We start from the raw sequence: 72089 nt of genomic DNA, 5'->3' as shown, positions 1-72089 counted from the left end.
CCTTACTGATGAAGACCCTGACATCACTGGGGATAACCCTCTAACCCCTACTGATGAAGACCCTGATATCACTGGGGATAACCCTCTAACCCCTACTGCTGAAGACCCTGATATCACTGGGGATAACCCTCTAACCCTTACTGCTGAAGACCCTGATATCACTGGGGATATCCCTCTAAACATACTGCTGAAGACCCTGATATCACTGGGGATAACCCTCTAAACATACTGCTGAAGACCCTGATATCACTGGGGATAACCCTCTAACCCCTACTGCTGAATACCCTGATATCACTGGGGATAACCCTCTAACCCCTACTGCTGAAGACCCTGATATCACTGGGGATAACCCTCTAAACATACTGCTGAAGACCCTGATATCACTGGGGATAACCCTGTAACCCCTACTGATGAAGAGCTGATATCACTGGGGATAACCCTCTAACCCTTACTGATGAACACCCTGATATCACTGGGGAGAGCCCTCTAACCCTTACTGCTGAAGACCCTGATATCACTGGGGATAACCCTCTAACCCCTACTGCTGAAGACCCTGATATCACTGGGGATAACCCTCTAACCCTTACTGATGAACACCCTGATATCACTGGGGAGAGCCCTCTAACCCTTACTGCTGAAGACCCTGATATCACTGGGGATAACCCTCTAAACATACTGCTGAAGACCCTGATATCACTGGGGACAACCCTCTAAACATACTGCTGAAGACCCTGATATCACTGGGGATAACCCTCTAAACATACTGCTGAAGAACCTGATATCACTGGGGATAACCCTCTAACCCCTACTGCTGAAGACCCTGATATCACTGGGGATAACCCTCTAACCCTTACTGCTGAAGACCCTGATATCACTGGGGATATCCCTGTAACCCCTACTGATGAAGACCCTGATATCACTGGGGATAACCCTCTAAACATACTGCTGAAGTCCCTGATATCACTGGGGATAACCCTCTAACCCCTACTGATGAAGACCCTGATATCACTGGGGATAACCCTCTAACCCCTACTGATGAAGACCCTGTTATCATTGGGGATAACCCTCTAACCCCTACTACTGAAGACCCTGATATCACTGGGGATATCCCTCTAAACATACTGCTGAAGACCCTGATATCACTGGGGATAACCCTCTAAACATACTGCTGAAGACCCTGATATCACTGGGGATAACCCTCTAACCCCTACTGCTGAATACCCTGATATCACTGGGGATAACCCTCTAACCCCTACTGCTGAAGACCCTGATATCACTGGGGATAACCCTCTAAACATACTGCTGAAGACCCTGATATCACTGGGGATAACCCTGTAACCCCTACTGATGAAGAGCTGATATCACTGGGGATAACCCTCTAACCCTTACTGATGAACACCCTGATATCACTGGGGAGAGCCCTCTAACCCTTACTGCTGAAGACCCTGATATCACTGGGGATAACCCTCTAACCCCTACTGCTGAAGACCCTGATATCACTGGGGATAACCCTCTAACCCTTACTGATGAACACCCTGATATCACTGGGGAGAGCCCTCTAACCCTTACTGCTGAATACCCTGATATCACTGGGGATAACCCTCTAAACATACTGCTGAAGACCCTGATATCACTGGGGACAACCCTCTAAACATACTGCTGAAGACCCTGATATCACTGGGGATAACCCTCTAAACATACTGCTGAAGAACCTGATATCACTGGGGATAACCCTCTAACCCCTACTGCTGAAGACCCTGATATCACTGGGGATAACCCTCTAACCCTTACTGCTGAAGACCCTGATATCACTGGGGATATCCCTGTAACCCCTACTGATGAAGACCCTGATATCACTGGGGATAACCCTCTAAACATACTGCTGAAGACCCTGATATCACTGGGGATAACCCTCTAACCCCTACTGATGAAGCCTGATATCACTGGGGATAACTCTCTAACCCCTACTGCTGAAGACCCTGATATCACTGGGGATAACCGTCTAACCCCTACTGATGAAGACCCTGATATCACTGGGGATAACCCTCTAACCCCTACTGATGAAGACCCTGTTATCATTGGGGATAACCCTCTAACCCCTACTACTGAAGACCCTGATATCACTGGAGATAACCCTCTAAACATACTGCTGAAGAACCTGATATCACTGGGGATAACCCTCTAACCCCTACTGCTGAATACCCTGATATCACTGGGGATAACCCTCTAACCCTTACTGCTGAAGACCCTGATATCACTGGGGATATCCCTCTAAACATACTGCTGAAGACCCTGATATCACTGGGGATAACCCTCTAAACATACTGCTGAAGACCCTGATATCACTGGGGATAACCCTCTAACCCCTACTGATGAAGACCCTGATATCACTGGGGATAACCCTCTAACCCCTACTGCTGAAGACCCTGATATCACTGGGGATAACCCTCTAACCCCTACTGCTGAAGACCCTGATATCACTGGGGATAACCGTCTAACCCCTACTGATGAAGACCCTGATATCACTGGGTATAACCCTCTAAACATAATGATGAAGCCCTGATATCACTGGGGATAACCCTCTAACCCCTACTACTGAAGACCCTGATATCACTGGGGATAACCCTCTAACCCCTACTGGTGAAGACCCTGATATCACTGGGGATAACCCTCTAACCCCTACTGATGAAGAAACCTGATATCACTGGGGATAACCCTCTAACCCCTACTGATGAAGCCCTGATATAACTGGGGATAACCCTCTAACCCTTACTGCTGAAGACCCTGATATCACTGGGGATATCCCTCTAACCCCTACTGATGAAGACCCTGATATCACTGGGTATAACCCTCTAAACATAATGATGAAGCCCTGATATCACTGGGGATAACCCTCTAACCCCTACTACTGAAGACCCTGATATCACTGGGGATAACCCTCTAACCTCTACTGATGAAGACCCTGATATCACTGGGGATATCCCTCTAACCCCTACTGATGAAGACCCTGATATGACTGGGGATAACCCTCTAAACATACTGCTGAAGACCCTGATATCACTGGGGATATCCCTCTAAACATACTGCTGAAGACCCTGATATCACTGGGGATAACCCTCTAAACATACTGCTGAAGACCCTGATATCACTGGGGATAACCCTCTAACCCCTACTGATGAAGACCCTGATATCACTGGGGATAACCCTCTAACCCTTACTGCTGAAGACCCTGATATCACTGGGGATAACCCTCTAACCCCTACTGCTGAAGACCCTGATATCACTGGGGATAACCGTCTAACCCCTACTGATGAAGACCCTGATATCACTGGGGATAACCCTCTAACCCCTACTGCTGAAGACCCTGATATCACTGGGGATAACCCTCTAACCCCTACTGGTGAAGACCCTGATATCACTGGGGATAACCCTCTAACCCCTACTGATGAAGAAACCTGATATCACTGGGGATAACCCTCTAACCCCTACTGATGAAGCCCTGATATAACTGGGGATAACCCTCTAACCCTTACTGCTGAAGACCCTGATATCACTGGGGATATCCCTCTAACCCCTACTTATGAAGACCCTGATATCACTGGGGATAACCCTCTAAACATAATGATGAATCCCTGATATCACTGGGGATAACCCTCTAACCCCTACTACTGAAGACCCTGATATCACTGGGGATAACCCTCTAAACATTCTGCTGAAGAACCTGATATCACTGGGGATAACCCTCTAACCCCTACTGATGAAGACCCTGATATCACTGGGGATAACCCTCTAACCTCTACTGCTGAAGACCCTGATATCACTGGGGATAACCCTCTAACCCCTACTGATGAAGACCCTGATATCACTGGGGATAACCCTCTAACCCCTACTGATGAAGACCCTGATATCACTGGGGATAACCCTCTAACCCTTACTGATGAAGACCCTGATATGACTGGGGATAACCCTCTAACCCCTACTGCTGAACACCCTGATATCACTGGGGATAACCCTCTAACCCTTACTGCTGAAGGCCCTGATATCACTGGGGATATCCCTCTAAACATACTGCTGAAGACCCTGATATCACTGGGGATAACCCTCTAAACATACTGCTGAAGACCCTGATATCACTGGGGATAACCCTCTAACCCCTACTGCTGAATACCCTGATATCACTGGGGATAACCCTCTAACCCCTACTGCTGAAGACCCTGATATCACTGGGGATAACCCTCTAACCCTTACTAATGAACACCCTGATATCACTGGGGAGAGCCCTCTAACCCTTACTGATGAACACCCTGATATCACTGGGGAGAGCCCTCTAACCCTTACTGCTGAAGACCCTGATATCACTGGGGATAACCCTCTAAACATACTGCTGAAGACCCTGATATCACTGGGGACAACCCTCTAAACATACTGCTGAAGACCCTGATATCACTGGGGATAACCCTCTAACCTCTACTGTTGAAGCCCTGATATCACTGGGGATATCCCTCTAACCCCTACTGATGAAGACCCTGATATCACTGGGGATAACCCTCTAACCCCTACTGCTGAAGACCCTGATATCACTGGGGACAACCCTCTAAACATGCTGCTGAAGACCCTGATATCACTGGGGATAACCCTCTAACCCCTACTGATGAAGACCCTGATAGCACTGGGGATAACCCTCCAACCAATACTGCTGAAGACCCTGATATCACTGGGGATAACCCTCTAACCCCTACTGATGAAGACCCTGATATCACTGGGGATAACCCTCTAACCCTTACTGATGAAGACCCTGATATGACTGGGGATAACCCTCTAACCCCTACTGCTGAAGACCCTGATATCACTGGGGACAACCCTCTAAACATGCTGCTGAAGACCCTGATATCACTGGGGATAACCCTCTAACCCCTACTGATGAAGACCCTGATAGCACTGGGGATAACCCTCCAACCAATACTGCTGAAGAACCTGATATCACTGGGGATATCCCTCTAACCCCTACTGATGAAGACCCTGATATCACTGGGGATAACCCTCTAAACATAATGATGAAGCCCTGATATCACTGGGGATAACCCTCTAACCCCTACTACTGAAGACCCTGATATCACTGGGGATAACCCTCTAAACATTCTGCTGAAGAACCTGATATCACTGGGGATAACCCTCTAACCCTTACTGATGAAGACCCTGATATGACTGGGGATAACCCTCTAACCCCTACTGCTGAACACCCTGATATCACTGGGGATAACCCTCTAACCCTTACTGCTGAAGGCCCTGATATCACTGGGGATATCCCTCTAAACATACTGCTGAAGACCCTGATATCACTGGGGATAACCCTCTAAACATACTGCTGAAGACCCTGATATCACTGGGGATAACCCTCTAACCCCTACTGCTGAATACCCTGATATCACTGGGGATAACCCTCTAACCCCTACTGCTGAAGACCCTGATATCACTGGGGATAACCCTCTAACCCTTACTGATGAACACCCTGATATCACTGGGGAGAGCCCTCTAACCCTTACTGCTGAAGACCCTGATATCACTGGGGATAACCCTCTAACCCCTACTGCTGAAGACCCTGATATCACTGGGGATAACCCTCTAACCCTTACTGATGAACACCCTGATATCACTGGGGAGAGCCCTCTAACCCTTACTGCTGAAGACCCTGATATCACTGGGGATAACCCTCTAAACATACTGCTGAAGACCCTGATATCACTGGGGACAACCCTCTAAACATACTGCTGAAGACCCTGATATCACTGGGGATAACCCTCTAACCTCTACTGTTGAAGCCCTGATATCACTGGGGATATCCCTCTAACCCCTACTGATGAAGACCCTGATATCACTGGGGATAACCCTCTAACCCCTACTGCTGAAGACCCTGATATCACTGGGGACAACCCTCTAAACATGCTGCTGAAGACCCTGATATCACTGGGGATAACCCTCTAACCCCTACTGATGAAGACCCTGATAGCACTGGGGATAACCCTCCAACCAATACTGCTGAAGACCCTGATATCACTGGGGATAACCCTCTAACCCCTACTGATGAAGCCCTGATATCACTGGGGATAACCCTCTAACCCCTACTGATGAAGCCTGATATCACTGGGGATAACCCTCTAACCCCTACTGCTGAAGACCCTGATATCACTGGAGATAACCGTCTAACCCCTACTGATGAAGACCCTGATATCACTGGGGATAACCCTCTAACCCCTACTGCTGAAGACCCTGATATCATTGGGGATAACCCTCTAACCCCTACTGATGAAGACCCTGATATCACTGGGGATAACCCTCTAACCCCTACTGATGAAGACCCTGATATCACTGGGGATAACCCTCTAACCCCTACTGACGAAGCCCTGATATAACTGGGGATAACCCTCTAACCCTTACTGCTGAAGACCCTGATATCACTGGGGATATCCCTCTAACCCCTACTACTGAAGACCCTGATATCACTGGGGATAACCCTCTAAACATACTGCTGAAGAACCTGATATCACTGGGGATAACCCTCTAACCCCTACTGCTGAAGACCCTGATATCACTGGGGATAACCCTCTAACCCTTACTGCTGAAGACCCTGATATCACTGGGGATATCCCTCTAAACATACTGCTGAAGACCCTGATATCACTGGGGATAACCCTCTAAACATACTGCTGAAGACCCTGATATCACTGGGGATAACCCTCTAACCCCTACTGCTGAAGACCCTGATACCACTGGGGATAACCCTCTAACCCCTACTGCTGAAGACCCTGATATCACTGGGGATAACCGTCTAACCCCTACTGATGAAGACCCTGATATCACTGGGGATAACCCTCTAACCCCTACTGCTGAAGACCCTGATATCACTGGGGATAACCCTCTAACCCCTACTGGTGAAGACCCTGATATCACTGGGGATAACCCTATAACCGCCACTGATGAAGAAACCTGATATCACTGGGGATAACCCTCTAACCCCTACTGATGAAGCCCTGATATAACTGGGGATAACCCTCTAACCCTTACTGCTGAAGACCCTGATATCACTGGGGATATCCCTCTAACCCCTACTGATGAAGACCCTGATATCACTGGGGATAACCCTCTAAACATTCTGCTGAAGAACCTGATATCACTGGGGATAACCCTCTAACCCCTACTGATGAAGACCCTGATATCACTGGGGATAACCCTCTAACCCTTACTGCTGAAGACCCTGATATCACTGGGGATATCCCTCTAAACATACTGCTGAAGACCCTGATATCACTGGGGATAACCCTCTAAACATACTGCTGAAGACCCTGATATCACTGGGGATAACCCTCTAACCCCTACTGCTGAAGACCCTGATACCACTGGGGATAACCCTCTAACCCCTACTGCTGAAGACCCTGATATCACTGGGGATAACCGTCTAACCCCTACTGATGAAGACCCTGATATCACTGGGGATAACCCTCTAACCCCTACTGCTGAAGACCCTGATATCACTGGGGATAACCCTCTAACCCCTACTGGTGAAGACCCTGATATCACTGGGGATAACCCTCTAACCCCTACTGATGAAGAAACCTGATATCACTGGGGATAACCCTCTAACCCCTACTGATGAAGCCCTGATATAACTGGGGATAACCCTCTAACCCTTACTGCTGAAGACCCTGATATCACTGGGGATATCCCTCTAACCCCTACTGATGAAGACCCTGATATCACTGGGGATAACCCTCTAAACATTCTGCTGAAGAACCTGATATCACTGGGGATAACCCTCTAACCCCTACTGATGAAGACCCTGATATCACTGGGGATAACCCTCTAACCTCTACTGCTGAAGACCCTGATATCACTGGGGATAACCCTCTAACCCCTACTGATGAAGACCCTGATATCACTGGGGATAACCCTCTAACCCCTACTGATGAAGACCCTGATATCACTGGGGATAACCCTCTAACCCCTACTGATGAAGACCCTGATATCACTGGGGATAACCCTCTAACCCCTACTGATGAAGAAACCTGATATCACTGGGGATAACCCTCTAACCCCTACTGATGAAGCCCTGATATAACTGGGGATAACCCTCTAACCCTTACTGCTGAAGACCCTGATATCACTGGGGATAACCCTCTAAACATTCTGCTGAAGAACCTGATATCACTGGGGATATCCCTCTAACCCCTACTGATGAAGACCCTGATATCACTGGGGATAACCCTCTAAACATAATGATGAAGCCCTGATATCACTGGGGATAACCCTCTAACCCCTACTACTGAAGACCCTGATATCACTGGGGATAAACCTCTAAACATTCTGCTGAAGAACCTGATATCACTGGGGATAACCCTCTAACCCCTACTGATGAAGACCCTGATATCACTGGGGATAACCCTCTAACCCCTACTGATGAAGACCCTGATATCACTGGGGATAACCCTCTAACCCCTACTGATGAAGACCCTGATATCACTGGGGATAACCCTCTAACCCCTACTGATGAAGACCCTGATATCACTGGGGATAACTCTCCAACCCTTACTGATGAAGACCCTGATATCACTGGGGATAACCCTCTAACCACTACTGCTGAAGACCCTGATATCACTGGGGATAACCCTCTAACCCTTACTGCTGAAGACCCTGATATCACTGGGGATATCCCTCTAAACATACTGCTGAAGACCCTGATATCACTGGGGATAACCCTCTAAACATATTGATGAAGACCCTGATATCACTGGGGATAACCCTCTAACCCCTACTGATGAAGACCCTGATATCACTGGGGATAACCCTCTAACCCCTACTGATGAAGACCCTGATATTACTGGGGATAACCCTCTAACCCCTACTGCTGAAGACCCTGATATCACTGGGGATAACCCTCTAACCCTTACTGATGAAGACCCTGATATCACTGGGGATAACCCTCTAACCCCTACTGATGAAGACCCTGATATCACTGGGGATATCCCTCTAACCCCTACTGATGAAGACCCTGATATCACTGGGGATAACCCTCAACCCCCTACTACTGAAGACCCTGATATCACTGGGGATAACCCTCTAACCCCTACTGATGAAGACCCTGATATCACTGGGGAGAACCTTCTAACCCCTACTGATGAAGACCCTGATATCACTGGGGATAACCCTCTAAACATTCTGCTGAAGAACCTGATATCACTGGGGATAACCCTCTAACCCCTACTGCTGAAGACCCTGATATCACTGGGGATAACCCTCTAACCCCTACTGATGAAGACCCTGATATCACTGGGGATAACCCTCTAACCCCTACTGATGAAGACCCTGATATCACTGGGGATAACCCTCTAACCCCTACTGATGAAGACCCTGATATCACTGGGGATAACCCTCTAACCCCTACTGATGAAGAAACCTGATATCACTGGGGATAACCCTCTAACCCCTACTGATGAATCCCTGATATAACTGGGGATAACCCTCTAACCCTTACTGCTGAAGACCCTGATATCACTGGGGATAACCCTCTAAACATTCTGCTGAAGAACCTGATATCACTGGGGATATCCCTCTAACCCCTACTGATGAAGACCCTGATATCACTGGGGATAACCCTCTAAACATAATGATGAAGCCCTGATATCACTGGGGATAACCCTCTAACCCCTACTACTGAAGACCCTGATATCACTGGGGATAACCCTCTAAACATTCTGCTGAAGAACCTGATATCACTGGGGATAACCCTCTAACCCCTACTGATGAAGACCCTGATATCACTGGGGATAACCCTCTAACCCCTACTGATGAAGACCCTGATATCACTGGGGATAACCCTCTAACCCCTACTGATGAAGACCCTGATATCACTGGGGATAACCCTCTAACCCCTACTGATGAAAACCCTGATATCACTGGGGATAACCCTCTAACCCCTACTGATGAAGACCCTGATATCACTGGGGATAACTCTCCAACCCTTACTGATGAAGACCCTGATATCACTGGGGATAACCCTCTAACCACTACTGCTGAAGACCCTGATATCACTGGGGATAACCCTCTAACCCTTACTGCTGAAGACCCTGATATCACTGGGGATATCCCTCTAAACATACTGCTGAAGACCCTGATATCACTGGGGATAACCCTCTAAACATATTGATGAAGATGCTGATATCACTGGGGATAACCCTCTAACCCCTACTGATGAAGACCCTGATATCACTGGGGATAACCCTCTAACCCCTACTGATGAAGACCCTGATATCACTGGGGATAACCCTCTAACCCCTACTGATGAAGACCCTGATATTACTGGGGATAACCCTCTAACCCCTACTGATGAAGACCCTGATATCACTGGGGATAACCCTCTAACCCCTACTGATGAAGACCCTGATATCACTGGGGATAACCCTCTAACCCCTACTGATGAAAACCCTGATATCACTGGGGATAACCCTCTAACCCCTACTGATGAAGACCCTGATATCACTGGGGATAACTCTCCAACCCTTACTGATGAAGACCCTGATATCACTGGGGATAACCCTCTAACCACTACTGCTGAAGACCCTGATATCACTGGGGATAACCCTCTAACCCTTACTGCTGAAGACCCTGATATCACTGGGGATATCCCTCTAAACATACTGCTGAAGACCCTGATATCACTGGGGATAACCCTCTAAACATATTGATGAAGATGCTGATATCACTGGGGATAACCCTCTAACCCCTACTGATGAAGACCCTGATATCACTGGGGATAACCCTCTAACCCCTACTGATGAAGACCCTGATATCACTGGGGATAACCCTCTAACCCTTACTGATGAAGACCCTGATATCACTGGGGATAACCCTCTAACCCCTACTGATGAAGACCCTGATATCACTGGGGATAACCCTCTAACCCCTACTGATGAAGACCCTGATATCACTGGGGATAACCCTCTAACCTTTACTGATGAAGACCCTGATATCACTGGGGATAACCCTCTAACCCCTACTGATGAAGACCCTGATATCACTGGGGATAACCCTCTAACCTTTACTGATGAAGACCCTGATATCACTGGGGATAACCCTCAACCCCCTACTACTGAAGACCCTGATATCACTGGGGATAACCCTCTAACCCCTACTGATGAAGACCCTGATATCACTGGGGAGAACCTTCTAACCCCTACTGCTTAAACCCCTAAACACACTGGGGATAATGTTTGACAATCAGGAGGAATTAAACTTGTTTCATTAAGATGTGTAATTCAAGTTGTTTTGTGCCAGAGAAAGTAAGAGTCTCTGAATCGTTCATTAAACGCTCTTCCCCTGACCACATTTCAAACTAACAATGTTCTCATGACCACAGCAGCAGCAGAGTACCAACGTGATTAAACCTCCTCATCAATAATAAACAACAGACTGATTTCTCTGCTTCCTGTCTCTAGTGCCTGGTTACACTAAGAGTCTTGTTGCTAAAAGCCTCTTTAGAGTTAAAAGTTGTTTACAGGCCGTGGTGAGAGGAAGCTGTTTACAGGCCGTGGTGAGAGGAAGCTGTTTACAGACCATGGTGAGAGGAAGCTGTTTACAGGCCGTGGTGAGAGGAAGCTGTTTACAGACCATGGTGAGAGGAAGCTGTTTACAGGGCATGGTGAGAGGAAGCTGTTTACAGGCCGTGGTGAGAGGAAGCTGTTTACAGGCCATGGTGAGAGGAAGCTGTTTACAGGCCGTGGTGAGAGGAAGCTGTTTACAGGCCGTGGTGAGAGGAAGCTGTTTACAGGCCGTGGTGAGAGGAAGCTGTTTACAGGCCGTGGTGAGAGGAAGCTGTTTACAGACCATGGTGAGAGAAGAGGACCTGAGAGAGAGCACTAAGAGATCCCCTCGTGTCCCTCCGCAGAATGGAGGAACACCACATAATGTTCCTGGTTGTGATGAGGACAGACAACATGACTGGCTCAGCTATAACAGAACACCTAGTACTGGTACAGCTATAACAGAACACTACTGGTACAGCTATAAGAGAACACTACTGGTACAGCTATAACAGAACACTACTGGTACAGCTATAAGAGAACACTACTGGTACAGCTATAAGAGAACACTACTGGTACAGCTATAACAGAACACTACTGGTACAGCTATAACAGAACACTACTGGTACAGCTATAACAGAACACTACTGGTACAGCTATAACAGAACACTACTGGTACAGCTATAACAGAACACTACTGGTACAGCTATAACAGAACACTACTGGTACAGCTATAACAGAACACTACTGGTACAGCTATAACAGAACACTACTGGTACAGCTATAACAGAACACTACTGGTACAGCTATAACAGAACACTACTGGTACAGCTATAACAGAACACTACTGGTACAGCTGTAGGCCGATTACACCTCCCATAGAGAACACATTATATTTTTGAAAGACATTGATTGACAATTCTCAAATCCATGACTTTTGTTAACTAACACCCAAAATCTGCTTTCTGGAAGTAAGACTAGATTAAAAAAAAAATATAGCACTATACATCCTGGTTTTGATGTCCATTCCAGCACCATGGACAGGAACATTTCAGAACTATGGACAGAGACATACTGAAATGCATGTATTCCAGCACCATGGACAGGAACATTTCAGAACTATGGACAGAGACATACTGAAACGCAGATCTAATGCAGAGAGATTGATGAGAACTCCAGGGGACATACAGAAATGCAAGAAGTAGCAACGATATCTATTACTTTTGCTATGCTGTGCTACACTGATAAGTGTCTCATGGAGACAAATTTCAGGATACCTGATCTGAGAGAATCCCATGTAAACCCTCACCCTTCAGCGGATGTAAAGGAAACATGGGTTTGGTTTGGTACTGATGACTGCGTGCTGTGCGGAGTGATGGCAGGTTATTGGCTGAAGAATATGCTTCTACTCTGTAGAACCTCCCATTGTCTGAGCATGCGTGCTGAGTAATTTCACAAGTATCGCGCGCAGTGCCGTGCATTGTGCCTTAGTTCGGGTCCCATATGTTGTGAAAGCCTTGTTATAAACCCGGGGTGCTTTCACCTGAGAGAGGAGACAGAGGGGTAAACCGGTGTGATGGCACACCAAACCTGAAGACTTGTACATCCACTCGACAGAAGGTATGATATTATCTAATATACTACATATCAATTGAATTATATAATTTCATATTTACGGGATCATTCGATTCTGGTTCAACTATTGACTATAAGTCAGAAGTTATGTTAGATTTGGACTGTTTATTTTCTTTTGGTTTGATTCAGTGACTATTTTCCACTGACCATCTCTGGGATAGATTGACATATACCCAGTTAAATCAATATAATTAATTTGTAGCTTCAACATGTCCAAAGGACAGCGTCAATTAATGCGGTAGGATAAGGACATGAATGAACACACATTCATGCACGAATTCTACCATCTCACACTGGTTTCCCACGTTTGTCAAATCAAATTTTATTTATCACATGCACTGAATATAACGTATGCCTTACTGTGAAATGCTTACTTACTAGCTCTTAACCAAAAATGCAGTTCAAGAAATAGAGTTAAGAAAATATTTACTAAATAAACTAAAGTAAAAAATCGAATTAAAGTAACACAATAAAATAGCAATAACGAGGCGATATACAGGAGGTACCGAGTCAATGTTCGAGATAATTTGTACATGTAGGTAGGGGTAAAGTGACTATTCATAGATAATAAACAGCGAGTATGTAAATATATAAATAGTCCGGGTGGTACATTTACACACATAATGAGTTGTACATGTTTTATTTTCCTATTTTCATTGCATGAACTGTCCTGGCATCTGAGTTCGTTGAAAAGTTTCAGTGTGTCAGTGTGCAGCTCCTGAGAGGGGCTAGCCCATACTACAGACACGTGATGGTGGGTGGTGCGCTCTGCGAGCCACTGTCGGGTTGGAACTCTGCATCCTCGAGACAGTCTATCTCAGGGCTGTTCAATTCCGGTACGGGATGGCCGAAACATTTCTGTTTTATGTTTCTACCTCGTAGTTAATTGTACTCACCTGGTGTCCTAGGTCTGAATTAGTCCCTGGTTAGTGTTTCTGCCCCTCTAGGATCGGAATTGAACAGCACTAAATATTCTAGACTTACTATAGCATAGTATAACCAGGCAATAACAAACATGGAGTCTATAAAACAGAGAGACTGTATGTTCTCTAAAACCTGCTGCTGGCCGGTGCCACATTGTCTGTCTCCAATGGATTCATCTCCACTTAAACTTTCAGAAGTTAGTTTGCAGCAGCTCCAGGTCATTACATGTGGTGTTTCATTATTATATGAGACAGAGCTAGTCAATAATTATTATGATGGGATATGGTTCAATGAATAAGCTTCCTATTTCTGCTGTTATACCATTAAATCTTTGAAACCAACCCCCCCCCCCCCCCCCCCCCCCCATTGCCACTGCAGGTTATGATAGCCTCTGGTCCCATAATAGACTAAATTGACATTTTGCCTCAGTTGGCCATCTTTTTTAAATAATATTTTCGGAGAATTCCTCTTTGTCTAGAGGTAGTTTATTTAACTAGCAAATCGTATATTATGATCTACTTCCAGTCTCACAATCTTCTTTATTTACATTTCAGCCATTTCCTGTCTATGATGTATTTAGTGCTTCGCTAAAGATCTGATGGAGCTGGTCCCCTTGACCCTTTCTTCCTACAGCTCACTTATTGTTGAATCTTTAACCTGCATTTTTTATTTGACAATTGCTACTGGTGTTATCCCTAAAATCTGGTAAGTGGCACACGTCCTACCCCTGCATAAGGGCGGAGATCCTTCTGACTTAGATACTTACCGCCCCACCTGCAAGTGATCTTGCAGAGCGCTATTAGAATCCCCGAGCCACACTATTAGAATCCCCGAGCCACGCTATTAGAATCCCCGAGCCACGCTATTAGAATCCCCGAGCCGCGCTATTAGAATCCCCGAGCCGCGCTATTAGAATCCCCGAGCCACTCTATTAGAATCCCCGAGCCACGCTATTAGAATCCCCGAGCCACACTATTAGAATCCCCGAGCCGTGCTATTAGAATCCCCGAGCCACGCTATTAGAATCCCCGAGCCGCGCTATTAGAATCCCCGAGCCACGCTATTAGAATCCCCGAGCCGCGCTATTAGAATCCCCGAGCCGCGCTATTAGAATCCCCGAGCCACTCTATTAGAATCCCCGAGCCGCGCTATTAGAATCCCCGAGCCGCGCTATTAGAATCCCCGAGCCACGCTATTAGAATCCCCGAGCCGCGCTATCAGAATCCCCGAGCCGCGCTATTAGAATCCCGAGCCACGCTATTAGAATCCCCGAGCCACTCTATTAGAATCCCCGAGCCACGCTATTAGAATCCCCGAGCCACGCTATTAGAATCCCCGAGCCACTCTATTAGAATCCCCGAGCCACGCTATTAGAATCCCAGAGCCACGTTATTAGAATCCCCGAGCAATGCTATTAGAATCCCCGAGCCACGCTATTAGAATCCCCGAGCAATGCTATTAGAATCCCTGAGCCACGCTATTAGAATCCCCGAGCCACGCTATTAGAATCCCCGAGCAATGCTATTAGAATCCCCGAGCCACGCTATTAGAATCCCCGAGCCACGCTATTAGAATCCCCGAGCCACGCTATTAGAATCCCCGAGCCACGCTATTAGAATCCCCGAGCCGCGCTATTAGAATCCCCGAGCCGCGCTATTAGAATCCCCGAGCCGCGCTATTAGAATCCCCGAGCCACTCTATTAGAATCCCCGAGCCGCGCTATTAGAATCCCCGAGCCGCGCTATTAGAATCCCCGAGCCACGCTATTAGAATCCCCGAGCCGCGCTATTAGAATCCCCGAGCCGCGCTATTAGAATCCCGAGCCACGCTATTAGAATCCCCGAGCCACTCTATTAGAATCCCCGAGCCACGCTATTAGAATCCCCGAGCCACTCTATTAGAATCCCCGAGCCACGCTATTAGAATCCCAGAGCCACGTTATTAGAATCCCCGAGCAATGCTATTAGAATCCCCGAGCCACGCTATTAGAATCCCCGAGCAATGCTATTAGAATCCCTGAGCCACGCTATTAGAATCCCCGAGCCACGCTATTAGAATCCCCGAGCAATGCTATTAGAATCCCCGAGCCACGCTATTAGAATCCCCGAGCCACGCTATTAGAATCCCCGAGCCACGCTATTAGAATCCCCGAGCCGCGCTATTAGAATCCCCGAGCCGCGCTATTAGAATCCCCGAGCCACGCTATTAGAATCCCTGCACTCTGCTTTTAGACCTGAACATAGCCCTGGTTCAGCCACTAGGCTTGTTTTAGGGGACGGTACATTTCCTAGATCATAAGCCTTATAGACCTTTCATTGTGCTGCCTTATAGACCTTTCATTGTGCTGCCTTATAGACCTTTCATTGTGCTGCCTTATAGACCTTTCATTGTGCTGCCTTATAGACCTTTCATTTTGCTGCCTTATAGACCTTTCATTGTGCTGCCTTATAGACCTTTCATTGTGCTGCCTTATAGACCTTTCATTGTGCTGCCTTATACACCTTTCATTGTGCTGCCTTATACACCTTTCATTGTGCTGCCTTATACACCTTTCATTGTGCTGCCTTATACACCTTTCATTGTGCTGCCTTATAGACCTTTCATTGTGCTGCCTTATACACCTTTCATTGTGCTGCCTTATACACCTTCCATTGTGCTGCCTTATACACCTTTCATTTTGCTGCCTTATAGACCTTTCATTGTGCTGCCTTATACGCCTTTCATTGTGCTGCCTTATAGACCTTTCATTGTGCTGCCTTATAGACCTTTCATTGTGCTGCCTTATAGACCTTTCATTTTGCTGCCTTATAGACCTTTCATTGTGCTGCCTTATACACCTTTCATTGTGCTGCCTTATAGACCTTTCATTTTGCTGCCTTATACACCTTTCATTGTGCTGCCTTATAGACCTTTCATTGTGCTGCCTTATACACCTTTCATTGTGCTGCCTTATACACCTTTCATTGTGCTGCCTTATACACCTTTCATTGTGCTGCCTTATACACCTTTCATTGTGCTGCCTTATACACCTTTCATTGTGCTGCCTTATACACCTTTCATTGTGCTGCCTTATACACCTTTCATTGTGCTGCCTTATACACCTTTCATTGTGCTGCCTTATAGACCTTTCATTGTGCTGCCTTATACACCTTTCATTGTGCTGCCTTATACACCTTTCATTGTGCTGCCTTATAGACCTTTTTAAGGCCTTTGAAACGTTGACCATTCCCTACTCATTCAAATACTGTCTGAAATGGTCCTGGATCAGGAGTCTTGCAAATGGTTTAAGAACTATCTGACAGACAGGACACAATGTGTGCTTTCTGATGCTGTCTAGTTTCCACTAGTAAATCCATTAACATGCATCTGTATGCAGACGACACGGTTATGTATGCCAATGCACCAACTGTTGACCAAGCTATGTTAGAGCTGCAATCTGAATGTGTTACATTTCAGAAAGCCCTTGTTGATTTAAAATGTGTACTTAATGCAGGCTACATATTTACACATTGGATGTTTCTCTCATCGAGCAGGTTCCCACCTATAAATATCTGGGCTTTAGGATTGATAAAGATCCGAGTTTTAAAAAACATTGAGAAGAGCTAGTTAAAATGTAAAGATTCAGCTTCTATCTCAACAGCTTCTATCTCAAGGCCATCAGACTGTTAAACAGCCACCACTAACATTTAGCGGCCGCTGCCAACATACTGACCCAACTCCAGCCACTTTAAAAATGGGAATTGATGGAAATTATGTAAAAATGTACCACTAGCCACTTTAAGCAATGCCACTTAATACAATGTTTACATACCCTACATTACCCATCTCATATGTATATATACTGTACTCTATATCATCTACTGCATCTTGCCATCTTTATGCAATACATGTACCACTAGCCACTTTAAACTATGCCACTTTATGTTTACATACCCTACAGTACTCATCTCATATGTATATACCGTACTCTATACCATCTACTGCATCTGCCATGCCGTTCTGTACCACCACTCATTCATATATCTTTATGTACATATTCTTTATCCCTTTACACTTGTGTGTGTGTGTAAGGTAGTAGTGTGGAATTGTTAGGTTAGATTACTGTTGGTTATTACTGCATTGTCGGAACTAGAAGCACAAGCATTTCGCTACACTCGCATTAACATCTGCTAACCATGTGTATGTGACTAATAAAATTTGATTTGATTTGAGATTTAAAGTGGGCTTTTTTAGAAATATATCTTGCCTGTCACTAAATAGCAGGAAACAGAATATACAATAAACTTTCCTGCCAATTGTAGACTATGGTGACACACACAATTGATCAAAATCCACCAGCCGCCACTCTAAAACCTTTAAATGCAGTCTACCATAGTGCGCTTCGTTTTGTTAGAGATGACAGTTTTAATACTCATCACTGCATCCTGTATCAAAAGTTTGGCTGGTCCTCTTTAAAGTCCAGTACTTCATTACTCCCTTTTAGTTTACAAAGCTCTGCTGAAAAAGCTTCCAACCTACCAAACACCTTCACAGGGATGGTTACCTCTGGAGGTGCCACTAGTACCTACTGATCTAGATAAATCTGCCTTCAGGTTTACTGACCCCCATTTCTGGAATAGCCTACAAAACACCTACATCTCGACTCTCTGGTGCATCTAGGGCAGTTTAGGACTTTAATGTTGAATACGTTTAATGAAGATTGCAGCTGTTTGGATTTAATGTAAATCATTGTATTATTATTGATCATTTATAATGTGTTGTATTGTTGTCATCAGGGCACCTTGTAAATGAGACCCTGGTCTCAATGGGCTTCCCTCAAGAAATATACTTTTTATTTTATTTTGTATATACACATTAAAATACAAAAACACAGTCATGGGAAGCACAAAATAAATAATTTACAAATCCAAGACCATCTTCATCTGTGAAGATTTACCAATATATTCTAGATGTATCTAATAGTTTTTTACTGACAAAAGTGTCTGTGGTGTTTCCTATCGTTCTTGATTATGATTATTTTTCCATATTTTGATTATGGCCTCAAATTAAAGTATCAGATGGGATGCGAGGCTGTGGTGGAGTGTTCTGACTTCACAACCCGGCCTTACGCTACACATCCAGATGTGTGTATGATTTGACCATCAATCATGACACCGTTATTATAGCAAAAATAATGTTGGCTGGCACAATACCAACGTCTAGAAGCGGATTGAAACCTTTTGGGATTTTTCAACAATCCATTTAATTATGCAGCCTACATTTACTTTTTGAAAGTTAACGAATATATTTATATTTGAGGTATAATGTGTATATTTATGTTGTATTACACAGGGCGCGTTTGCAAAAGAGACCTAGGTCTCAATATGTCTTCCCTGTTAAAATAAAAGGTTAATTTAAATATAATTCAAATTGTGATAGGCCCGCAGCGTTAAATAAGGATTGCAATACATATCAGCGGGCGAGCACCAGCAATATGCAGCCCCATAATCTAGGCGATAGGTTAGGTATACTTCTGATATATCATCAAAATGGCAACAAACAAAAAATTGCAAACAAATAAGATCTACAATAATATTTTTGAAACAAAAGCAAATGTTGTCTATTAAGTGTTCCCACGCGCCGTTCTGCCTCCAAACGACACGCGACCTAATCTACCGGCATCAGATGTTGGTAATATACGGAGATCGGATGACGTATTTCTATATGATAATGACCCACCCGGGGCTCCGTTCATTTGTTGACTGATTTGATGTTAAACGTCTCCGGATCACTTACTCTTGTAGCTCGTAATTTATAACCTTGTTTCTTATTGACCCAGAGAGGTCAAACAGCTATTGTGTTTTAAACGCATGATTCATTTCACAGTAGGGAGACCGCCAATAACATGATGCGCGTCATGTATTATCAAAACGAACAAAGAATGGATTTCGCCGTTAAAATGGTCCAGTATCAAATATTATAATATGTATATATATATATATATATAGCCCATATTTCTATAGTATAGTTATGTTCCTTCCTTTCGCTGATATTTGTTAGCACATATCATCGGTCCACCACTACCAAAAGCTTTGGTAGCTTTCCCAAATGAATGTCCGGGATCGTTCATTGCATAAAAGGGAAGGAAAGGCAACCTAGGCTATTGAAGTGTAAGTTAAATAAGAAATATGATTGTATTATATTGACTTAATTTAGCCTATACTTTGTTAAAGTAATATGTTAGTTTTAATAATCAAATGCAGTGAACATTTCTTTACCATTGTGGTGTGTGTGTTGGACGGTGGGAATCCTGCCGCTTGATGCTGCTGCCTGGCCGCGTGCTCCGGAGGTGACACAAAAGCTCGAGCAATGACATCTAAATTGGTCTAAAGAGAAGCAGATGGGGCTCGGGGTGTTGTCACTGCCGTCAGGTTTAGGACAAAAACTCAATTAAATTGCATGCATTAATTTATTTCATACCATTTTCAATATTATTTGCAATCAAAGTAGACTATTCTAAATGTAAATGTGTCTTATCCTATTGAGTGAAATTGCATTTTTGTCCTTCTAAGTACTGAAAGATATTGTATTGTAATATGTAGTGTAACAGTCCTAATCCATCTCATTGGCTAAATGTATCCAGTCAACTCTCCGACTACTGGATGGTAACTCATCCTTGGTGGCTTTAATTCATTGAATTCCAGTCGGATTGTTTCCAGTGTTGATGACATAATGTGACTACATATCAATACTCTTTACATCAATAAACAGTTTAGGTAATTGATGAGGTGTTTCGGCTACAAACACGTCATCTGTTTCAGATGATCTGTTTCTCTCCTCCATCCCGTGTATTGTTAGTGATGGCAGGCATGGAGTATGTCTCATATGTGGCCTTCTATTATGATGAAGAAATATCATCTCTAAATTACCTTTTCACTCTCCTCCTCATCTCCATCTCCTCCTCTGCGTCATCTCCTATCCTCCTCATCTCCTCATCATCTCCTCCTCCTCATCTCCTCCTCCTCTTCATCTCCCCTCTCCTCCTCAGAAACATGATGCTGTATTTCTCTGAATGTTGTCTACTTGGTCTGTATCTATGAAAGCCCTGAAAGGATGTCTAGGTGATGATGACGGTTAGAAACGGCATCAGTAAACATGAAAACAATTAGGCTTAAAGTGATTTAGTGATTTTAACAATCAGCATGATTTACATTACATTTTCACTATACCCAATCAGCTGACAGAAGGCTCATATGGCCACGCAATAAATGGCCTATAGTGAATATTTAAATAACATTTAGGCCTATTGTCTTGTTCCAGGTTACTAGTCTTGTTATTCATTGTATCCTGCATGGAAAATCCCACATTTTTGAATTTCTTCCATGTAGGCCTATTTGAGTTAAAGTCAGTGTTGGGGAAGCTCTAAAAATATAATTTACAAAGCTACCAATTACTTGATACTGGAATAAGTTAAGCTACACTGTACCCTTACGAAAACAATAGTTTAGTGAACTAATGTTATTTTGATTAAGTAGTTCACCAGGGTACTCTACCCTGCACCTTGGAGGCTGCAGCCCTATGTACATATGCATGGAACACTGGCCACTTTAATAATGGAACACTGGCTACTTTAATAATGGAACACTGGCCACTTTAATAATGGAACACTGGTTAACTTTAATAATGGAACACTGGTTAACTTTAATAATGGAACACTGGTTTACTTTAATAATGGAACACTGGTTTACTTTAATAATGGAACACTGGTTTACTTTAATAATGGAACACTGGTTTACTTTAATAATGGAACACTGGTTTACTTTAATAATGGAACACTGGTTTACTTTAATAATGGAACACTGGTTTACTTTAATAATGGAACACTGGTTTACTTTAATAATGGAACACTGGCCACTTTAATAATGGAACACTGGTTTACTTTAATAATGTTTACATACTGTTTTACTCATTTCATATGTACAGTATATACTGTATTCTAGTCAAGGCCATCTTATTCAACTATAGCTGTATATATGCTATTCTATCCTTCGTTTTCTACAGATATACTAAATATTCTATCCACATACTGTACATAATGTTTACACACACACACACACACACACACACACACACACACACACACACACACACACACACACACACACACACACACACACACACACACACACACACACACACACACGCACACACACACACACACACACACTGTATATATGCTGTATTTATAATCCAGACTTCAACATTGCTCGTCCTAAAATTATTTATTTCTTAATTCCATTCCTGTACTTTTAGAATGATGTGTATTTTTTGTGAATTGTTAGATATTACTGCACTGTTGGCGCTAGGAACACAAGCATTTTGTTACACCTGCAATAACATCTGCTAAATATGTGACCAATAACATCTGCTAAATATGTGTATGCGACCAATAAAAGTATATTTTAGTTTGACTATAACTACTTTGTAAAAATGATCATATATACATCTGAAATGTCATAGAGTTAAAACTGGATACAGATCACTTCGGGGCCGTATGTTAACAGAATGTGTAATTTAGCCTATTAAACACATCAACAAAAAACATGGTTCGAGTCAGTTCTGGTGATGAAACATTATTGCCTACTTCACGCATATGCTCTTTTATTTTGGCAACAAAAAAGTAGCGTGTAGTTCTAGTTAGCTACACCGCTACATGTCTTGCAACGCCAGGGTTGTGGGTTCGATTCCCACGAGGGACCAGTACGAAATAGTATGACAATTGTATGCACTCACTTCGCTCTGAATAACAGCGTCTGATAAATGACTAAAACGGAAATGTAAAATGCAACACTGGTTAATGTTCATTTCCAGCTCCACGGGCTTTTCTTTAGCCTATTTGATAATGTGACGAGGCCCATATGTGACATGTTGGTGCCTCACAGGCCTGTACATTTATTTGGTAGGCCTATAGCCTGCTATATGCCTTTCTCGATGTCTTGGTAGAGAAACGGGTTGGACGGAAAATTTGCTTGAGACAAATGAAGTGCAATCAGGAATTACCTGAAGGCGAGTATTGATTATATTAGTTTGAATTGATAGCCTATAGGCCTAAGTAAAGCATTTTACGTTAGACAAAATACGTTAGACCTATCATTTGATTTACATAGGCCTATGAGTTCTGTGATTTGGGACCGACACCGTTTAAAATAGGCCACTGAAGCATTTTAGTTGGTGACATCGACCTACGTACTGTTCCTGTCGTTGTTGGTAAGTCTGCAATATATGTGCAGTTTGTGGATTTGTGAATGATCCTCCTTATTTCATACTGGATATACACATCCCGTTGTTCGCCCTGGTCCAGCTGGTGAGTTAGTCTCTGCAGGTGTTGTGTCACTTAGTGAAACGTCATTGGCTCGAGCTGTACGTCTAGAAGAGGGGCAGAGCCACGCGCCAATCAAGTCCGGTCCGACAGCGCGCGCTCCTTGTCTTCTAAAGGGAATAAGCCGGAACGAGTTACTCTTCGCCGAATGTTATTTTATAGAACATCATACATTCTCTTCTTCTATATTCTGATTTAATGTACTGCTGTTTATAGGAGACATTTTACAAGGCACGTGGGTTTTCAATTGTCGGTTGTTTTGAGCGGGAGATCAGGGATGTTTTTATTTTCATAACATTTCGGTTTCTCTCATCAGAGGAGGTACGATTTCCTGTTTAGTGAACAACACATTGGTGTAAATACTGTAGTATTAACCTCCACTAGCCTTTAGTTTTTTTAAATATTATTTTCAGTAGGCCTATTATTAGTAGGCTATGATTAGTAATATTCGTGTTGTCTATCCGCATCAATGGGCTATTATTAGTAGGCTATAATCATGTATATATGTTAAATGCATTCTGGTTTAAAGCTGCAGTAAAATCTAGAAGCGACATAATGTGGTACCTTTTATTTTTATTTGACCTTTTAATTTAGAATCTTACTTTTTGGGAGGACATTTCGTTTCCTGTGTATCTAGGCCCTGTTCGGGATGGCCTCACGTGTCGGTTTGATCTGCAGGTCAACCTGTATTTTTTTGTATATAGCCTAATGTAACGCCTGACGAATATCCATTATTATTAAGCAGAGTTCACACTATGATACGCCATATATAATAAGGTATATTCGGTTAATAATATATAATAATACATTTACAAAGTTCTATACCTCCTCTCAGATTAACGTGTAAATCAATTAAAATTCTATACTGCCTCTCAGATTAACGTGTAAATCAATTAAACTTCTATACCGCCTCTCAGATTAACGTGTAAATCAATTAAACTCCTATACCGCCTCTCAGATTAACGTGTAAATCAATTAAACTTCTATACTGCCTCTCAGATTAACGTGTAAATCAATTCAAATTCTATACTGCAACTCAGATTGACGTGTGTAAATAGCCTCCAGTGTTTTGGCAGAAAATGTCAAATACAAACTTTTGTTTGAACGTCAGAGAAATTGAAGTTCTGTTAAATTAGGATGTTTTTAATTTTGTCATGTTCAATTGCAATTCTATACTTTTTTAATCAACGTATATAAATGTAGGCAGAGTAAAGTAACTATTGATCTTTGTCTACAGTAAAGTCTGTGTCGTTTTTTGTACATTTGTTGTAAACACTTCGGCTACTTGTCTTCGATGCGCATTAAAGTGGAATATGCAGCGGGCCCAGGCGGAGTTGCATTAAACTTGTTCTGCAAAATGTTTTTTTTTTTTTTACATTCTCAGTACAAACTTAAGTGAATGTTTATAATAAAATAATACAAATAAGCAACGTAAGAAATCAAATGTGGTGTTGCTATTTAATCACAACCAAGTTATTCACCATTAGGCAAATATGTTTTGATAACAATACAAAGTGCTGATTGTTATTGTCATTATTATTACAACTGAAAGAGTGTCTGACTCATGTTCAGTTTGAACTCTGACTCATGTGTTCAGCACAGTATCCTCCAATCAGACTCCACAGCAACACAACCTACACCAGCGCTACCATGACGACCCCCCCCAGCTCCTTCCAGCAGGAGCCCCTGACCCCTCCCAGACCCCCCCACTCCTCCTCCCTGAAGCTCAACCAGGTGGGTCAAGTGGTTCTGTATGGTGTACCCATCGTCTCCTTGGTGATCGACCATCAGGAGCGGCTGTGTCTGGCCCAGATCTCCAACACTTTGCTGAAGAACTACAGCTATAACGAGATCCACAACCGCCGCGTGGCGCTGGGTATCACCTGTGTTCAGTGCACCCCTGTCCAGCTGGAGATCCTGAGGCGAGCTGGCGCCATGCCCATCTCCTCCCGCCGCTGTGGCATGATCACCAAGCGAGAGGCGGAGCGGCTGTGTAAGTCCTTCCTGGGGGAGAACAACCCCCCCAAACTGCCCGACAACTTCGCCTTTGATGTGTCACACGAGTGTGCCTGGGGTAGCCGTGGTAACTTCATCCCAGCGCGCTACAACAGCAGCAGAGCCAAGTGCATCAAGTGTTCCTACTGCAGCATGTACTTCTCTCCTAACAAGTTCATCTTCCACTCTCACCGTACTCCTGAAGCCAAGTACACCCAGCCGGACGCTGCTAACTTCAACTCCTGGAGACGCCACCTGAAGCTGTCAGATAAAACCCCTCCTGATGACCTGGCGTTTGCCTGGGAGGACGTGAAGGCCATGTTTAATGGTGGCAGCAGGAAGCGGTGTCTACCCTCATCTCACTGCTCCCCCATGGGGCCGGGGAAGGGTGTGAACTCTGGTCTGCCCCACATGATGACCCCTGACCTGGTCCAGAAGAGGAGCCGCTTTGAGGAGGAGGAGGACCTGGATGGAAGCAGCCTGTCTCCCCGTAAGAACCCTCGCAGCTACCCGGTGATCCCTGTGCCCAGTAAAGGGTTCGGCATTTTGCAGAAGTTTGCCCCCACTTCCCTGTTCCCCAACCCTTACTCCTTCCCAGCCTTCAGCCTCTGTCAGCAGAAGAAAGATGACAGTGAGGTGGCTGGAGGACAGAAGAACACTGGTCTGTCAGGTCTGCTGTGGCCCGGTCGTAAAGACACCTTCTACCCTCCGTTCTGCATGTTCTGGCCCCCTAGGGCCGCTGGGGGCCTCCCGGTGCCCACCTACCTGCAGCCACAGCCCTCCGTCAACACTCTGTCCTCATTGGCCGAGAGCCCCTCCCTCAGGCAGGCCTTCCTCGACATCTCAGAGCCCCCACACCCAGGGGCGGGGCCAGGCATGGGAGCCACACCCAGGTCAGGTCTGTTTGACCTTGACTCCTCCACCCTGACCTCTGACCTGCGCCCTGTGACCTCAGAGGGCTGGCTGAAGCTGCTGGATGTCCCGTCTCTCCAGGCCAGGAAAGCCTCCTACCACTCAGCCTTCCGACCCGTCGTCAAGGACGCAGAAAGCATCGCCAAGCTCCATGGCAACCTGGAGGAGTTTGGGTCAGAGCTCCACCTGTCCCCCGGGACCAGCTGCAGCTACGCCTCTGAGAGCGGAGGAGAGGGGGAGGAGGAAGGAGAGGTGGATGTAGAGACCAAGCAGGATGAAGAGGAGGAGGAACACTTCAACAGACCAACCCCACCACAGACACACAGCGGCCTGCACCTCCGAGGGCTGACTGAAGGATCAGGACCTTGGGAGAGAGGAGAGAAAGAGGCTGTTACCTTCCCCTGCAGCCCTGCAGATCACAGCCAGGACCAGAGCAGCAGTAGCCTGCCTGCCTCTCCCCCTGCTCCCCCTGCCAGCCCCACACTCTCTCTCCCCAGCCCCACACACACCCCGCTGCAACTGGAGGACCAGTCCTACAAACATGTCAAAGTAAGGCACTTTAATTATTATTTAAATGGCGCTGTAGGCTGGCTGATGTAATATGCATAAAAATATTAATATCAGCATCTCCCTGAAGAATTGAAACATCCACAGTGCTCTGATCGCTGATAATAAGAACAGTCCGGTATTGTTTAATGGTCACATCATATCGGTTCTCTCCTTGTCACTTTCTGCCATTTAGCCTTTCTAATTTGGAACCTGTCGACTCCACATTAACAAGGCTAAGGGAGTAGGTCCCCAACCAGGGGAAACAGTTACCTTGTACTAATACAAGGAGTCATTCTCAGTTTAATAATAACACTAATGAAGAGACATTAACAGTCTAATAACACTAATGAAGAGACATTAACAGTCTAATAACACTAATGAAGAGATATTCACAGTCTATTAACACTAATGAAGGAGACATTCACAGTCTAATAACACTAATGAAGGAGACATTCACAGTCTAATAACACTAATGAAGAGACATTAACAGTCTAATAACACTAATGAAGGGACATTCACAGTCTAATAACACTAATGAAGAGACATTCACAGTCTAATAACACTAATGAAGGGACATTCACAGTCTAATAACACTAATGAAGAGACATTCACAGTCTAATAACACTAATGAAGAGACATTAACAGTCTAATAACACTAATGAAGAGACATTAACAGTCTAATAACACTAATGAAGAGACATTCACAGTCTAATAACACTAATGAAGGAGACATTCACAGTCTAATAACACTAATGAAGGAGACATTCACAGTCTAATAACACTAATGAAGAGACATTAACAGTCTAATAACACTAATGAAGGGACATTCACAGTCTAATAACACTAATGAAGAGACATTCACAGTCTAATAACACTAATGAAGAGATATTCACAGTCTAATAACACTAATGAAGAGACATTCACAGTCTAATAACACTAATGAAGAGACATTCACAGTCTAATAACACTAATGAAGAGACATTAACAGTCTAATAACACTAATGAAGAGACATTCACAGTCTAATAACACTAATGAAGAGATATTCACAGTCTAATAACACTAATGAAGAGACATTCACAGTCTAATAGTAACACTAATGAAGAGACATTCACAGTCTAATAACACTAATGAAGGAGACATTCACAGTCAATTAAACACAAATGAAGAGACATTCACAGTCTAATAACAACACAAATGAAGAGACATTCACAGTCTATTAACAACACTAATGAAGAGACTTTCAACGTCAAATTACACGAATGAAGAAGACCTTCACAGTCTAATATCGATACTAATGAAGAGACATTCACAGTCTATTAACACTAATGAAGAGACATTTACAGTCTAATAGTAACACTAATGAAGAGACATTCACAGTCTAATAGTAACACTAATGAAGAGACATTCACAGTCTATTAACACTAATGAAGAGACATTCACAGTCTATTAACACTAATGAAGAGACATTCACAGTCTAATAGTAACACTAATGAAGGGACATTCACAGTCTATTAACAACACAAATGAAGAGACATTCACAGTCTATTAACAACACTAATGAAGAGACTTTCAACGTCAAATTACACTAATGAAGAAGACCTTCACAGTCTAATATCGATACTAATGAAGAGACATTCACAGTCTATTAACACTAATGAAGAGACATTCACAGTCTAATAGTAACACTAATGAAGAGACATTCACAGTCTAATAGTAACACTAACTAAGAGACATTCACAGTCTAACAGTAACACTAATGAAGAGACATTCACAGTCTAACAGTAACACTAATGAAGATACATTCACAGTCTAATAGTAACACTAATGAAGAGACATTCACAGTCTAATAGTAACACTAATGAAGAGACATTCACAGTCTAATAGTAACACTAACTAAGAGACATTCACAGTATAATAACAACACTAATGAAGAGACATTCACAGTCTAATAACAACACTAATGAAGATACATTCACAGTCTAATAACAACACTAATGAAGAGACATTCACAGTCTAATAACACTAATGAAGAGACATTCACAGTCTAATAGTAACATTAATGAAGAGACATTCACAGTCTAATAACACTAATGAAGAGACATTCACAGTCTAATAGTAACACTAATGAAGAGACATTCACAGTCTAATAGTAACACTAATTAAGAGACATTCACAGTCTATTAACAACACAAATGAAGAGACATTCACAGTCTATTAACAACACTAATGAAGAGACTTTCAACGTCAAATTACACTAATGAAGAAGACCTTCACAGTCTAATATCGATACTAATGAAGAGACATTCACAGTCTATTAACACTAATGAAGAGACATTCACAGTCTATTAACAACACAAATGAAGAGACATTCACAGTCTATTAACAACACTAATGAAGAGACTTTCAACGTCAAATTACACTAATGAAGAAGACCTTCACAGTCTAATATCGATACTAATGAAGAGACATTCACAGTCTATTAACACTAATGAAGAGACATTCACAGTCTAATAGTAACACTAATGAAGAGACATTCACAGTCTAATAGTAACACTAACTAAGAGACATTCACAGTCTAACAGTAACACTAATGAAGAGACATTCACAGTCTAACAGTAACACTAATGAAGATACATTCACAGTCTAATAGTAACACTAATGAAGAGACATTCACAGTCTAATAGTAACACTAATGAAGAGACATTCACAGTCTAATAGTAACACTAACTAAGAGACATTCACAGTCTAAATGAAGAGACATTCACAGTATAATAACAACACTAATGAAGAGACATTCACAGTCTAATAACAACACTAATGAAGAGACATTCACAGTCTAATAACAACACTAATGAAGAGACATTCACAGTCTAATAGTAACACTAACTAAGAGACATTCACAGTCTTATAACACTAATGAAGAGACATTCACAGTCTAACAGTAACATTAATGAAGAGACATTCACAGTCTAATAGTAACACTAATGAAGAGACATTCACAGTCTAATAACAACACTAATGAAGAGACATTCACAGTCTATTAACAACACTAATGAAGAGACATTCACAGTCTAACAGTAACACTAATGAAGAGACATTCACAGTCTAATAGTAACATTAACTAAGAGACATTCACAGTCTAATAACAACACTAATGAAGAGACATTCACAGTCTAATAACACTAATGAAGAGACATTCACAGTCTAATAACAACACTAATGAAGAGACATTCACAGTCTAATAACACTAATGAAGAGACATTCACAGTCTAATAGTAACATTAATGAAGAGACATTCACAGTCTAATAGTAACACTAATGAAGAGACATTCACAGTCTAATAGTAACACTAATGAAGAGACATTCACAGTCTAATAGTAACACTAATTAAGAGACATTCACAGTCTATTAACAACACAAATGAAGAGACATTCACAGTCTATTAACAACACTAATGAAGAGACTTTCAACGTCAAATTACACTAATGAAGAAGACCTTCACAGTCTAATATCGATACTAATGAAGAGACATTTACAGTCTATTAACACTAATGAAGAGACATTCACAGTCTAATAGTAACACTAATGAAGAGACATTCACAGTCTAATAGTAACCCTAACTAAGAGACATTCACAGTCTAACAGTAACACTAATGAAGAGACATTCACAGTCTAACAGTAACACTAATGAAGATACATTCACAGTCTAATAGTAACACTAATGAAGAGACATTCACAGTCTAATAGTAACACTAATGAAGAGACATTCACAGTCTAATAGTAACACTAACTAAGAGACATTCACAGTCTAAATGAAGAGACATTCACAGTATAATAACAACACTAATGAAGAGACATTCACAGTCTAATAACAACACTAATGAAGAGACATTCACAGTCTAATAACAACACTAATGAAGAGACATTCACAGTCTAATAGTAACACTAACTAAGAGACATTCACAGTCTTATAACACTAATGAAGAGACATTCACAGTCTAATAGTAACACTAATGAAGAGACATTCACAGTCTAATAACAACACTAATGAAGAGACATTCACAGTCTATTAACAACACTAATGAAGAGACATTCACAGTCTAATAGTAACACTAATGAAGAGACATTCACAGTCTAATAACAACACTAATGAAGAGACATTCACAGTCTATTAACAACACTAATGAAGAGACATTCACAGTCTAACAGTAACACTAATGAAGAGACATTCACAGTCTAATAGTAACATTAACTAAGAGACATTCACAGTCTAATAACAACACTAATGAAGAGACATTCACAGTCTAATAACACTAATGAAGAGACATTCACAGTCTAATAACAACACTAATGAAGAGACATTCACAGTCTAATAACACTAATGAAGAGACATTCACAGTCTAATAGTAACATTAATGAAGAGACATTCACAGTCTAATAGTAACACTAATGAAGAGACATTCACAGTCTAATAGTAACACTAATGAAGAGACATTCACAGTCTAATAGTAACACTAATTAAGAGACATTCACAGTCTATTAACAACACAAATGAAGAGACATTCACAGTCTATTAACAACACTAATGAAGAGACTTTCAACGTCAAATTACACTAATGAAGAAGACCTTCACAGTCTAATATCGATACTAATGAAGAGACATTTACAGTCTATTAACACTAATGAAGAGACATTCACAGTCTAATAGTAACACTAATGAAGAGACATTCACAGTCTAATAGTAACACTAACTAAGAGACATTCACAGTCTAACAGTAACACTAATGAAGAGACATTCACAGTCTAACAGTAACACTAATGAAGATACATTCACAGTCTAATAGTAACACTAATGAAGAGACATTCACAGTCTAATAGTAACACTAATGAAGAGACATTCACAGTCTAATAGTAACACTAACTAAGAGACATTCACAGTCTAAATGAAGAGACATTCACAGTATAATAACAACACTAATGAAGAGACATTCACAGTCTAATAACAACACTAATGAAGAGACATTCACAGTCTAATAACAACACTAATGAAGAGACATTCACAGTCTAATAGTAACACTAACTAAGAGACATTCACAGTCTTATAACACTAATGAAGAGACATTCACAGTCTAATAGTAACACTAATGAAGAGACATTCACAGTCTAATAACAACACTAATGAAGAGACATTCACAGTCTATTAACAACACTAATGAAGAGACATTCACAGTCTAATAGTAACACTAACTAAGAGACATTCACAGTCTTATAACACTAATGAAGAGACATTCACAGTCTTAACACTAATGAAGAGACATTCACAGTCTAATAGTAACACTAATGAAGAGACATTCACAGTCTAATAGTAACACTAATGAAGAGACATTCACAGTCTAAATGAAGAGACATTCACAGTATAATAACAACACTAATGAAGAGACATTTACAGTCTTAACACTAATGAAGAGACATTCACAGTCTAATAGTAACACTAATGAAGAGACATTCACAGTATAATAACAACACTAATGAAGAGACATTCACAGTCTATTAACACTAATGAAGAGACATTCACAGTCTAATAGTAACACTAATGAAGAGACATTCACAGTCTAACAGTAACAATACAGCTTGTCTGCAAATGCGATGATAGATGCCTGCTTCATCATAAAGGTGATTTACTGAAAGTCACCCTCTGCTCATGTCTACAGCATTGTTAACAGCGTTGTTCTGGACATACAAGATTAGGGTTAGATTAGGGTTAGGGTTAGATTATGGTTAGGGTTAGGATTAGGGTTAGGATTAGGGTTAGGGTTAGATTACGGTTAGGGTTAGATTAGGGTTAGGGTTAGATTAGGGTTAGGGTTAGGGTTAGATTAGGGTTAGGGTTAGATTAGGGTTAGATTAGGGTTAGGGTTAAATTAGGGTTAGGGTTAGGGTTAGATTAGGGTTAGATTAGGGTTAGGGTTAGATTAGGGTTAGATTAGGGTTAGGGTTAGATTAGGGTTAGGGTTAGGGTTAGATTAGGGTTAGGGTTAGATTAGGGTTAGGGTTAGATTAGGGTTAGGGTTAGATTAGGGTTAGGGTTAGATTAGGGTTAGATTAGGGTTAGGGTTAGATTAGGGTTAGGGTTAGATTAGGGTTAGATTAGGGTTAGATTAGGGTTAGGGTTAGATTAGGGTTAGGGTTAGATTAGGGTTAGATTAGGGTTAGGGTTAGATTAGGGTTAGGGTTAGATTAGGGTTAGGGTTAGATTAGGGTTAGGGTTAGATTAGGGTTAGGGTTAGGGTTAGGGTTAGGGTTAGGGTTAGGGTTAGGGTTAGGGTTAGGGTTAGGGTTAGGGTTAGGGTTAGGATTAGGATTAGGGTTAGGGTTAGATTAGGGTTAGATTAGGGTTAGGGTTAGGGTTAGATTAGGGTTAGGGTTAGATTAGGGTTAGGGTTAGATTAGACAAGATTAGGGTTAGGGTTAGATTAGGGTTAGGGTTAGATTAGGGTTAGGGTTAGATTAGACAAGATTAGGCCAAAAGGAGAATTGTTCCACTCCATTGATTCTTCAAGTCTGTGAAAGCCAGCTGGTAGTCTAGTGGGTTAGGGTTAGGGTTAGTCTAGTATTCACCAGCTGGTAGTCAGGGTTAGGGTTAGTCTAGTATTCACCAGCTGGTGGTTAGGGTTAGGGTTAGGGTTAGGGTTAGTCTAGTCTTCACCAGCTGGTAGTCGGTTAGGGTTAGGGTTAGGGTTAGGGTTAGGGTTAGGGTTAGGGTTAGGGTTAGGGTTAGATTAGGGTTAGGGTTAGATTAGGGTTAGGGTTAGGGTTAGATTAGGGTTAGATTAGGGTTAGGGTTAGGGTTAGATTAGGGTTAGGGTTAGATTAGGGTTAGGGTTAGATTAGGGTTAGGGTTAGATTAGACAAGATTAGGGTTAGGGTTAGATTAGGGTTAGGGTTAGATTAGGGTTAGGGTTAGATTAGACAAGATTAGGCCAAAAGGAGAATTGTTCCACTCCATTGATTCTTCAAGTCTGTGAAAGCCAGCTGGTAGTCTAGTGGGTTAGGGTTAGGGTTAGTCTAGTATTCACCAGCTGGTAGTCAGGGTTAGGGTTAGTCTAGTATTCACCAGCTGGTGGTTAGGGTTAGGGTTAGGGTTAGGGTTAGGGTTAGTCTAGTCTTCACCAGCTGGTAGTCAGGGTTAGGGTTAGGGTTAGGGTTAGTCTAGTATTCACCAGCTGGTAATCAGGGTTAGGGTTAGGGTTAGTCCAGTATTCACCAGCTGGTAGTCAGGGTTAGGGTTAGGGTTAGGGTTAGATTAGGGTTAGGGTTAGGGTTAGATTAGACAAGATTAGGGTTAGGGTTAGATTAGGTTTAGGGTTAGGGTTAGGGTTAGGGTTAGGGTTAGTCTAGTATTCACCAGCATCCTGCATCCCAAGACACCAGTGGTTCTGTTCTGTGTAGCATTATTCAACACTATCTCTGATATGTAGATGTTAAAACCTCTGTCTCTCTCTGTGTTCTCAGACTCATAAAAGCAGAGACCATGGACTGCCTGTTTGTGCAACCAAAGAAAACTCAAAAACAGCTGGTACGCAGTGTTACCTAGGTGTTTAAAGACATTGGTTCCTTTCTACCAGTTAGGGACCAAATCAACTCAGAGGCTCCAGATGAACTGATGAATTCATGTCCTTCTGTTCTCTCCTTCTCTCCTCTCCTTCTCCTCTAGATGAAAACAAAGAACCTAGCAACGTCTTTGTATCAGAGACTAAATCATCTGACCCTGAGTACTGGAGAGAGATGGCAGGTAAAACTTTGCCTATCACATCATTACAGCTATTATACTATACCATTACAGCTATCATACCATTACAGCTATTAAATCATACCATTACAGCTATCATACTATACCATTACAGCTATCATATCAAACCATTACAGCTTTAATATCATACCATACCATTACAGCTATCATACCATTACAGCTATCATACCATTACAATGATCATACCATTACAACTATCACATCAAACCATTACAGCTATCATACCATTACAATGATCATACCATTACAACTATCACATCAAACCATTACAGCTATCACACCATTACAATGATCATACCATTACAACTATCACATCAAACCATTACAGCTATCATACCATTACAGCTATCATATCAAACCATGACAGCTATTACACCATACCATTACAGCTATCATACCATTACAGCTATCATACCATACCATTACAGCTATCATACCATACCATTACAGCTATCATACCATACCATTACAGCTATCATACCATTACAGCTATCATACCATACCATTACAGCTATCATACCATTACAGGTATCATACCATACCATTACAGGTATCATACCATTACAGCTATCATACCATACCATTACAGCTATCATACCATTACAGGTATCATACCATACAATTACAGCTATCATACCATTACAGGTATCATACCATACCATTACAGCTATCATACCATACCATTAAAGCTATCATACCATTACAGCTATCATACCATACCATTACAGCTATCATACCATTACAGGTATCATACCATACCATTACAGCTATCATACCCTACCATTACCGCTATCATACCCTACCATTACAGCTATCATACCCTACCATTACAGCTATCATACCCTACCATTACAGCTATCATACCCTACCATTACAGCTATCATACCCTACCATTACAGCTATTATGCCATACTTTCACATCTGGTTTATCAAGACAGGTTAAACCATGCTATAATATCTAACTGGTTTATCAAGACAAGGAGAACAACAGCCTCATTCTCCTCTCACAGACCATAGGTTTAGGGATTATTAGAACCTCATTTTCCTCTCACAGACCATAGGTTTAGGGATTATTAGAGACTTATTCTCCTCTCACAGACCATAGGTTTGGGGATTATTAGAACAACATAAACAGATGGAATAGCCGATAGACTGTGGAATGGAAGAACGGCTGTTTCCAATGTTCCAATGTCCAGAATGTGTTGTAGAATGTGTTCTACAGGGAACCATTACAGTTCTACAATGTGTTCTACAGGGAACCATTACAGTTCTACAATGTGTTCTACAGGGAACCATTACAGTTCTACCATGTGTTCTACAGGGAACCATTACAGTTCTACCATGTGTTCTACAGGGAACCATTACAGTTCTACAATGTGTTCTACAGGGAACCATTACAGTTCTACAATGTGTTCTACAGGGAACCATTACAGTTCTACCATGTGTTCTACAGGGAACCATTACAGTTCTACCATGTGTTCTAAAGGGAACCATTACAGTTCTACAATGTGTTCTACAGGGAACCATTACAGTTCTACAATGTGTTCTACAGGGAACCATTACAGTTCTACCATGTGTTCTACAGGGAACCATTACAGTTCTACAATGTGTTCTACAGGGAACCATTACAGTTCTACAATGTGTTCTACAGGGAACCATTACAGTTCTACAATGTGTTCTACAGGGAACCATTACAGTTCTACCATGTGTTCTACAGGGAACCATTACAGTTCTACCATGTGTTCTACAGGGAACCATTACAGTTCTACAATGTGTTCTACAGGGAACCATTACAGTTCTACAATGTGTTCTACAGGGAACCATTACAGTTCTACCATGTGTTCTACAGGGAACCATTACAGTTCTACCATGTGTTCTAAAGGGAACCATTACAGTTCTACAATGTGTTCTACAGGGAACCATTACAGTTCTACAATGTGTTCTACAGGGAACCATTACAGTTCTACCATGTGTTCTACAGGGAACCATTACAGTTCTACAATGTGTTCTACAGGGAACCATTACAGTTCTACAATGTGTTCTACAGGGAACCATTACAGTTCTACAATGTGTTCTACAGGGAACCATTACAGTTCTACAATGTGTTCTACAGGGAACCATTACAGTTCTACAATGTGTTCTACAGGGAACCATTACAGTTCTACCATGTGTTCTACAGGGAGCCATTACAGTTCTACCATGTGTTCTACAGGGAACCATTACAGTTCTACAATGTGTTCTACAGGGAACCATTACAGGTCTACCATGTGTTCTACAGGGAACCATTACAGTTCTACCATGTGTTCTACAGGGAGCCATTACAGTTCTACCATGTGTTCTACAGGGAACCATTACAGTTCTACAATGTGTTCTACAGGGAACCATTACAGTTCTACAATGTGTTCTACAGGGAACCATTACAGTTCTACAATGTGTTCTACAGGGAACCATTACAGTTCTACAATGTGTTCTACAGGGACCATTACAGTTCTACCATGTGTTCTACAGGGAACCATTACAGTTCTACAATGTGTTCTACAGGGAACCATTACAGTTCTACAATGTGTTCTACAGGGAACCATTACAGTTCTACAATGTGTTCTACAGGGAACCATTACAGTTCTACAATGTGTTCTACAGGGAACCATTACAGTTCTACAATGTGTTCTACAGGGAACCATTACAGTTCTACAATGTGTTCTACAGGGAACCATTACAGTTCTACAATGTGTTCTACAGGGAACCATTACAGTTCTACCATGTGTTCTACAGGGAACTTTTACAGTTCTACAACTTTACAGTTCTACAATGTGTTCTACAGGGAACCATTACAGTTCTACAATGTGTTCTACAGGGAACCATTACAGTTCTACCATGTGTTCTACAGGGAACCATTACAGTTCTACAATGTGTTCTACAGGGAACCATTACAGTTTTACAATGTGTTCTACAGGGAACCATTACAGTTCTACAAGGTGTTCTACAGGGAACCATTACAGTTCTACCATGTGTTCTACAGGGAACCATTACAGTTCTACAATGTGTTCTACAGGGAGCCATTACAGTTCTACAATGTGTTCTACAGGGAACCATTACAGTTCTACAATGTGTTCTACAGGGAACCATTACAGTTCTACAATGTGTTCTACAGGGAGCCATTACAGTTCTACAATGTGTTCTACAGGGAACCATTACAGTTCTACAATGTGTTCTACAGGGAGCCATTACAGTTCTACAATGTGTTCTACAGGGAACCATTACAGTTCTACAATGTGTTCTACAGGGAGCCATTACAGTTCTACCATGTGTTCTACAGGGAACCATTACAGTTCTACAATGTGTTCTACAGGGAACCATTACAGTTCTACAATGTGTTCTACAGGGAGCCATTACAGTTCTACAATGTGTTCTACAGGGAACCATTACAGTTCTACCATGTGTTCTACAGGGAACCATTACAGTTCTACAATGTGTTCAACAGGGAACCATTACAGTTCTACAATGTGTTCTACAGGGAACCATTACAGTTCTACCATGTGTTCTACAGGGAACCATTACAGTTCTACCATGTGTTCTACAGGGAACCATTACAGTTCTACAATGTGTTCTACAGGGAACCATTACAGTTCTACAATGTGTTCTACAGGGAACCATTACAGTTCTACAATGTGTTCAACAGGGAACCATTACAGTTCTACAATGTGTTCTACAGGGAACCATTACAGTTCTACCATGTGTTCTACAGGGAACCATTACAGTTCTACCATGTGTTCTACAGGGAACCATTACAGTTCTACCATGTGTTCTACAGGGAACCATTACAGTTCTACAATGTGTTCTACAGGGAACCATTACAGTTCTACAATGTGTTCTACAGGGAACCATTACAGTTCTACAATGTGTTCTACAGGGAACCATTACAGTTCTACCATGTGTTCTACAGGGAACCATTACAGTTCTACCATGTGTTCTACAGGGAACCATTACAGTTCTACAATGTGTTCTACAGGGAACCATTACAGTTCTACAATGTGTTCTACAGGGAACCATTACAGTTCTACAATGTGTTCTACAGGGAACCATTACAGTTCTACAATGTGTTCTACAGGGAACCATTACAGTTCTACCATGTGTTCTACAGGGAACCATTACAGTTCTACAATGTGTTCAACAGGGAACCATTACAGTTCTACCATGTGTTCTACAGGGAACCATTACAGTTCTACAATGTGTTCTACAGGGAACCATTACAGTTCTACAATGTGTTCTACAGGGAACCATTACAGTTCTACCATGTGTTCTACAGGGAACCATTACAGTTCTACAATGTGTTCTACAGGGAACCATTACAGTTCTACAATGTGTTCTACAGGGAACCATTACAGTTCTACCATGTGTTCTACAGGGAACCATTACAGTTCTACAATGTGTTCTACAGGGAACCATTACAGTTCTACCATGTGTTATACAGGGAGCCATTACAGTTCTACAATGTGTTCTACAGGGAACCATTACAGTTCTACAATGTGTTCTACAGGGAGCCATTACAGTTCTACAATGTGTTCTACAGGGAACCATTACAGTTCTACAATGTGTTCTACAGGGAGCCATTACAGTTCTACCATGTGTTCTACAGGGAACCATTACAGTTCTACAATGTGTTCTACAGGGAACCATTACAGTTCTACAATGTGTTCTACAGGGAACCATTACAGTTCTACAATGTGTTCTACAGGGAACCATTACAGTTCTACAATGTGTTCTACAGGGAGCCATTACAGTTCTACAATGTGTTCTACAGGGAACCATTACAGTTCTACCATGTGTTCTACAGGGAACCATTACAGTTCTACAATGTGTTCAACAGGGAACCATTACAGTTCTACAATGTGTTCTACAGGGAACCATTACAGTTCTACCATGTGTTCTACAGGGAACCATTACAGTTCTACCATGTGTTCTACAGGGAACCATTACAGTTCTACAATGTGTTCTACAGGGAACCATTACAGTTCTACAATGTGTTCTACAGGGAACCATTACAGTTCTACCATGTGTTCTACAGGGAACCATTACAGTTCTACAATGTGTTCAACAGGGAACCATTACAGTTCTACATTGTGTTCTACAGGGAACCATTACAGTTCTACCATGTGTTCTACAGGGAACCATTACAGTTCTACCATGTGTTCTACAGTGAACCATTACAGTTCTACAATGTGTTCTACAGGGAACCATTACAGTTCTACAATGTGTTCTACAGGGAACCATTACAGTTCTACAATGTGTTCTACAGGGAACCATTACAGTTCTACCATGTGTTCTACAGGGAACCATTACAGTTCTACAATGTGTTCTACAGGGAACCATTACAGTTCTACAATGTGTTCTACAGGGAACCATTACAGTTCTACAATGTGTTCTACAGGGAACCATTACAGTTCTACAATGTGTTCTACAGGGAACCATTACAGTTCTACAATGTGTTCTACAGGGAACCATTACAGTTCTACCATGTGTTCTACAGGGAACCATTACAGTTCTACAATGTGTTCTACAGGGAACCATTACAGTTCTACAATGTGTTCTACAGGGAACCATTACAGTTCTACCATGTGTTCTACAGGGAACCATTACAGTTCTACAATGTGTTCTACAGGGAACCATTACAGTTCTACAATGTGTTCTACAGGGAACCATTACAGTTCTACCATGTGTTCTACAGGGAACCATTACAGTTCTACAATGTGTTCTACAGGGAACCATTACAGTTCTACCATGTGTTCTACAGGGAACCATTACAGTTCTACCATGTGTTCTACAGGGAACCATTACAGTTCTACAATGTGTTCTACAGGGAGCAAACAAGACAATCAGCTCAACACAGGGAAGTGGACAATCTCCATTTCAACAATATCAAACCCGTATAATTGCCTTTTCCTTGGCAAAACCTTCCATTACAAGGATCACAGTTTATTGCCTTTTATATCTATCTCAGAAACATTCAGTATTTTATGACATCTATGGCAACATTTATATTATCTAGCCCGTAATGATGTCCTCACATAATATAGAATATATTTTAAAAAATTGCACAATACAAATTAAATGAGACCACCTTTGTCTGATTGCTAAACGACTCCCTGGGCGATAGACGACGTGATTAGACCTTCTGATTCCAAAGACTCTCAGGCTCCTGTTTAAAGGGGAGGGCTGTTTCTTGGGAGAAAAATTATTTAATTTTCCATTTATGTAATGCAGACTGCTTTAGCTTTGACTATTCGCGGTTAATTGACTGTCAAACGAGGCGGATATCCCGAGGCACTGTCTGCTGATTTGCTTGTCAAATGAGACAGAGAGAGGAGCCCGTTCCAAATGAGGGAAGTGTTGGGAGGCTGAAGGAGGCAAGACATGAAATGACAAAAGAGTTAAAGAGAGAGAGTGAGAAATGGAGAGAACGATAGATTATATATAGAGAGGAGGAGAGGGGTGGGGGGAGATTATATAAACAAATGTGCTGGATCGCTTCATTTAAGCCGTTTGATTTGCCACATTATCTGAATTCAGACACAAACACACAACACCTTTTCAGCTTCACAGATGAAGACATCAGGCCATAACGGAAACAACACTACAGTAATACAATATGTTCATCATGGTTACAACACTACAGTAATACAATACGACTGCAGACGCTATGGACTGCAGCCAGAACAATAGGTGTTACCTGGAAGCATAAACATTTTAATATTGTTTCACGTGAAATCTATTTCTTGCATTTATTTATTTGAAGGTTTAATGCATTTAGCATTGAACAATTTGATTAATTAGTTATTTAAATCATCAAGGTGTGTTCAGTATTAATTCCATTTTACATGGTGATGTAATACTCTTCAGCAATGCGTGATGCAAAACATTTCGATTGTCTTATTTGTCAACTCAGTCAAATGAATAGTGAGCATGATTATTCTGATAATCATTTTATTCAACAACAAAAAATTCTCAACTTTATTTAACCAGGTGGCTAGTTGAGAACAAGTTCTCATTTACAACCGCGACCTGGCCAAGATAAAGCACAGCAGATTGACACATACAACAACACAGAGTTACACATGGGATAAACAAACATACAGTCAATAATACAGGTGAAGAAAGTCTATATACAGTGTGTGCAAATGAGGTAAGAAAAGGGAGGTAAGGCAAAAAATAGGCCATAGTGGCGAAGTAATTACAATATACCAATTAGACACTAGAGTGATTGTTATAGAGATTTTAAATGTAGTTTCTAATTTCAATCAAAACCAAGGTGTTCTTAACGGAATGCAACGACCATTGAGATTGTATTTTATTTTGTTACAGTTACTCAGTGAAAGGGCTACAGGAGAGATAGTGGTAGTCTATAAAAGCTCTCTGGTTGTAGCAAGCTGGACATATGCAGACTGACACCTATAGGCCAATGGTTGCATTGCAGTCAGACTGACACCTATAGGCCAATGGTTGCATTGCAGTCAGACTGACACCTATAGGCCAATGGCTGCATTGCAGTCAGACTGACACCTATAGGCCAATGGTTGCATTGCAGTCAGACTGACACCTATAGGCCAATGGTTGCATTGCAGTCAGAGTACTACAGATTATTAGAGGGATTTTTTTCACCTTTATTTAACCAGGTAGGCCAGTTGAGAACAAGTTCTCATTTACAACTGCGACCTGGCCAAGATATAGCCAAGCAGTGCGACACAAACAACAACACAGAGTTACACATGGAATAAACAAACGTGCAGTCAATAACACGATAGAAAAATATATATACAGTGTGTGCAAATGTAGTAAGATTAGGGAGGTAAGGCAATAAATAGACCATAGAGGTGAAATAATTACAATTTAACATTAACACTGGAGTGGAAGATGTGCAAGTAGAGATACTGGGGTGCAAAGGAGCAACAACAAAAAAATAACTATATGGGGATGAGGTAGTTGGGTGGGTTATTTACAGATGGGCTGTGTACAGGTACAGTGATCGGTAAGCTGCTCTGACAGCTGATGCTTAAAGTTAGTGAGGGAGATATAAGACTCTATCTTCAGTGATTTTTGTAATTCGTTCCAGTCATTGGCAGCAGAGAACTGGAAAGAAAGGCGGCATAAGGAGGAGTAGGCTTTGTTTGATGACCAGTGAAATATACCTGCTGGAGCGCGTGCTAAGGGTGGGTGCTGCTATGGTGACCAGTGAGCTGAGATAAGGCCAGGCTTTACCTAGCAGAGACTTGTAGATGACCTGGAGCCAGTGGGTTTAGTGACGAATATGAAGCGAGGGCCAGCCAACGAGGGCATACAGGTCGCAGTGGTGGGTAGTATATGGGGCTTTGGTGACAAAACGGATGGCACTGTGATAGACTGCATCCAGTTTGCTGAGTAGAGTGTTGGTAGCAATTTTGTAAATTACATCGACGAAGTCAAGGATCGGTAGGATAGTCAGTTTTACAAAGGTATGTTTGGATAATATAACTCACTGTCTTATTGAATCAAAAATGTATTTTCTTTCATTTGTTCCAGGGGATCAATCTCAAGATGGAAGTTCCCCCGTGCCACTAAAGGAGGATGTTGAGAACATGGAGAAAGAGGAACTCCAGAAGGTTCTGTTGGAACAGATCGATCTACGAAGACGACTAGAACAGGAGTTCCACGCTCTGAAGGGAAACTCCCCCTTCCCTGTGTTCCGTAGGTCTACCTCTCTGTCTCTAACCCTAACCCTTCATACCCTAACCCTTCATACCCTAACCCTAACCCTTCATACCCTAACCCTTCATACCCTAACCCTAACCCTTCATACCCTAACCCTAACCCTTCATACCCTAACCCCTCATACCCTAACCCTAACCCTTCATACCCTAACCCTTCATACCCTAACCATAACCCTTCATACCCCGACCCCTCACACCCTAACCCTTCATACCCTAACCCCTCACACCCTAACCCTTCATACCCTAACCCTTCATACCCCGACCCCTCACACCCTAACCCTTCATACCCTAACCCTTCATACCCTAACCCTTCATACCCTAACCCTTCATACCCTAACCCCTCACACCCTAACCCTTCATACCCTAACCCTAACCCTTCCCTGTGTTCCGTAGGTCTACCTCTCTGTCTCTAACCCTAACCCTTCATACCCTAACCCCTCATACCCTAACCCCTCATACCCTAACCCCTCATACCCTAACCCTAACCCCTCATACCCTAACCCCTCATACCCTAACCCTAACCCCTCATACCCTAACCCCTCATACCCTAACCCTAACCCCTCATACCCTAACCCTAACCCTTCATACCCTAACCCTTCATACCCTAACCCCTCATACCCTAACCCTTCATACCCTAACCCCTCATATCCTAACCCTAACCCCTCATACACTAACCCTAACCCTTCCCTGTGTTCCGTAGGTCTACCTCTCTGTCTCTAACCCTAACCCCTCATACCCCGACCTCTCATACCCTAACCCCTCATACCCTAACCCCTCATACCCCGACCTCTCATACCCTAACCCCTCATACCCTAACCCCTCATACCCCGACCTCTCATACCCTAACCCCTCATACCCTAACCCCTCATACCCTAACCCTTCATACCCTAACCCTTCATACCCTAACCCCTCATACCCTAACCCTTCATACCCTAACCCCTCATACCCTAACCCCTCATACCCTGACCCTTCATACCCCGACCCCTCATACCCTAACCCCTCATACCCTAACCCCTTATACCCTAACCCCTCATACCCTAACCCCTCATACCCTAACCCCTCATACCCTAACCTTTCATACCCTAACCCCTCATACCCTAACCCCTCATACCCTAACCCTTCATACCCCGACCCCTCATACCCTAACCCCTCATACCCTAACCCTTCATACCCTAACCCTTCATACCCTAACCCTTCATACCCTAACCCTTCATACCCTAACCCCTCACACCCTAACCCTTCATACCCTAACCCTAACCCTTCCCTGTGTTCCGTAGGTCTACCTCTCTGTCTCTAACCCTAACCCTTCATACCCTAACCCCTCATACCCTAACCCCTCATACCCTAACCCCTCATACCCTAACCCTAACACCCTAACCCCTCATACCCTAACCCTAACCCCTCATACCCTAACCCCTCATACCCTAACCCTAACCCCTCATACCCTAACCCTAACCCTTCATACCCTAACCCTTCATACCCTAACCCCTCATACCCTAACCCTTCATACCCTAACCCCTCATATCCTAACCCTAACCCCTCATACACTAACCCTAACCCTTCCCTGTGTTCCGTAGGTCTACCTCTCTGTCTCTAACCCTAACCCCTCATACCCCGACCTCTCATACCCTAACCCCTCATACCCTAACCCCTCATACCCCGACCTCTCATACCCTAACCCCTCATACCCTAACCCCTCATACCCCGACCTCTCATACCCTAACCCCTCATACCCTAACCCCTCATACCCTAACCCCTCATACCCTAACCCTTCATACCCTAACCCTTCATACCCTAACCCCTCATACCCTAACCCCTCATACCCTAACCCTTCATACCCTAACCCCTCATACCCTAACCCCTCATACCCTAACCCTTCATACCCCGACCCCTCATACCCTAACCCCTCATACCCTAACCCCTTATACCCTAACCCCTCATACCCTAACCCCTCATACCCTAACCCCTCATACCCTAACCCTTCATACCCTAACCCCTCATACCCTAACCCCTCATACCCTAACCCTTCATACCCCGACCCCTCATACCCTAACCCCTCATACCCTAACCCCTTATACCCTAACCCCTCATACCCTAACCCCTCATACCCTAACCCTTCATACCCTAACCCCTCATACCCTAACCCTTCCCTGTGTTCCGTAGGTCTACCTCTCTGTCTCTAACCCTAACCCTTCATACCCTAACCCTTCATACCCTAACCCCTCACAACCTAACCCCTCACACCCTAACCCTCACACCCTAACCCCTAACCCCTCATACCCTAACCCCTCACACCCTAACCCTCACACCCTAACCCCTCACACCCTAACCCTCACACCCTAATCCTCATACCCTAACCCCTCACACTCTAACCCCTCACACTCTAACCCCTCACACCCTAACCCCTCACACCCTACCTCACACCCTAACCCCTCACACCCTAACCCTAACCCTCACACCCTAACCCCTCACACCCTAACCCTCACACCCTAACCCTCACACCCAAACCCTCACACCCTAACCCTAACCCTCACACCCTAACCCTCACACCCTAACCCCTCACACCCTAACCCTGGTGGGAAGCTGCTATAGACCACCAAGGGCTAACAGTCAGTATCTGGATAATGTGTGAAATGATAATGTATGTGATATCAATAGAGAGGTATACATTCTGGGTGATTACAATATTGACCGGCTTTCATCAGGCTGCCCACTCAAGAGAAAGCTTCAAACTGTAACTAGTGCCTGCAATCTTGTTCGGGTTGTCAATCAACCTACCAGGGTAGTTACAAGCAGCACAGGAATGAAATCATCAACATGTATTGATCATATCTTTACTAACGCTGCAGAAATGTGTTTGAAATCCATCGGTTGAAGTGATCACAATATAGTTGTAACGGTCGTTCTCCTCCTCTTCGTCTGAAGAGGAGGAGTAGGGATTGGACCAAAGTGATCACAATATAGTAGCCATATCAAGGAAAACCAAAGTTCCAAAGGCTGGACCTAATAAGGTGTATAAGAGGTCATACAATACATTTTTACAGTGATTCCTATGTGGTTGATGTGAAGAATATGTGTTGGTCCGTGGTGTGTAATGACGAGCGAACAGACGCTGCACTTGACACATTTATGAAATTGCTTATCCCAGTTACTAATAAGCACCCATTAAGAAAATGACTGTAAAACCTGTTAAATCCCCTTGGATTGAAGAGGAATTGAACAATTTTATGAAATGAGGGATGAGGCAAAAGAGATGGCAAATAGATCTGGCTGTACATCCGATTGGCAAACGTACTGCAAATTGAGAAATCATGTGACTAAACTGAATAAAAAGAAGTAACTACATTATGAAACAAAGATAAATGAAATAAAAAATGATAGTAAAAAGATTTGTGGCACCTTAAATTACATTTTGGGGAAAAAAGGCAAACTCAGCTCCATCATTCATTGAATCAGACGGATCATTCATCACAAAACCCACTGATAATAAAAACTATTTTAATTACTTTCTCATTGGCAAGATTAGAACATGTAGGCATGACATGCCAGCAACAAACGCTGACACTACACATCCAAGTATATCTGGCGAAACTCTGAAAGACCAGAAGACAAGACAGAAAACAGAGGGTGCTCTTTAATGGAAGCCTTTAATGACCCTAACACCTCTGACCCTAACACACCTATGTCTCTGAATCTGTAGTCTAGGAGTTTACCAGTGGAACATTTTATCAATCACACAGTCCATCTGATTACCAGTCAGATCAAATCAAATCAAATTGTAATTGTCACATTGTTAGGTATGCGTAACTGGCTGTAAGGGAGTCAGGCGCAGGAGAGCAGAATTTGGGTAGCAAACAAAGTCTTTTATTTAGGCGAACAAAAACACACGGCACTAAGAACACTAAACACAATACGGGTTGACATAACCCAGCGCAACCAGTCTAACGTGCGCATACACAAAACAACAAACAATTTCACACACAGACATGGGGGGAACATTTAATACACAACAAGTAATGAGGGAAATGTAAACCAGGTGTGTGGGAAAACAAGACAAAACAAATGGAAAATGAAAGATGGATCGGCTATGGCTAGAAGACCGGTGACGTCGACTTCGGCGGAAGTCGTGACACACACACATGTTTAGCAGATGTTATTACGGTGTAGCGAAATGCTTGTGTTCCTAGCTCCAACAGTGCAGTAGTATCTAACAATTCACAATAATACACACAAATTTAATTAAGGACAGATTAAGAAAATAAATATTAGGACGAGCAATGTCGGAGTGGAATTGACAAAAATAAAGCAGAATAGAATACAGTAAATCAAATCAAACTATTTGTCACATGCGTCGAATACAAGTGTAGACTTTACTGTGAAATGCTTCCTTACAAGCCCTTAACCAACAGTGCAGTTCAAGAAGAAGAAAATATTTAGACTAAATAATAAGTAGACTAAAATAAAAAGAAATAATAAAAAGAAACACAATAAGAATAACCATAACGAGGCTATATACAGGGGGCACCGGTACCGAGTCAGTGTGCAGGCTATATACAGAGGGCACCGGTACCGAGTCAGTGTGCAGGCTATATACAGGGGGCACCGGTACCGAGTCAGTGTGCGGGGGTACAGGCTAGTTGAGGTAATCTGTACATGTAGGTGAGGGTGAAGTAACTATGCATAGGTAACAAACAAACAGCGAGTAGCAGCAGTGTACAAGAGGGGGGGTGTCAATGTAAATTGTCCAGTGGCGATATTTATGAATTGTTCAGCAGTCTAATGGCTTGGGGGTAAAAGCTGATGAGGAGCCTTTTGGTCCTATACGTGGCGCTCCGGTACCGCTTGCCGCACGGTAGCAGAGAGAACAGTCTATAACTTGGGTGACTGGAGTCTCTGACAATTTTATGGGCTTTCCTCTGACACCGCTTATTATATAGATCCCGGATGGCAGGAAGATTGGCCCAAGTGATGTACTGGGCCGTTCGCACTACCCTATGTAGAGCCTTACGGTCAGTTGCCGAGCAGTTGCCATACCAGGCGGTGATGCAACCGGTCAGGATGCTCTCAATGGTGCAGCTGTAGAACTTTTTGAGGATCTGGGGGCCCATGCCAAATCTTTTCAGTCTCCTGAGGGGGATAAGGTTTTGTCGTGCCCTCTTCACGACTGTCTTGGTATGTTTGGACCATGATAGTTCGTTGGTGATGTGGACACCAAGGAACTTGAAACTCTCGACCCGCTCCACTACAGCCCCGTCGATGTTATTAATGGGGGCCTGTTTGGCCTGCCTTTTCCTGTAGTCCACGATCAGCTCCTTTGTCTTGCTCACATTGAGTAAGAGGTTGTTGTGCTGGCACCACACTCCCAGAGCTCTCACCTCCTACATGTAAGCTGTCTCGTCATTGTTGGTAATCAAGCCCACCACTGTTGTGTTGTCTGCAAACTTGATGATTGAGTTGGAGGCGTGCTTGGCCACTCAATCATGGGTGAACAGGGTGTACAGGAGGGGGCTGAGAACGCACCCTTGTGGGCCCCCAGTGTTGAGGATCAGCGAAGTGGAGGTGTTGTTTCCTATCTTCACCACCTGGGGGCGGCCCTGAACTAATTTTCTACACTGGACTAATGTATGTTTTTGCTCTGTCTTGTTCTTCAGATTCCATCCAGAAACAACATCCGGAAAGAAAAGATCACATCACATCTTAACAGCTAAATGGTAAATAAAATATTGATGGTTTCTGTAAGTGTTTTGTAAAGGCATTGAGGAAGATTGTTGTGGAGGAGATTAAAAACAGCTAGATAAATCAAACATGTATATTATTTATAAAAAATGATTAAATTAATGATATTGTTTTTGGAGTTACATGGTGTTGGAAGTTTGCTAGCATGTTGCAAATGTATGAAAGGTTATACAGTGCATTCGGAAAGTATTCAGACACCTTGACTTTTTTCCACATTTTGTTACGTTACAGCCTTATTCTAAAATGTATTAAATTGTTTTTTTTTCTCTCATCAATCTACACACAATACCCCATAATGACATCACAATACCCCATAATGACATCACAATACCCCATAATGACATCACAATACCCCATAATGACATCACAATACCCCATAATGACATCACAATACCCCATAATGACATCACAATACCCCATAATGACATCACAATACCCCATAATGACATCACAATACCCCATAATGACATCACAATACCCCATAATGACATCACAATACCCCATAATGACATCACAATACCCCATAATGACATCACAATACCCCATAATGACATCACAATACCCCATAATGACATCACAATACCCCATAATGACAAAGCAAAAACAGGAATTTAGAAATCACAGGAATAACAAGAATCACATTTACACAATAAGACATTTACACAAATATTCAGACCCTTTACTCAGTACTTTGTTGAAGCACCTTTGGCAGGGATTACAGCCTGGACTCTTCTCGGGTATGACGCTACAAGCTTGGCACACCTGTATTTGGGGAGTTTCTCCCATTCCATCTCTGTAGATCCACTCAAGCTCTGTCAGGTTGGATGGGGAGCTGCACAGATATTTTCGGGTCTCTCCAGAGCTGTTCGATCGGGTTCAAGTCTGGGCTCTGGCTGGGCCACTCAAGGCCATTCAGAGACGAAGCCACTCCTGCGTTGTCTTGGCTGTGGGCTTAGGGTCATTGTCCTGTGGGAAGGTGGACCTTCGCCCAAGTCTGAGGTCATGAGCGCTCTGGAGCAGGTTTTCATCAAGGATCTCTCTGTACTTTGCTCCGTTCATCTTTGCCCTGATCCTGACTAGGCTCCCAGTCCCGCCGCTGAAAAACATCCCCACAGATTGATGCTGCCATCACCGTGCTTCACAGTAGGGATGGTACCAGGTTACCTCCAGACGTGACACTTGGCATTCAGGCCAAAGAGTTCAATCTTGGTTTCATCAGACCAGATAATCTTGTTTCTCATGGTCAGAGCCTTTAGGTGCCTTTTGGCAAACTCCAAGCGGGCTGTCATGTGCCTTTTACTGAGGAGTGGCTTCCGTCTGACCACTCTACCATAAAGGCCTGATTGGTGGAGTGCTGCAGAGATGGTTGTCCTTCTGGAAGGTTCTACCATCTCCACAGAGGAACTCTGCAGTGCTGTCAGAGTGACCATCAGGTTCTTGGTCACCTCCCTGACCAAGGCCATTCTCCCCCAATTGCTCAGTTTGGCCAGGAGGCCAGCTCTAGGAAGTCTTGATGGTTCCAAACTTCTTCTATTCAAAAATAATGGAGGCCACTGTGTTCTTGGGGACCTTCAATGCTGCAGAAATGTGTTGGTATCCTTCCCCAGATCTGTGCCTCGACACAATCCTGTCTCCGAGCTCTACGGACATTTCCTTCAACCTTCAACATGTATGTGCCTTTCCAAATCATGTCCAATCATTTGAATTGACCACAGGTGGACTCTAATCCACTGGCAGGTGGCCTAGTGGTTAGAGCGTTGGACTAGTAACCGAAAGGTTACAAGTTCAAATCCCCGAGCTGACAAGGTACAAATCTGTCGTTCTGCCCCTGAACAAGGCGGTTAACCCACTGTTCCCCCGGTAGGCCATCATTGAAATAAGAATGGGTTCTTAACTGACTTGCCTAGTTAAACAAAAAATAAACCATCATGTAGAAACATCTTCCATCATCAATGGAAACAGGATGCACCTGAGCTCAATGTTGAGTCTAATAGCAAAGGAACTGAATACTTATGTAAATAAGGTATATATATATATTTTTTAAATATATAAATTTGAACACATTTATAAAAACCTGTTTTCATTTTGTCACTATTGTGTATAGTGTGTAGATTGATGAGGAAAACAAATGATTTAATCCATTTAGAATAAGGCTGTAACGTAAATTAAAATGTGGAAAAAGCCAAGGGGTCTGAATACTTTTCGAATTCACTGTATACTACTATACTAAACATGATACACATGGTATAATATGATAGTAATGAGGTCATACCTTCCAGGGAACGTGGAAGACATTCCTGAAAATCTGAAGGAGAAACTAAGGTCCTATGAACCTCAGGAGTAAAATAACCTGAAACAGGACTAAAACCATCTGAAACAGATAAGTGACCTCGTCCCCCAGCCAACCCTTGACCATTACCCTTGGACAGATAACAGTCTCTGATATGAAGTATCATAGAGCATGATGCATCAAAAGAGAACATTAAAAACTCATCCTAATTTTATTTATTTTGATTAACTTGAATTTATTCAGGGTAGCCCAATTGAGACCAGGGTCTCAATCCCAATGGTGCCCTGAGTACAAACATTTTCTCACAGACAGGAAGAACAATTAACATTACAATTAGAACAAGAAGAATACAAATAACCACAAGGCATCTTCCTTGTTCAGAAGATATAATAGATGAATTGTCATTAATACAAAATATTATTATATTATATATTATTATTACTAATATTATTATTATTACAAACTGTTAATGCAGATGTATTTAAATATATGTTCTTGTAGTTTCTCTACTATTTATGTTCATAAATAAAAGTCTATACAATAATTAATACTCTGACTTTTCTCTATTGATTATGTTTTTATTCATAATTGTTTCCAATACTTTTACTTTGGTGAGAAGACTTTTTAGTCTATGACTGTTCCATCGGTAAGACAGGTCTATGACTGTTCCATCGGTAAGAAAGGTCTATGACTGTTCCATCGGTAAGAAAGGTCTATGACTGTTCCATCGGTAAGACAGGTCTATGACTGTTCCATCGGTAAGACAGGTCTATTACTGTTCCATCGGTAAGACAGGTCTATGACTGTTCCATCGGTAAGAAAGGTCTATGACTGTTCCATCGGTAAGAAAGGTCTATGACTGTTCCATCGGTAAGACAGGTCTATGATTGTTCCATCGGTAAGAAAGGTCTATGACTGTTCCATCGGTAAGAAAGGTCTATGACTGTTCCATCGGTAAGACAGGTCTATGACTGTTCCATCGGTAAGAAAGGTCTATGACTGTTCCATCGGTAAGAAAGGTCTATGACTGTTCCATCGGTAAGACAGGTCTATGACTGTTCCATCGGTAAGAAAGGTCTATGACTGTTCCATCGGTAAGAAAGGTCTATGACTGTTCCATCGGTAAGACAGGTCTATGACTGTTCCATCGGTAAGAAAGGTCTATGACTGTTCCATCGGTAAGACAGGTCTATGACTGTTCCATCGGTAAGAAAGGTCTATGACTGTTCCATCGGTAAGAAAGGTCTATGACTGTTCCATCGTTAAGACAGGTCTATGACTGTTCCATCGGTAAGAAAGGTCTATGACTGTTCCATCGGTAAGACAGGTCTATGACTGTTCCATCGGTAAGAAAGGTCTATGACTGTTCCATCGGTAAGAAAGGTCTATGACTGTTCCATCGGTAAGACAGGTCTATGACTGTTCCATCGGTAAGACAGGTCTATGACTGTTCCATCGGTAAGACAGGTCTATGACTGTTCCATCGGTAAGACAGGTCTATGACTGTTCCATCGGTAAGAAAGGAGAATGCATTATATTCAATGAAGCAGTCAAAAATCCTTGGTAAAAGTAGAAATTCATTATTTGGTCAATTGTCTTAAGTGAAGGACGAAGGACGGATTTAAAAAATTTGGCTAGCCAAAGATTGTCTATCATATTAACAAGATCGACATGTGACCGCTCTAACAATGGAAATGCATGTCCTTTAAAGATGAAAGGCAAGCGGGAGGGGGCAGATAGCGTGTGAACAACCGGCCATAGAGATAGATAGAGGACTCATCTTTGTATTCTGTGCCTTTATGGTGTCTGACAGCATTGCCAGCGCCATTGAGGCAATCTCCATTTTAAAGTAGTCAATTTTTCTTCTTCAGCTGATTGCTCCCAACTCATAGGAACCCGGTTGACTACTTTAAAATGGCGGACGCCCTCAATGGCAATGTCCATGCTAAAATGGGTTATATGCCATTGTCTCATATCTCGCAAAGGGTAATGGGATAGATAAAAGTCTGGCTACAATGGGCTGCCATAACATTCTAAAATATTACCCAGGTGACATCTGCTGAACCCCATTTATGCTTCAAAACTGTCTGAATTAATGTAAAACAATAAATGGTAACAATGTTGTATTTTTGGTGAGGAAGTTGATAATTGATAATGTTGTAAATGACTATTTTAGCTGGAAACAGCAGATTTTATTATGTAATATCTACATAGGTGTACAGAGGCCCATTATCAGCAACCATCACTCCTATGTTCCAATGGCACGTTGTGTTAGCTAATCCAAGTTTATAATTTTAAAAGGCTAATTGATCATTAGAAAACCCTTTTGCAATTATGTTAGCACACCTGAAAACTTGTTCTGATTAAAGAAGCAATAAAACTGGCCTTCTTTAGACTAGTTGAGTATCTGGAGCATCAGCATTTGTGGCTTCGATTACAGGCTCAAAATGGCCAGAAACAAATAACTTTCTTCTGAAACTCATCAGTCTATTCTTGTTCTGAGAAATAGAGGCTATTCCATGCGAGAAATTGCCAATAAACTGAAGATCACGTACAACGCTGTGTACTACTCCCTTCACAGAACAGCACAAACTGGCCCTAACCAGAATAGAAAGAGGAGTGGGAGGCCCCGGTGCACAACTGAGCAAGAGGACAAGTACGTTAGAATGTCTAGTTTGAGAAACAGATGCCTCACAAGTCCTCAACTGGCAGCTTCATTAAATAGTACCCGCAAAACACCAGTCTCAATGTCAACAGTGAAGAGGCGACTCCGGGATGCTGGCCTTCTAGGCAGAGTTGCAAAGAAAAAGCCATATCTTAGACTGGCCAATAAATAGAAAAGATTAAGATGGGCAAAAGAACACAGACACTGGACGGAGGAACTCTGCCTAGAAGGCCAGCATCCCGGAGTCGCCTCTTCACTGTCGGGAAGTCGGCGCTCAAGAAAGATGCTTGAGTTTCCAACTTGGAATTAGGATCACATTCAAAATGTTTTTTCCCAGTTAGACCTCTTTTTTGGGGGGGGGGAGTTCCCAGTTGTCTTGAACACGGCATAGGTCATAAAAGTTATGACGTTAGATACCTACCCAGTTAGGTGTTTATTTCTATCGGCGCAATGCATGGAGAAGCCCGGTGGCTGTACCGATTCCAACAACATATCCCGAGAGAGCTATGTTTCCGTGAAACAGAGAATGTTTCAATCTCTGATGTCTCTCTGGAAGGCAACCCTTGCTCGAATTTCGTCTACTTTGTTGTCAAGAGACTGGACATTGGCGAGTAGTATACTCGGGAGCGGTGGGCGATGTACATGTCTACGGAACCTGACCAGGAGGCCGCTCCGTCTGCCCCTTCTGCGGCGTTGTTGTCTTGGGTTGGCTTCTGGGATTAAATCCATTGTCCTGGGTGGTGGTCCAAACAGAGTAACCGCTTCGGGAAAGTCGTATTCCTGGTCGTAATGTTGGTAAATTGACATCGCTCTTATATCCAATAGTTCTTCCCGGCTGTATGTAATAAGACTTAAGATTTCCTGGGGTAACAATGTAAGAAATAATACATAATTTTTTTTATTGTGCATAGTTTCCTGAGGACTCGAAGCGAGACAACCATCTCTGTCGGCGCCATAGTTATTATAACAGTCGAGTTGACTTCTTATTTTAAAAGGCCTTGAGTAAAATAACTAGCTAACTAATGAAAGTTAGGATTTGAAACCATCCAGTCCTATGATTAAACAAGGCGTTATTTGTTTCTGGCAACAACGTTACCAGATATTACAGTTAATTGTATTTATTTTTCTAGATCAAGAATATCTGTCTGTAATCTGCCAACACATTTGAAAATACAGTACAACCCCAATCAAAGTAAGTACTACTTTTTGGTACATTTACCCTTTTCTCAATATTGTAATATTGTAATAACATGATGTTGTATGGCAAACCTGCCTTTATCTATGTACGTGGGTGAGTGTACTAATGTGTACATCTCCTGCCAATGCGACACCCCCAGGTGCGTTCCCCGCTCGGAGAAGGTTCTGGAAGAGGTGACCCGTTACCCTCTTACTACATGGGGGAGATTGAGTCTATCTTTGACCAATCACAGGAGTGTCACACCCTGATCTGTTTCACCTGTCTTCCCCATTATCCCCAGTGTATTTATACCTGTGTTCTCTGTTTGTCTGTTGCCAGTTCGTCTTGGTCGTCAAGCCTACCAGCGGTTTCCCCTTGCTCCTGTCTGTTTCTAGTTCATGTTTTCTAGTTGTCCTGGTTTTGACCATTCTGCCTGACCCTGAGCCTGCCTGCCGTTCTGTAACTTGTCACACCAGTTGCAAACCGTAGTCTGGCTTTTTTATGGCGGTTTTGGAGCAGTGGCTTCTTCCTTGCTGAGCGGCCTGTCAGGTTATGTCGATATAGGACTCGTTTTACTGTGGATTTAGATACTTTTGTACCTGTTTCCTCCAGCATCTTCACAAGGTCCTTTGCTGTTGTTCTGAGATTGATTTGCACTTTTCGCACCAAAGTACGTTCATCTCTAAGAGACAGAACGCGTCTCCTTCCTGAGCGGTATGACGGCTGCGTGGTCCCATGGTGTTTATACTTGCGTACTATTGTTTGTACAGATGAACGTGGTACCTTCAAGCATTTGGAAATGGCTCCCAAGGATGAACCAGACTTGTGGTCTACAATTTTTTTTCTGAGTTCTTGGCTGATTTCTTTTGATTTTCCCATGATGTCAAGCAAAGCGGCACTGAGTTTGAAGGTAGGCCTTGAAATACATCCACAGGTACACCTCCAATTCACTCAAATGTTGTCAATTAGCCTATCAGAAGCTTCTAAAGCCATGACATCCTTTTCTGGAATTTTCCAAGCTGTTTAAAGGCACAGTCAACTCAGTGTATGTACATTTCTGACCCACTGGGATTGTGATACAGTGAATTGTAAGTGAAATAATTGGTCTGTAAACAATTGTTGGAAAAATTACTTGTGTCATGCACAAAGTAGATGTCCTGACCGACTTGCCAAAACTATAATTTGATAACAAGAAATTTGTGGATTGGTAGAAAAACGAGTTTTAATGACTCCAACCTAAGTGTATGTAAACTTCTGACTTCAACTGTATATATGTATATACACTGCTCAAAAAAATAAAGGGAACACTAAAATAACACATCCTAGATCTGAATGAATGAAATATTCTTCTTAAATACTTTTTTCTTTACATAGTTGAATGTGCTGACAACAAAATCACACAAAAATTATCAATGGAAATCAAATTTATCAATCCATGGAGGTCTGGATTTGGAGTCACACTCAAAATTAAAGTGAAAAACCACACTACAGGCTGATCCAACTTTGATGTAATGTCCTTAAAACAAGTCAAAATGAGGCTCAGTAGTCTGTGTGGCCTCCACGTGCCTGTATGACCTCCCTACAACGCCTGGGCATGCTCCTGATGAGGTGGCGGATGGTCTCCTGAGGGATCTCCTCCCAGACCTGGACTAAAGCATCCGCCAACTCCTGGACAGTCTGTGGTGCAACGTGGCGTTGGTGGATGGAGCGAGACATGATGTCCCAGATGTGCTCAATTGGATTCAGGTCTGGGGAACGGGCGGGCCAGTCCATAGCATCAATGCCTTACTCTTGCAGGAACTGCTGACACACTCCAGCCACATGAGGTCTAGCATTGTCTTGTATTAGGAGGAACCCAGGGCCAACCGCACCAGCATATGGTCTCACAAGGGGTCTGAGGATCCCATCTCGGTACCTAATGGCAGTCAGGCTACCTCTGGCGAGCACATAGAGGGCTGTGCGGCCCCCCAAAGAAATGCCACCCCACACCATGACTGACCCACCGCCAAACCGGTCATGCTGGAGGATGTTGCAGGCAGCAGAACGTTCTCCACGGCGTCTCCAGACTCTGTCACGTCTGTCACGTGCTCAGTGTGAACCTGCTTTCATCTGTGAAGAGCACAGGGCACCAGTGGCGAATTTGCCAATCTTGGTGTTCTCTGGCAAATGCCAAACGTCCTGCACGGTGTTGGGCTGTAAGCACAACCCCCACCTGTGGACGTCGGGCCCTCATACCACCCTCATGGAGTCTGTTTCTGACCGTTTGAGCAGACACATGCCCATTTGTGGCCTGCTGGAGGTCATTTTGCAGGGCTCTGGCAGTGCTCCTCCTTGCACAAAGGCGGAGGTAGCGGTCCTGCTGCTGGGTTGTTGCCCTCCTACGGCCTCCACCACGTCTCCTGGTGTACTGGCCTGTCTCCTGGTAGCGCCTCCATGCTCTGGACACTACGCTGACAGACACAGCAAACCTTCTTGCCACAGCTTGCATTGATGTGCCATCCTGAATGAGCTGCACTACCTGAGCCACTTGTGTGGGTTGTAGTCTCATGCTACCACTAGAGTGAAAGCACCGCCAGCATTCAAAAGTGACCAAAACATCAGCCAGGAAGCATAGGAACTGAGAAGTGGTCTGTGGTCACCACCTGCAGAACCACTCCTTTATTGGGGGTGTCTTGCTAATTGCCTATAATTTCCACCTGTTGTCTATTCCATTTGCACAACAGCATGTGAAATTTATTGTCAATCAGTGTTGCTTCCTAAGTGGACAGTTTGATTTCACAGAAGTGTGATTGACTTGGAGTTACATTGTGTTGTTTAAGTGTTCCCTTTATTTTTTTGAGCAGTGTATATGCAAATAGTCTCATGGTCATCAATGAGCAGGACAAACTGCACTGGTGGAAGAACACCCACAGACCGGGCATAAACACTGACAGGCCTCAGTTCCAGGTGAAAAACAGACACATACACTGACATATGGAATCGTTTTCAGATTATCATAATATGGATCATTTAGCTATTTGATTTTGAATTTTAGGACCCCTTTGGGTATCAAATAAATATAAAAAAAATGTTTTTGATAAAATATTGATTTTGGCCTTTACTACTAAAGCCCATAGAAACACATTGAAAAACACATTCATCAATGGCAAAAAGGACAGTGAACAAAATACATCCTAAGAAATAAGGTTTTGAAGTGTCTGTCCTATATCTAAGAGGTATAAAAACTCACAAAATGTGTGGACACACTTCAAACTCTATTTCAGCCACACCGTAGCAGACAGGTGTATAACAAGCATTAATATGGAGCATTAACACTTCCCAAAAAAGTGGAGGCTGTTATAGCAGCAAAGGCGGGACCAACTCCATATTAATGCGCATGATTTTGGAATGAGATGTTTGACGAGCAGGTGTCCACATACTTTTAGTGACGTAGTGTATTTAAACTGTTGGGTTCTGAGAATATGAAATATACTTATTCATATCACTGATGGAGTGCTGAGGTTTAGAGGGTCTACAGCAAAGGTTAAGGGTTGTAGGAGGAAGGTATATAGTGGGTGCAACTAAGCTTGGAATGTGTTGAGTGCAGGATTAGTGACGGTGGGGGGTTGAGGTCAGGTCAGGCATTGATAAGGGGAGAGAGCCATGGATTAGTGATGGAGGGGGGTTGAGGTCAGGTCAGGCATTGATAAGGGGAGAGAGCCATGGATTAGTGATGGAGTGGGGTTGAGGTCAGGTCAGGCATTGATAAGGGGAGAGAGCCATGGATTAGTGATGGAGGGGGGTTGAGGTCAGGTCAGGCATTGATAAGGGGAGAGAGCCATGGATTAGTGATGGAGGGGGATTGAGGTCAGGTCAGGCATTGATAAGGGGAGAGAGCCATGGATTAGTGATGGAGGGGGGTTGAGGTCAGGGCAGGCATTGATAAGGGGAAAGAGCCATGGATTAGTGATGGAGGGGGGGGTTGAGGTCAGGTCAGGCATTGATAAGAGGAGAGAGCCATGGATTAGTGATGGAGGGGGGTTGAGGTCAGGTCAGGCATTGATAAGAGGAGAGAGCCATGGATTAGTGATGGAGGGGGGTTGAGGGCAGGTCAGGCATTGATAAGAGGAGAGAGCCATGGATTAGTGATGGAGGGGGGTTGAGGTCAGGTCAGGCATTGATAAGAGGAGAGAGCCATGGATTAGTGATGGAGGGGGGTTGAGGGCAGGCATTGATAAGGGGAGAGAGTCATGGATTAGTGATGGAGGGGGGTTGAGGTCAGGCATTGATAAGAGGAGAGAGCCATGGATTAGTGATGGAGGGGGGTTGAGGTCAGGGCAGGCATTGATAAGGGGAGAGAGCCATGGATTAGTGATGGAGGGGGGTTGAGGGCAGGCATTGATAAGGGGAGAGAGCCATGGATTAGTGATGGAGGGGGGTTGAGGTCAGGTCAGGCATTGATAAGAGGAGAGAGCCATGGATTAGTGATGGAGGGGGGTTGAGGGCAGGCATTGATAAGGGGAGAGAGTCATGGATTAGTGATGGAGGGGGGTTGAGGTCAGGCATTGATAAGAGGAGAGAGCCATGGATTAGTGATGGAGGGGGGTTGAGGTCAGGGCAGGCATTGATAAGGGGAGAGAGCCATGGATTAGTGATGGAAGGGGGTTGAGGGCAGGCATTGATAAGGGGAGAGAGCCATGGATTAGTGATGGAGGGGGGTTGAGGTCAGGCATTGATAAGAGGAGAGAGCCATGGATTAGTGATGGAGGGGGGTTGAGGTCAGGGCATGCATTGATAAGAGGAGAGAGCCATGGATTAGTGATGAAGGGGGGTTGAGGTCAGGCATTGATAAGAGGAGAGAGCCATGGATTAGTGACGGAGGGGGGTTGAGGTCAGGGCAGGCATTGATAAGGGGAGAGAGCCATGGATTAGTGATGGAGGGGGGTTGAGGTCAGGTCAGGCATTGATAAGGGGAGAGAGCCATGGATTAGTGATGGGGGGGGTTGAGGTCAGGCATTGATAAGGGGAGAGAGCCATGGATTAGTGATGGAGGGGGGTTGAGGTCAGGGCAGGCATTGATAAGGGGAGTAGAGCCATGGATTAGTGATGGGGGGGTTGAGGTCAGGCATTGATAAGGGGAGAGAGCCATGGATTAGTGATGGGGGGGTTGAGGTCAGACATTGATAAGGGGAGAGAGCCATGGATTAGTGATGGGGGGGGGGGGGGTTGAGGTCAGGGCAGGCATTGATAAGAGGAGAGAGCCATGGATTAGTGATGGAGGGGGGTTGAGGGCAGGCATTGATAAGGGGAGAGAGCCATGGATTAGTGATGGAGGGGGGTTGAGGTCAGGGCAGGCATTGATAAGGAGAGAGAGCCATGGATTAGTGATGGGGGGGGGTTGAGGTCAGGCATTGATAAGGGGAGAGAGCCATGGATTAGTGATGGAGGGGGGTTGAGGTCAGGCATTGATAAGGGGAGAGAGCCATGGATTAGTGATGGGGGGGGTTGAGGTCAGGTCAGGCATTGATAAGGGGAGAGAGCCATGGATTAGTGATGGAGGGGGGTTGAGGTCAGGCATTGATAAGAGGAGAGAGCCATGGATTAGTGATGGAGGGGCGTTGAGGTCAGGCATTGATAAGGGGAGAGAGCCATGGATTAGTGATGGAGGGGGGTTGAGGTCAGGCATTGATAAGGGGAGAGAGCCATGGATTAGTGATGGAGGGGGGTTGAGGTCAGGCATTGATAAGGGAAGAGAGCCATGGATTAGTGATGGAGGGGGGTTGAGGTCAGGCATTGATAAGGGGAGAGAGCCATGGATTAGTGATGGAGGGGGGTTGAGGTCAGGGCAGTCATTGATAAGGGGAGAGAGCCATGGATTAGTGATGGAGGGGGGTTGAGGTCAGGGCAGGTATTGATAAGGGGAGAGAGCCATGGATTAGTGATGGAGGGGGGTTGAGGTCAGGGCAGGCATTGATAAGGGGAGAGAGCCATGGATTAGTGATGGAGGGGGGTTGAGGTCAGGGCAGGCATTGATAAGGGGAGAGAGCCATGGATTAGTGACGGAGGGGGGTCGAGGTCAGGCATTGATAAGGGGAGAGAGCCATGGATTAGTGATGGAGGGGGGTTGAGGTCAGGGCAGGCATTGATAAGGGGAGAGAGCTATGGATTAGTGATGGAGGGGGGTTGAGGTCAGGGCAGGCATTGATAAGGGGAGAGAGCCATGGATTAGTGATGGGGGGGGGGTTGAGGTCAGGTCAGGCATTGATAAGGGGAGAGAGCCATGGATTAGTGATGGAGGGGGGTTGAGGTCAGGCATTGATAAGAGGAGAGAGCCATGGATTAGTGATGGAGGGGGGTTGAGGTCAGGGCAGGCATTGATAAGGGGAGAGAGCCATGGATTAGTGATGGAGGGGGTTGAGGTCAGGCATTGATAAGAGGAGAGAGCCATGGATTAGTGATGGAGGGGGCTGAGGTCAGGGCAGGCATTGATAAGGGGAGAGAGCCATGGATTAGTGATGGAGGAGGGTTGAGGTCAGGTCAGGAATTGATAAGAGGAGAGAGCCATGGATTAGTGATGGAGGGGGGTTGAGGTCAGGGCAGGTATTGATAAGGGGAGAGAGCCATGGATTAGTGATGGAGGGGGGTTGAGGTCAGGGCAGGCATTGATAAGGGGTGAGAGCCATGGATTAGTGATGGAGGGGGGTTGAGGTCAGGGCAGGCATTGATAAGGGGCGAGAGCCATGGATTAGTGATGGGGGGGGGTTGAGGTCAGGGCAGGCATTGATAAGGGGAGAGAGCCATGGATTAGTGATGGAGGGGGGTTGAGGTCAGGGCAGGCATTGATAAGGGGTGAGAGCCATGGATTAGTGATGGAGGGGGGTTGAGGTCAGGGCAGGCATTGATAAGGGGAGAGAGCCATGGATTAGTGATGGGGGGGGGGGGGGTTGAGGTCAGGCATTGATAAGGGGTGAGAGCCATGGATTAGTGATGGAGGGGGGGGGGTTGAGGTCAGGCATTGATAAGGGGAGAGAGCCATGGATTAGTGATGGAGGGGGGGGGGGGGGTTGAGGTCAGGGCAGGCATTGATAAGGGGAGAGAGCCATGGATTAGTGATGGAGGGGGGTTGAGGTCAGGGCAGGCATTGATAAGGGGAGAGAGCCATGGATTAGTGATGGAGGGGGGTTGAGGTCAGGTCAGGCATTGATAAGAGGAGAGAGCCATGGATTAGTGATGGAGGGGGGTTGAGGTCAGGTCAGGCATTGATAAGGGGAGAGAGCCATGGATTAGTGATGGAGGGGGGTTGAGGTCAGGGCAGGCATTGATAAGGGGAGAGAGCCATGGATTAGTGATGGAGGGGGGTTGAGGTCAGGCATTGATAAGGGGAGAGAGCCATGGATTAGTGATGGGGGGGGTTGAGCTCAGGCATTGATAAGGGGAGAGAGCCATGGATTAGTGATGGAGGGGGGTTGAGGTCAGGGCAGGCATTGATAAGGGGAGAGAGCCATGGATTAGTGATGGGGGGGTTGAGGTCAGGCATTGATAAGGGGAGAGAGCCATGGATTAGTGATGGGGGGGTTGAGGTCAGACATTGATAAGGGGAGAGAGCCATGGATTAGTGATGGGGGGGGGGTTGAGGTCAGGGCAGGCATTGATAAGAGGAGAGAGCCATGGATTAGTGATGGAGGGGGGTTGAGGGCAGGCATTGATAAGGGGAGAGAGCCATGGATTAGTGATGGAGGGGGGTTGAGGTCAGGGCAGGCATTGATAAGGAGAGAGAGCCATGGATTAGTGATGGGGGGGGGTTGAGGTCAGGCATTGATAAGGGGAGAGAGCCATGGATTAGTGATGGAGGGTGGTTGAGGTCAGGCATTGATAAGGGGAGAGAGCCATGGATTAGTGATGGGGGGGGGTTGAGGTCAGGTCAGGCATTGATAAGGGGAGAGAGCCATGGATTAGTGATGGAGGGGGGTTGAGGTCAGGCATTAATAATGGGAGAGAGCCATGGATTAGTGATGGAGGGGGGTTGAGGTCAGGCATTGATAAGGGGAGAGAGCCATGGATTAGTGATGGAGGGGGGTTGAGGTCAGGCATTGATAAGGGGAGAGAGCCATGGATTAGTGATGGAGGGGGGTTGAGGTCAGGCATTGATAAGGGGAGAGAGCCATGGATTAGTGATGGAGGGGGGTTGAGGTCAGGGCAGGCATTGATAAGGGGAGAGAGCCATGGATTAGTGATGGAGGGGGGTTGAGGTCAGGGCAGGCATTGATAAGGGGAGAGAGCCATGGATTAGTGATGGAGGGGGGTTGAGGTCAGGGCAGGCATTGATAAGGGGAGAGAGCCATGGATTAGTGATGGAGGGGGGTTGAGGTCAGGGCAGGCATTGATAAGAGGAGAGAGCCATGGATTAGTGATGGAGGGGGGTTGAGGTCAGGGAAGGCATTGATAAGGGGAGAGAGCCATGGATTAGTGATGGAGGGGGGTTGAGGTCAGGCATTGATAAGAGGAGAGAGCCATGGATTAGTGATGGAGGGGGGTTGAGGTCAGGTCAGGCATTGATAAGGGGAGAGAGCCATGGATTAGTGACGGAGGGGGGTCGAGGTCAGGCATTGATAAGGGGAGAGAGCCATGGATTAGTGATGGAGGGGGGTTGAGGTCAGGGCAGGCATTGATAAGGGGAGAGAGCCATGGATTAGTGATGGAGGGGGGTTGAGGTCAGGCATTGATAAGGGGAGAGAGCCATGGATTAGTGATGGAGGGGGGTTGAGGTCAGGCATTGATAAGGGGAGAGAGCCATGGATTAGTGATGGAGGGGGGGGGGGGGTTGAGGTCAGGGCAGGCATTGATAAGGGGAGAGAGCCATGGATTAGTGATGGAGGGGGGTTGAGGTCAGGGCAGGCATTGATAAGGGGAGAGAGCCATGGATCAGTGATGGAGGGGGGTTGAGGTCAGGTCAGGCATTGATAAGAGGAGAGAGCCATGGATTAGTGATGGAGGGGGGTTGAGGTCAGGGCAGGCATTGATAAGGGGAGAGAGCCATGGATTAGTGATGGAGGGGGGTTGAGGGCAGGCATTGATAAGGGGAGAGAGCCATGGATTAGTGATGGAGGGGGGTTGAGGTCAGGCATTGATAAGAGGAGAGAGCCATGGATTAGTGACGGAGGGGGGTTGAGGTCAGGGCAGGCATTGATAAGGGGAGAGAGCCATGGATTAGTGATGGAGGGGGGTTGAGGTCAGGGCAGGCATTGATAAGGGGAGAGAGCCATGGATTAGTGATGGAGGGGGGTTGAGGTCAGGGCAGGCATTGATAAGGGGAGAGAGCCATGGATTAGTGATGGAGGGGGGTTGAGGTCAGGGCAGGCATTGATAAGGGGAGAGAGCCATGGATTAGTGATGGAGGGGGGTTGAGGTCAGGCATTGATAAGGGGAGAGAGCCATGGATTAGTGATGGAGGGGGGGGGGGTTGAGGTCAGGGCAGGCATTGATAAGGGGAGAGAGCCATGGATTAGTGATGGAGGGGGGTTGAGGTCAGGGCAGGCATTGATAAGGGGAGAGAGCCATGGATCAGTGATGGAGGGGGGTTGAGGTCAGGTCAGGCATTGATAAGAGGAGAGAGCCATGGATTAGTGATGGAGGGGGGTTGAGGTCAGGGCAGGCATTGATAAGGGGAGAGAGCCATGGATTAGTGATGGAGGGGGGTTGAGGGCAGGCATTGATAAGGGGAGAGAGCCATGGATTAGTGATGGAGGGGGGTTGAGGTCAGGCATTGATAAGAGGAGAGAGCCATGGATTAGTGATGGAGGGGGGTTGAGGTCAGGCATTGATAAGAGGAGAGAGCCATGATTTAGTGACGGAGGGGGGTTGAGGTCAGGGCAGGCATTGATAAGGGGAGAGAGCCATGGATTAGTGATGGAGGGGGGTTGAGGTCAGGTCAGGCATTGATAAGGGGAGAGAGCCATGGATTAGTGATGGGCGGGTTGAGGTCAGGCATTGATAAGGGGAGAGAGCCATGGATTAGTGATGGAGGGGGGTTGAGGTCAGGGCAGGCATTGATAAGGGGAGAGAGCCATGGATTAGTGATGGGGGGGTTGAGGTCAGGCATTGATAAGGGGAGAGAGCCATGGATTAGTGATGGGGGGGTTGAGGTCAGACATTGATAAGGGGAGAGAGCCATGGATTAGTGATGGGGGGGGGGGGGGGTTGAGGGCAGGCATTGATAACAGGAGAGAGCCATGGATTAGTGATGGAGGGGGGTTGAGGGCAGGCATTGATAAGGGGAGAGAGCCATGGATTAGTGATGGAGGGGGGTTGAGGTCAGGGCAGGCATTGATAAGGAGAGAGAGCCATGGATTAGTGATGGGGGGGGTTGAGGTCAGGCATTGATAAGGGGAGAGAGCCATGGATTAGTGATGGAGGGGGGTTGAGGTCAGGCATTGATAAGGGGAGAGAGCCATGGATTAGTGATGGGGGGGGGTTGAGGTCAGGTCAGGCATTGATAAGGGGAGAGAGCCATGGATTAGTGATGGAGGGGGGTTGAGGTCAGGCATTGATAAGAGGAGAGAGCCATGGATTAGTGATGGAGGGGCGTTGAGGTCAGGCATTGATAAGGGGAGAGAGCCATGGATTAGTGATGGAGGGGGGTTGAGGTCAGGCATTGATAAGGGGAGAGAGCCATGGATTAGTGATGGAGGGGGGTTGAGGTCAGACATTGATAAGGGGAGAGAGCCATGGATTAGTGATGGAGGGGGGTTTAGGTCAGGGCAGGCATTGATAAGGGGAGAGAGCCATGGATTAGTGATGGAGGGGGGGGTGAGGTCAGGGCAGGTATTGATAAGGGGAGAGAGCCATGGATTAGTGATGGAGGGGGGTTGAGGTCAGGGCAGGCATTGATAAGGGGAGAGAGCCATGGATCAGTGATGGAGGGGGGTTGAGGTCAGGCATTGATAAGGGGAGAGAGCCATGGATTAGTGATGGAGGGGGGTTGAGGTCAGGCATTGATAAGGGGAGAGAGCCATGGATTAGTGATGGAGGGGGGTTGAGGTCAGGCATTGATAAGAGGAGAGAGCCATGGATTAGTGATGGAGGGGGGTTGAGGTCAGGTCAGGCATTGATAAGGGGAGAGAGCCATGGATTAGTGATGGAGGGGGTTTGAGGTCAGGGCAGGCATTGATAAGGGGAGAGAGACATGGATTAGTAATGGAGGGGGGTTGAGGTCAGGCATTGATAAGGGGAGAGAGCCATGGATTAGTGGTGGAGGGGGGTTGAGGGCAGGCATTGATAAGGGGAGAGAGCCATGGATTAGTGATGGAGGGGGGTTGAGGTCAGGCATTGATAAGGGGAGAGAGCCATGGATTAGTGATGGAGGGGGGTTGAGGTCAGGCATTGATAAGGGGATAGAGCCATGGATTAGTGATGGAGGGGGGTTGAGGTCAGGCATTGATAAGAGGAGAGAGCCATGGATTAGTGATGGAGAGGGGTTGAGGTCAGGGCAGGCATTGATAAGGGGAGAGAGCCATGGATTAGTGATGGAGGGGGGTTGAGGTCAGGCATTGATAAGGGGAGAGAGCCATGGATTAGTGATGGAGGGGGGATTGAGGTCAGGGCAGGCATTGATAAGGGGAGAGAGCCATGGATTAGTGATGGAGGGGGGTTGAGGTCAGGCATTGATAAGGGGAGAGAGCCATGGATTAGTGATGGAGGGGGGTTGAGGTCAGGGCAGGCATTGATAAGGGGAGAGAGCCATGGATTAGTGATGGAGGGGGGTTGAGGTCAGGCATTGATAAGGGGAGAGAGCCATGGATTAGTGATGGAGGGGGGTTGAGGTCAGGCATTGATAAGGGGAGAGAGCCATGGATTAGTGATGGGGCGGGGTTGAGGTCAGGCATTGATAAGGGGAGAGAGCCATGGATTAGTGATGGAGGGGGGTTGAGGTAAGGGCAGGCATTGATAAGGGGAGAGAGCCATGGATTAGTGACGGAGGGGGGTTGAGGTCAGGCATTGATAAGGGGAGAGAGCCATGGATTAGTGATGGAGGGGGGTTGAGGTCAGGCATTGATAAGGGGAGAGAGCCATGGATTAGTGATGGAGGGGGGTTGAGGTCAGGGCAGGCATTGATAAGGGGAGAGAGCCATGGATTAGTGATGGAGGGGGTTGAAGTCAGGGCAGGCATTGATAAGGGGAGAGAGCCATGGATTAGTGATGGAGGGGGGTTGAGGGCAGGCATTGATAAGGGGAGAGAGCCATGGATTAGTGATGGAGGGGGGTTGAGGTCAGGGCAGGCATTGATAAGGGGAGAGAGCCATGGATTAGTGATGGAGGGGGGTTGAGGTCAGGGCAGGCATTGATAAGGGGAGAGAGCCATGGATTAGTGATGGAGGGGGGTTGAGGTCAGGTCAGGCATTGATAAGGGGAGAGAGCCATGGATTAGTGATGGAGGGGGGTTGAGGTCAGGCATTGATAAGGGGAGAGAGCCATGGATTAGTGATGGAGGGGGGTTGAGGTCAGGCATTGATAAGGGGAGAGAGCCATGGATTAGTGATGGGGGGGGGTTGAGGTCAGGCATTGATAAGGGGAGAGAGCCATGGATTAGTGATGGAGGGGGGTTGAGGTAAGGGCAGGCATTGATAAGGGGAGAGAGCCATGGATTAGTGATGGAGGGGGGTTGAGGTCAGGGCAGGCATTGATAAGGGGAGAGAGCCATGGATTAGTGATGGAGGGGGGTTGAGGTCAGGCATTGATAAGGGGAGAGAGCCATGGATTAGTGATGGAGGGGGGTTGAGGTCAGGCATTGATAAGGGGAGAGAGCCATGGATTAGTGATGGAGGTGGGTTGAGGTCAGGCATTGATAAGGGGAGAGAGCCATGGATTAGTGATGGGGGGGGGGGGGGGGGGGTTGAGGTCAGGGCAGGCATTGATAAGGGGAGAGAGCCATGGATTAGTGACGGAGGGGGGTTGAGGTCAGGCATTGATAAGGGGAGAGAGCCATGGATTAGTGATGGAGGGGGGTTGAGGTCAGGCATTGATAAGGGGAGAGAGCCATGGATTAGTGACGGAGGGGGGTTGGGTCAGGCATTGATAAGGGGAGAGAGCCATGGATTAGTGATGGAGGGGGGTTGAGGTCAGGTCAGACATTGATAAGGGGAGAGAGACATGGATTAGTGACGGAGGGGGGTTGAGGTCAGGGCAGGCATTGATAAGAGGAGAGAGACATGGATTAGTGATGGAGGAGGGTTGAGGTCAGGTCAGGCATTGATAAGAGGAGAGAGCCATGGATTAGTGATGGAGGGGGGTTGAGGTCAGGTCAGGCATTGATAAGGGGAGAGAGACATGGATTAGTGATGGAGGGGGGTTGAGGTCAGGGCAGGCATTGATAAGGGGAGAGAGCCATGGATTAGTGATGGAGGAGGGTTGAGGTCAGGTCAGGCATTGATAAGGGGAGAGAGCCATGGATTAGTGATGGAGGGGGTTTGAGGTCAGGGCAGGCATTGATAAGGGGAGAGAGACATGGATTAGTGATGGAGGGGGGTTGAGGTCAGGCATTGATAAGGGGAGAGAGCCATGGATTAGTGATGGAGGGGGGTTGAGGGCAGGCATTGATAAGGGGAGAGAGCCATGGATTAGTGATGGAGGGGGGTTGAGGTCAGGCATTGATAAGGGGAGAGAGCCATGGATTAGTGATGGAGGGGGGTTGAGGTCAGGCATTGATAAGGGGAGAGAGCCATGGATTAGTGATGGAGGGGGGTTGAGGTCAGGCATTGATAAGAGGAGAGAGCCATGGATTAGTGATGGAGAGGGGTTGAGGTCAGGGCAGGCATTGATAAGGGGAGAGAGCCATGGATTAGTGATGGAGGGGGGTTGAGGTCAGGCATTGATAAGGGGAGAGAGCCATGGATTAGTGATGGAGGGGGGATTGAGGTCAGGGCAGGCATTGATAAGGGGAGAGAGCCATGGATTAGTGATGGAGGGGGGTTGAGGTCAGGCATTGATAAGGGGAGAGAGCCATGGATTAGTGATGGAGGGGGGTTGAGGTCAGGGCAGGCATTGATAAGGGGAGAGAGCCATGGATTAGTGATGGAGGGGGGTTGAGGTCAGGCATTGATAAGGGGAGAGAGCCATGGATTAGTGATGGAGGGGGGTTGAGGTCAGGCATTGATAAGGGGAGAGAGCCATGGATTAGTGATGGGGGGGGGTTGAGGTCAGGCATTGATAAGGGGAGAGAGCCATGGATTAGTGATGGAGGGGGGTTGAGGTAAGGGCAGGCATTGATAAGGGGAGAGAGCCATGAATTAGTGACGGAGGGGGGTTGAGGTCAGGCATTGATAAGGGGAGAGAGCCATGGATTAGTGATGGAGGGGGGTTGAGGTCAGGCATTGATAAGGGGAGAGAGCCATGGATTAGTGATGGAGGGGGGTTGAGGTCAGGGCAGGCATTGATAAGGGGAGAGAGCCATGGATTAGTGATGGAGGGGGGTTGAAGTCAGGGCAGGCATTGATAAGAGGAGAGAGAGCCATGGATTAGTGATGGAGGGGGTTGAGGTCAGGCATTGATAAGGGGAGAGAGCCATGGATTAGTGATGGAGGGGGGTTGAGGTCAGGGCAGGCATTGATAAGGGGAGAGAGCCATGGATTAGTGATGGAGGGGGGTTGAGGTCAGGGCAGGCATTGATAAGGGGAGAGAGCCATGGATTAGTGATGGAGGGGGGTTGAGGTCAGGTCAGGCATTGATAAGGGGAGAGAGCCATGGATTAGTGATGGAGGGGGGTTGAGGTCAGGCATTGATAAGGGGAGAGAGCCATGGATTAGTGATGGAGGGGGGTTGAGGTCAGGCATTGATAAGGGGAGAGAGCCATGGATTAGTGATGGGGGGGGTTGAGGTCAGGCATTGATAAGGGGAGAGAGCCATGGATTAGTGATGGAGGGGGGTTGAGGTAAGGGCAGGCATTGATAAGGGGAGAGAGCCATGAATTAGTGACGGAGGGGGGTTGAGGTCAGGCATTGATAAGGGGAGATGGCCATGGATTAGTGATGGAGGGGGGTTGAGGTCAGGGCAGGCATTGATAAGGGGAGAGAGCCATGGATTAGTGATGGAGGGGGGTTGAGGTCAGGGCAGGCATTGATAAGAGGAGAGAGAGCCATGGATTAGTGATGGAGGGGGTTGAGGTCAGGCATTGATAAGGGGAGAGAGCCATGGATTAGTGATGGAGGGGGGTTGAGGTCAGGGCAGGCATTGATAAGGGGAGAGAGCCATGGATTAGTGATGGAGGGGGGTTGAGGTCAGGGCAGGAATTGATGAGGGGAGAGAGCCATGGATTAGTGATGGAGGGGGGTTGAGGTCAGGTCAGGCATTGATAAGGGGAGAGAGCCATGGATTAGTGATGGAGGGGGGTTGAGGTCAGGCATTGATAAGGGGAGAGAGCCATGGATTAGTGATGGAGGGGGGTTGAGGTCAGGCATTGATAAGGGGAGAGAGCCATGGATTAGTGATGGGGGGGGGTTGAGGTCAGGCATTGATAAGGGGAGAGAGCCATGGATTAGTGATGGAGGGGGGTTGAGGTAAGGGCAGGCATTGATAAGGGGAGAGAGCCATGAATTAGTGACGGAGGGGGGTTGAGGTCAGGCATTGATAAGGGGAGAGAGCCATGGATTAGTGATGGAGGGGGGTTGAGGTCAGGCATTGATAAGGGGAGAGAGCCATGGATTAGTGATGGAGGGGGGTTGAGGTCAGGGCAGGCATTGATAAGAGGAGAGAGAGCCATGGATTAGTGATGGAGGGGGTTGAGGTCAGGCATTGATAAGGGGAGAGAGCCATGGATTAGTGATGGAGGGGGGTTGAGGTCAGGGCAGGCATTGATAAGGGGAGAGAGCCATGGATTAGTGATGGAGGGGGGTTGAGGTCAGGTCAGGCATTGATAAGGGGAGAGAGCCATGGATTAGTGATGGAGGGGGGTTGAGGTCAGGCATTGATAAGGGGAGAGAGCCATGGATTAGTGATGGAGGGGGGTTGAGGTCAGGGCAGGCATTGATAAGAGGAGAGAGCCATGGATTAGTGATGGAGGGGGGTTGAGGTCAGGTCAGGCATTGATAAGGGGAGAGAGCCATGGATTAGTGATGGAGGGGGGTTGAGGTCAGGGCAGGCATTGATAAGGGGAGAGAGCCATGGATTAGTGATGGAGGGGGGTTGAGGTCAGGGCAGGCATTGATAAGAGGAGAGAGCCATGGATTAGTGATGGAGGGGGGTTGAGGTCAGGCATTGATAAGGGGAGAGAGACATGGATTAGTGATGGAGGGGGGTTGAGGTCAGGGCAGGCATTGATAAGGGGAGAGAGCCATGGATTAGTGATGGAGGGGGGTTGAGGTCAGGCATTGATAAGGGGAGAGAGCCATGGATTAGTGATGGAGGGGGGTTGAGGTCAGGTATTGATAAGGGGAGAGAGCCATGGATTAGTGATGGAGGGGGGTTGAGGTCAGGGCAGGCATTGATAAGGGGAGAGAGCCATGGATTAGTGATGGAGGGGGGTTGAGGTCAGGGCAGACATTGATAAGAGGAGAGAGCCATGGATTAGTGATGGAGGGGGTTGAGGTCAGGGCAGACATTGATAAGGGGAGAGAGCCATGGATTAGTGATGGGGGGGGGTTGAGGTCAGGTCAGGCATTGATAAGGGGAGAGAGCCATGGATTAGTGATGGAGGGGGGTTGAGGTCAGGCATTGATAAGGGGAGAGAGACATGGATTAGTGATGGAGGGGGGTTGAG

The 72089-nt window shown here is 44.8% G+C and overlaps 1 protein-coding gene across 1 annotated transcript; it reads left to right on the top strand.

Moving 5' to 3' along the window:
* The first annotated feature begins 25094 nt into the window (after window positions 1-25094).
* skor2 (SKI family transcriptional corepressor 2) lies at window positions 25095-52069 on the top strand. The gene is made up of 6 exons (XM_071390252.1): window positions 25095-26943; window positions 34457-34520; window positions 34659-34736; window positions 43308-43472; window positions 49147-49206; window positions 51511-52069. The coding sequence occupies exons 1-5, from the start codon at window positions 25138-25140 to the stop codon at window positions 49194-49196; spliced, it is 2163 nt and encodes a 720-aa protein (XP_071246353.1). The 5' UTR covers window positions 25095-25137; the 3' UTR covers window positions 49197-49206; window positions 51511-52069.
* Window positions 52070-72089: the final 20020 nt, after the last annotated feature.

The sequence above is a fragment of the Salvelinus alpinus genome, chromosome 1, assembly GCF_045679555.1.
Source record: "Salvelinus alpinus chromosome 1, SLU_Salpinus.1, whole genome shotgun sequence".
Taxonomy (NCBI): domain Eukaryota; kingdom Metazoa; phylum Chordata; class Actinopteri; order Salmoniformes; family Salmonidae; genus Salvelinus; species Salvelinus alpinus.
Note: the sequence above shows the minus strand (reverse complement) of the source record. Positions and strands in the feature narration are given on the sequence as shown.

What these genes read in the sequence shown, in the direction of transcription:
- skor2 (XM_071390252.1), top strand. Translation starts at nt 25,138, where the DNA reads ATGACGACCCCCCCCAGCTCCTTCCAGCAGGAGCCCCTGACCCCTCCC. An exon ending in GTACTGGAGAGAGATGGCAG is followed by an intron (nt 34,737 to 43,307) that starts GTAAAACTTTGC and finishes CATTTGTTCCAG; the next exon opens with GGGATCAATCTCAAGATGGA. An exon ending in CTCCCCCTTCCCTGTGTTCC is followed by an intron (nt 43,473 to 49,146) that starts GTAGGTCTACCT and finishes CTTGTTCTTCAG; the next exon opens with ATTCCATCCAGAAACAACAT.